The sequence below is a fragment of the Miscanthus floridulus genome, chromosome 8 (assembly GCF_019320115.1).
Source record: "Miscanthus floridulus cultivar M001 chromosome 8, ASM1932011v1, whole genome shotgun sequence".
Classification (NCBI taxonomy): Eukaryota; Viridiplantae; Streptophyta; class Magnoliopsida; order Poales; family Poaceae; genus Miscanthus; species Miscanthus floridulus.
The window spans coordinates 28884234-28956322 of NC_089587.1; the positions used below are offsets into that span (position 1 = coordinate 28884234).

Sequence of the window (72089 nt, forward strand, 5' to 3'; positions counted from 1 at the left end):
ACACTCTGACTAAATGAAACAGGAACTGTATCATAGAAACTCACAAACAAAGGTAGCCTCCTTAGCTCCCAATAGTTCTCAGTAGCATTCATCAAAGTTGAATCAGAGGTTAGACTGGTATAACTTTGCTTGTGCTTGTTAAAAAAACACAAATTGAACCCCTGATTCTTCCCAGGACACACTCTTTTAGATACATCCGCAGTTAAATCCTTGAGATTAAGAGTGTCCCTATCCCGAATTAGCTGAAAATCTGTTGCACTGTGACCAACGTGCCTACCGTCAGCGCAAACCTCATAGTAAGCTGGGACACGCACCGCTATCCGTATTGCAGAACTAATGTCCATCCTTAAAAGAGTGGACAAGAACAAGAATTCGTGAAAACCCTAACTAAATTGTCCTCGATTTCATTGCAAGACAAGAACAACAAACAATTGGTGGAAGAGGGGAAAGTGCATACCCGTCAGGAACCCATGACAGATTCACCCCCTTCGACGGTGAATCGATGCTCGGGCGGAGCCGCTTCTGTTGCACCGGCGAAGCCATCTTCACGCATCCATGTAATGGCACGGCGGCTACGACGGCGAGGGTGGAGTCGGGGGTGGCGGCGAGGGGCGCGGCGAGGGTAGCAGCTACGGGTGGCGACGGAGAGTGGCGGTGAGGCCGTGAGGGAGGTGACGGCGGCGAGGGAGAGTGTCTGCGAGAGAGAGTGGTGACGGCGGAAGGGAGAGTGGAGAAGACGAGCTGCGACGGCGTTGACCTGGTTTGGCTAGGGTTTGGCTCGACCTAGTCGGGTCCGGCTCAAACCTGGTCTGGCTCCACCAAGTCGGGTCTGGTCGACCAATGCCGGTCCACAGGGGCATCTGATGTCATTTTAGAAGGTTTCTCTCTCCCAAACTCTGGAAATCATTAAAATAATGGTCGCGGTGTGCTGTGGCAAACATAATCTAATTCATAATGGTACTCAGCAAACGATGGCGTTGGCGGTGTGTTGCAGCAAAATATGCGTTTTCGTGATGTCCTGTGGCAAAAATTCCCAAAAAAAAATATAGGTAATCGTAGCATGCGCCGATGCGCGACGCTCGCTTGTGGCCTATTGTGGCGTTTTGAATGGTCACGTACGCAGTACGCTTGTGTTCAACCTTGTTCGTGCCAGCTATATTATATCAAATATCATGGTGCATGGGCCTGATCAATCCATGCATATGGAGGCCGGCCCGGCCTGCTACTCGCATGCATGCCGCAGTGGCACATGACGAAGCCACGAAGGTACAGTACGTATATATGAGATGCGTACGCACTACGCAGCAGATGGAGGCTATAGTCTGTAGAGGCCGCCGCTCGTTGGCTCGTTATATATGGTATGGGAGAGAGGTAGACGACGACGAGAGAGCGAGAGGAGCTTGCTAGAGGAGCACATGCACGGCATGTACACTAGGTCACTAGTCGATCTATCGATAGCTAGCTACTGCCCGGCCTGTGCGCATATCATCTTGTACACACGGCTCTCGCTCGATTCCAACTCTTCTCCTGAAGTTTCACTCACTCGATCGACTGTTTACTAATCCGTGATATATGTGAGTATGCTTTTTTTAAAAAAAACTGCTACGAAAGGGGCAGGCACAGAGCCAGCGGTGGGGCTAGGGGGGCTCCAGCCCCCCCTACCGCTCGCGAGCAATCGAAGCCCCATAGAGCCGCCGTCTGAAATTTCAGCTGTAGATGTACAGATTGGAGGGGCTGAGATTTGCTGAACCTCTTTTCTTACTAATTGACGTTATTTAACCCCTCCTAATTTTTTTCCTACCTTCGTCCCTGGAAAGGGGTGTTACCATTACCAGTTTTGTTCGCTGAGCTTTGGGATCAATGGTCGAGGAAGTTTTTTATCTACGTACCCATGAATTGTTTGATGAAAGGACATGTTCGTATGATCAGCTAGGATAGCTTAGCCCACAACTAGCTGTTTGGCTGACAACTCGTTGAAGATTTGGCTAAAAAAGTTAGCCTATATATTAGCACTCTTTTTGGATAGACTAGAACTAATTTTAGCCGGCTAACAGTTAGCCCTCTGTATTCAGGCATACCCCTAACTAGTTATTTTTGTTCGATTGAGGTGACTAGATTTAATCTGTTTTTAAGTTATCAAATGTACGGTAATTAAATTAGCTGTTTGCTGTAAACTGTATTAATTAGGAGAATTTCAAGCTAAGCACTTGGAAAATACTAGTCACAACCACAAAAAGTGAAAAATAGTAATCCAAAATCTTTGAATGTTTTGAACCATGCTTCACTTATTACTACGTACTACTTTATTACTAGTGGTCCACACTGCTACAAAAATGATTTTAGGGGCGGTTTGTAACCCTTTATAGGGTGGTTTGGCCAGCCGCCCCTACTGAACCGTCTCTACAAATCATGTATTTATAGGAACAGTTTCTAGGCCGCTCCTACAAATCGATTTGTAGGGGCGGCTGTAGTACCAGCAGCCTCTATAATACATATTTGTAGGGGCGGTTTAATCTAGAACCGCCCCTACAATACGTTTTCCCGCCAAAAAAATTTAAATTTACAATTCAAATTCGACCAGAACAATGTTTGTTTCCGCGTATTCCATCTAGCGTTCGCGTTGCCGAACGCCCCACGACCAACATTCCAAACCGCGTTCGCGTTGCCGAACGCCCCGCGACCAGCGTTCCGAACCGCGTTAGCGTTGCCGAACGCCCCGCGACCAATATTCCGAACCCCTTAGACTACAAGCACAAGAGTATTATATAAACTACAATTACAAGTCCAATTCACAAGAATATATACAATCCATCATTAAATATACAAATTTCATACACATTGTTATCAACGTCCTAGAGCTAGCCTTTCAGTCTCACGAAGGTGTTGGTACTGAGGATTTCTACCTAAGTTAGACTCTCGGTTATGGTAGGCGCCTTTGACGTGTACAATCTGGTCCAATATGAAGTTGCAAAGGTAGCCGACGAGCTCTAAGAGTTGGCCATCCTTGTATGGGTCTCGTTTCATTCCTTTCTCTTCTTTCCACTACAAGAGAATAAGTTTCGGTTTAGTATTTCATACCATGTACGAAGTTTTTATACTATGGGTGAAGAGGTTCAAACTTACCCTTAAGGAGTGTCTCCTGTAGGCACCGGTGTTACTCATCATAAAACATATATAGTATCCACAATGTACACTCCCAGGCTTCTGCTTGGGGCACTGTATGTTTTGCATATGAAAATGTTAAGTAATGCTTTTAACAGTCATGTAATGGAGTACTGAAGAAGTAAGTTACACTTACCGCATATAGTGTTTTTATAGCCAGCTTTTCCTTCCTTACTGGATCATGCCTTCCGTGATGTGTAGTGACATAGAACCTAAATGCTCTATTTGAATTATTTTAGCAAATACAACTTGTTAGTATCCAAAAGTGAATGTTACAAGTATGTATACAAACATATAAGCTAATGAGGATTGTCGATATGTATACGTCTTAAGAATCGATATGAAGTCTTTGTATGTCACCGGGTCCATATCTATTGAATCAAAGACCCATGCCATGCTCCTCCCGACATCGACGGCTATATAAATCCAGTGGTTGCTGCATGGATTTAATCATAGAACTAGATAAGCTCTTTTGCATTGAATAAAATATATCGAACAAAGCTTTAAGTATAGAGTTGAACTTACTCGAAGTTGTATGGTAGCCATATAGTAGAGTGCTGTTGGAGAATTTTGAAAGCCAGGGCAATGTATGCCGCAACCTTAAGGGACTCTTCCCTTAGTTTCGTCATACGGATGTGCTCTTTCTCCCGAAGAGTCTTTGCAGCAGCTAGCTCTTTGGCATCTAGTTTTCACTGTTTAGGGTAATTAAAATTTGTTTGGGCTATAGCTTAAGGGTCTATATACCCGGCTTTCACACTTGGCATTTGTTTGACAATGTGCACTTGCATTCTACAAATCACGGCATGGGTTAGTTACAACAAAATTCAAAGATTACATTCATATCATATCAAGAGGACAATGACTTACAGGCACCACGTGTGAATTAGATTCATCTCCATTGCTCCCAGGTGAAAGCATGTCTGCATGTCATTGAAGTCAAAGACAATTTTCTGGCTGGGCTTCCAAATGTGCTAGTGAGGAAGCATGCTTGTATGAGGTCTATGCTCGTTGAGAGAACACGCAAGTACCAATCATGGAACCTTCTCATTCCAAGTGGTAGGCGCTGGATGTCCTGGTTTGGTAGGAAGGACTTGCCTCTTTCATATGTTTTTGGGCAATCCTTTGACCATTTGATGGCATCAACATTTGGATACTGCTTTGCAATTTGGTAGAGTTTGCTAGTGACGGCCTCCTCAGAACCCCATGATTGGACTTTTTTAACTTGGTTCTCAGGCTTGAACTGGTCATGGGAATACCACTTGGACACCGACGAGACGTCTTTCATCAGAACATAAACTGGCCTTATGGTGATTGGATGCTTCTTTTAAAGTTCCCATTCAGGCACGTCCTCATCTTCTTGTGCATCACCTTCTTTAGGAGGCACTCGTTGTTCATGTATCGGCTGTGCTTATTGAGAAGACTGTGGCATCTCATCATGCACTTGCTCGGTACGAGCTGGAGAAGATTGTAGCATCTCATCAGGCACATGCTCGCTAGGAGGCGGGGAAGAATGTGGCATCTTAGGAATGTGGTGGTCATGAGACAGTGAAAATATCTCCCTGACCTCAACAACTCGCTCCAAATTTTAGAGAGGGGGATGCGGCGAAGAAGTAGTCAATATAATGTCCCGTTTGTGCTAGAGGATGAACTGCCCAATAACGTCTCTGAGTAACACCAGCCCCTCGAGAGTTGCGTAGTCTATCCTCCACTGTATGAACTCGGGCTTCACGGTATGCACCTCGACCCTAGTGTAGTCCGGTGGTATCTTATTATTATGGTGTAAGCCACTGGGAGGATGTGCCACACCCATTGTCACCTCCATCACAATGTTTTGCCGGCCATTGAGAAACACTAAGGTGCAACTAGTTGGTTCCCGTATGCGATCGACGGGGGTTGTGGCTGCAGTGGAACCTTGGCTGCTAGGAACATTCAGAGGGCTACCAACTAATGTCTGTTCTCCCGATAGTGTCACTAATATCCATGGCTCCGTAGACAGTCCTTGCTCCTCCAGCGCCTTCGCAACTAGAGCCTTCACTTGGACCTCAAGATTAGTCTCCCAGTCTCTACCATGTTTCTTATACATATGCCTATCCTCTTCGAATCCTTGCTTCTAGGTCTTCCTTTTCCCTAGCCCCTTGATACGGCCTGTGTGCTCCTTGTTTTCCAAGCCAAGGCTAAGCTCGTCCCTGTCTCTGAAAGGATTGAATGAGCCCTTCTCCTTGTCTTCAGCATATTTCATTATCATTGATACTGCCTCTTGGGTCTCCGGCTTATCAAACTTAAGATTACCGCCGAATGATTCTGTACTCGTATATATTCAATTCCTTGAGTGTACCTTCAAATTCATCACATTGATATTCCCAGCAGCTGTGGTCTCTTCGTCCATCTTCCTAAACTGCTCTTCCTTGGCATAGTAGCCACCGGGGCCTAGATGATGGTAGTGTTTGTTTCTCTTCGCCAGCTCGGTGTTACGGGCACTGAGCTCCAATGCCTCTAGTGAAGTCTTCTGAGCCACGAGCTCCTCCCATTGACTAGGAGTTATTTTGCCAAACTCCTTGAAGGGAGTTAACCCCTTTTGGATATACTTTGTGTTGAGCTCTGATCTCCAACGTCGGAATGACTCTCCCATCATTCTGAAAGCATTTTTTTACCAGTTCATGCTTACCCTCAGAAAATCTAAAATTGAGCTTCAGCTACCTATCACATAGTTCATTCTTTTGTTTTCTGATACCTATTTCTAGTTAGGGATTGTTGGGTTCAATTTATCTCTTACTAGGGCCCCGATCGCATTACAGAATCGTCCTCTTAATTCCTTCGGCTCAAGGATCTCCCCTGCTAGCCCGACCTCCATTATCACATAGCATGTCTTATCTGGATACATATTTCCTTTTCTATCCCCTCATTTCCTCTTAGGCTTGGTAGTCATGGTTGTCTCTTGAGGTTATGGAGTAGAGGCATCGTGATTCGTCTCTGTTGCTGTTGCCTCTGCTCTCCTTTCCTCTACTCCGTCTTGTCCAGCGAGATGTCACGGACGTCGACGTCGTCTTTTCTGAGTTTTAGGAGGGACCTGTATATACGATAGGTCAAAGTGTTAGCAGAGGTAACATAGCCAAAGCTTTAGCAAAATTTACAAGCTATGCTTTTTCCCTACCTCCTCGTTTGGGTCAAAATCCTTGTCCAAATTTTTCTCCGTTGGCCTCCTTCTGGCTTCACGTGGGAAAGGATCCTCGGGATTTACATATCCCTCTTTTGAGTCATCATCAACATCATCCTCTTCTTCTTCGCCTTCAGCAGCCTCTCCTGCTCTTCCTTCTGCTCCCCCTTCCTCCTCATCACACTGCTCCTGAGTAAGCATCACTTCTAGATCCTTTTCTAACTCATATCGAACTGCTCCTGAGTAAGCTGGTCCTCTAGTGCTTGCTCCTCATAGGTTGGCTACTCATCATGCTTGGGGCATTGGGCTGCACTGTCTGGTGTCCATGATATTATTTCGCGCTTTATTCTAATAGATGCAAGAAAGTGTGCTTTAGGTACGTGAGAAGGTATAAGAAATCAAAAAGGTCTATAAACCAAAGTAGTCCTATAAAATAACAATATATCAAAAAACGAGTAGTAGCAGTAGTAGAGGCCTCAGAAATATGTCAGTCATCAGTTGATCATGAACTTAGAGCATCAAGGCATCATAACAGAGAAGAGAGGAGAAGGTAATGTAGGGGCGGCTGCTAATGATGCCAAGTTCCTCACAAGTTCTTGATCATCAGCACAAATTCCATATAATGTATGGACTTGGACAATTTCATCATCGGCAAAACAAAGGAGATGAGAGGAGATGGGAGATTTGGCAAAAAAAGCAACAGCTGCTTAACAAACATAGAGAGGAAAAGGTGTAAAGAAAAGCAGCTGCTGCTTCCCAAACATAGAGGATAGGAAAGGTGGCAAAAATAGAGGAGAGGGGAAATTTGGCAAAAAAAAACAGGTGCTGCTTCCCAAAAAAAGCAACAGCTGCCATACTGACTTTGCTCGATCACACATGAGCATCATATGCTTAATATCTTTTGCCCCAATCCATCGAGAGCCTCTATTCGAACGTCGTTGTTTTGGTTCACATATTTACTATCCTTTGCCTTGGTATAGTACGTATACCCATTGATGTCATAAGCATTCCAAGATGTCACCTGTCTCGATGGCTCCTCCGCCAACCTACTGATGGTAATAGAGTCTATGGTTTCTCCAGGTGGTATGTTTTGGTCCTTCAACCATGTAGTTACTCGTTGCTTATGTTGTTTCATGACCCAATCATCCAAACAACCATTTCTCTCCGCCATAATGATAGCCAAGTGTTCATCAATGTACGGTTGCATTAGTTGTGTACTCTGTAAGACACTGTAATGCGCCTGACACACATCTTTGTAATCATGGTCGATGAACACTTTTCTACCATCGGTGCCCTTCCCAACCAACCTACCCTTGTGATGAGAATCGGGTTTACCAATCCCTTTTTGTACATTTAGGTACTCTTGACAGCACTCAACGACTTTTTTAGTACTATAACCCTCTATCATGGAGCCCTCTGGGTATGCTCGATTATGCACGTATCGACTTAGAACCGACATGAACCGCTCGTAGGACCACATTTCATGCAAGTAGCAAAGGCCCAGCGCCTGTATCTGATGAACCATGTGAATCATGAGATGTGGCATTATATCAAAAAAGCAGGAGGTAAACACATCTCTAGTTGGTTTTGTGTCTCCACCATAAATTCATGTAGGTCACTCAGCTCTTGCTTGCCAATCGTCTTCTATGAGATCTTCGAAAAGAAGTAGCACATGCGGATGATGGCCATTTTCAAGAACTCTGGCTTTATAGCCCTGATTGCAATAGATAGAAACACTGTCAGCATCACATGACATCATGAGCCTTGCAGTGTGTTATTGACAAGTCCTTCATCAGCACTAGCTTCTTCACATTTGCCGAAAACCCAGTCGGGACTTTGACCCCCCTCAGGAAAGTGCATATAGCTCTCTTCTCGTCTGGTGTTAGGTTGAAGCACGCCGCGGGCAAAGTGTATTTTAGCCTCAGATACTGGGTGAAGCTGTGGCATCACATTTAGCTACACCATGTCTTTTCGTGCTTTCAGACCATCCTTTGACTTGCCTGTGTCCATCAAGGTAGCAATGAGACTCTCAAAGACATTCTTTTGCACATGCATAGCATCAATGGCATGGGGGACCTCTAAGTATGGCCAATAAGGCAGATACTGAAAGAAGATCGATTGTTTCTTGAACGGTATGCCTTCGACAGGAGGTGTGCTTCTATCTCTGTTTGTCCCATCCGGATTCTTCTTTCCATAGACAACACGTATGTTTTTCACCATTCTGTACACGTGTTCTCCATTATGATGTCTCTCCGAAGGGGGTTCAATCTCTGGGGTGTTGTCATAAAATCTAAAGAACAATTTGCTGCGGTACTTGTGACTTGTCTTTAAAAAGCATTGGTTCCTTAGGTAAACTATCTTCTTGGATGCATCCAGGTACACCCATGTAGTACCATCCAAGCAAACCAAGCATCCCGTCTTCCCTTTGATCTGTCCAGACAAAGCAAATAGTATGGGGTAATCATTGGTAGTAACAAATATTATTGCTCTACATATGAAGTCCTCCTTTTGGAACGCATCGTACATCGGCTCCCCATGCCTCCATAGCCTCTCCATTTCTTGCATTAAAGGCTCGAGGAACACGTCTATATCAATGCCTGGTTGTTTAGGGCTAGAAATAAGAATAGTGAGGAGAAGGTACTTTCTCTTCTGACACAACCACGTTGGGATGTTGTACATGGTCAAGATCACTGGCCAAGTGTTGCGATCGCTCATCCTCTCATTGAAGGGATTCATTTCATCGGTGCTCAAGCCAAACCGTACATTCCTTGGGTCATCGCTGAATTCTTTGTGCTTCTCATCGAACCTTTACCACTGACTACAATCAGCCAGGTGTGCAATCTTATCATCATCCACCTTACGCTCATCATCCCACCATGTCATGAGTGCGGCTTTTTTAGGGTTTAGGAAGATACGTCTCAAGCGGTCGGTCACTGGCAGGTACCACATTACCAAGGCAGGAATTCTTCTATGCTTTGCATCGTTGCCTAATGGAGTGTCATCTAGGGGTTGAGATTCTTGTACCACCTTTTTTGTACCCTTCTTATTCCTCTTTTTTCCCATGGGGGTTTCGTCCCCACCGTAAAGGTCATTGTTCTTGTACTGGCTGGCCCCACATCGAGGACATTTATCCAGTGACTTGAATATTTCACCACGAAAAAGTATACAGTGGTTGGGGCATGCATGGATTTTTTTCAACCCCCATTGTCAATGGACTTATGACCTTCTTCACTTGGTATGTGTTGGTGGGAACTGAGTTTGGTTGTGGCAGCACCGATGACAGGAGATGCAATAGATCATTGAAACTACAGTCTGACTAGCCGTACTTAGCCTTCAGGATGAGTAGCTCAAGCACAAAACATAGCAATGTCCAGTGTGTTGGACAGCCCTTTTCAACACCATACATAGTCTCCTTCGATACTTTTGTCACCCTTTCCATATTTTCTAGACCTTTTAGGCTATTTAGTAAAATCTCTTGTCCAATGGCTCGAATCATGTCCTCCAAATCATCTTCATCCTCGACATGTGCTCCACCATCATTATTGGCATCACGTTCGTCGTTACCATCCCAACCACCAGCATCACCACCTTGTTCATTGCCAAACTCGAAATCCATTCGTGTATCAAACTCTGCTGAATATTGGGATAGGGATTCTAGGGTTTCGTCGTCGTATTCATCCTCATCCTCGTCGTTAACAATAACCGTTTCACCATGATGAATCCAAACTGTGTAGTCCTCAACAAATCCTCGCATAATCAAATGTGATCTGATGATAGTCACATCTGTCCATGCCATACGGTTCTTGCAATCTTTACAGAGACAAATAATTGTATCCTTATTCTCTGTCAATGTCGTTGCATGCTTCTTTGCGGTTTTAATAAATTTATCCACCTCTTCACGGAAACCTGCCTTGAACCTTAATGAACCATACATCCAAGAGTTCCCGTACTCCATCTTTTACAACAACAACAAAACAAACATTAAAGGACTACTTATTTAGATATATATAAAAATGAATCAAATTAATAATTACTTGAGAATAATTGTATATACTTCAGATATATATGAATATAAATCAATTATAATTATATGAAGCATACAAACATACCATGGTAGAGGAAAATTAATTAATGGCCTATTTATCCAAAAATAATTAAAATACATATTTGTTGATTATAATAAACAATTTCAAAGATAATAATTAGCAACAATTAATATTTTACCCAATATCTTTCATGCAAACCCTAGTTCAATTTTATCAAACATAAATTTATAAAAACAAAATTAATAACAAAACCAAACCCTAGATCTAGATTTACATGCACATGAAACATCCATAAAACTAACTAATTGTTCACTAAAATCAAGAAACATGGACTAAATAAGGGTATGATCTAGTTCCCCTTCCTAATTTACCTTAGTACATTCAAAACTTGGGTCTAATTTGCTTCATAAGTAGCTTAAGCACCATAGAAGAGAGAGAAAAGCAAAACTCTAATTACTCACTAACCAACCATTAAAACTTCAAAAAAATTGTGGAATAGCATTTTCTTACCGTCTATAACCTTTCCACCAAAGGATTTGAGACTAAAACCCTCCCTCTTAGTAGAGCAATTTTTGGGAGGTGCCCAAGGCCTCCCCACCTTTCTTTCACGGGTTGGAGTGAGTGACCCGAGGAGGAAGAAGGTGCTGCAGTTTATTTTATATGTGGGTCATTTGTAGGGGCGCCTGGTGATTGAGTCGCCCCTACAAATCGAATATATTTATACTCGGGCATTTATAGGGGTGGCCTAATCACCAGCCGCCCCTACAAGTAAGGGTCATTTGTAGGGGTGGCTGGTGATTGAGCCGTCCCTACAAATCATAGGATTTTATACTCGGGCATTTGTAGGGGCGGCTCAATCACCAGCCGCTCCTATAAATATCAATACTAGAGGCGACTGGTGAGTGAGCCGCCCCTACAAATCCGACCCATTTGTAGGGGCGGCTTGTATGACCAGTCGCCCCTGTTGTTCTATTTATAGGGCGGCTGATCTCTGGGCTCCCGAGCACGCCACTGTAGGGGCGGCTCCATCGCCAGCCGCCCCTACAAAAAAAACTGTCCCGTTGCTACAAACTATTTTTTTTATGTAGTGTCAAATTGCGTTTACCATAGGTAAGTCGTTTGAAACCACGAACATATATATAATCCACAGAGTTTATTCCATTTTTAAGATAAAGACGACAGAGTTTATATTCCTGAAGTGATGAAATGGTTCTTCATCAAATTAATAACAACATTCATTGCATAGCTGGTGGCTAGCGATTTGCAACCACGTTGACACTTAGTTTTGCAGCTTTAACCAGAGGCAGCTAGCTGCTTGCTGCCTCCATATGTGCTCCATACCTAGCAGCCGCATCAGCTTGCTTTTGCTGTCCTCAAGCACGTACGTTGAAGGCCCATGCATCATCTCCTCTGCACAGCAATGGTTGCAGTTTGCGTACGATCCGCTCACCCTTTTGGCCTTTTCCCACCGAAGCGGCGCTGCGAGCAAGGCTCACACCACATTTCACACTTAACAGCGCATGCAGTCCTTGCCGTCTTAGGTGCCTTTTCCCCTGCGGATCCAAGCAACCTCCTCTTCCGTTTTGCTGCAACACTGCAGCGTTCACAGTTGCGAAATAATTTTCACGACGGTCAAAAACGGTTTATATGGGTGATTTCCTGCGGACTTACTAGCGCTCGGACGCTCGCAACTGTAGCAATTTTCCGCACCGTTTCACATGTCCACGCGGGGCTCACGCCGCCCGAACGTCACCAACATCGAAAAAGAGGGCGGCGGATGTCCGGCTGGCGCTGGAAGGAGGAGGAAACACCGAGACGAGGCAACAGAAAGCAAGAAGGGAGATGCAACATCCGATCTATTTTTGAAACATCCAGATGCAACACTTACAACATACGTCTGAAGACAGATGAAACACTTCAAATAAACATCTAAAACACTTGTGGAAAACGCCTGAAAACACTTGAAAACCATTGCAAACATATGCGACATTCAGATAAAACACTTGCAAACATGCCATAAAAACACCTGAAACACTTGAAACATATGCTTGCAACATGCATGTACATGCAGCATCTAGATCTACTTTTACAACATCTAGATAAAAACTTATAACTTAGAGCATCTCCAAGAGACTCTCCATTTTCTTTCTAAATGTTAAAAATAGATATTTTGGTGAAAAACTATCCTCCAGCAGCCTCTCTAACACTACACCACAACACTTGAACAGCCTGCTAAAGATAATAATTACCGTTGAACGGTCGGTTGCTAAATGTTTTCCTTGGACCGTCAGTCACTAATATCGAATACTTCGATGAATGATCCGTTGCTATAAGTATTTTGCTTTTGCGTTGGATGATCAGTCACTATTTTCCAATAGCTGAGACGGATCGTCGCTCCCTAAATACAAGTATCCTTTGCGCGATGTTTTCGGGCTGGTCCCGCGAAATTTTTTGGCCCAAAACGCGCCTCCCGGCTCCCGTTGCGCCCCTCCCCACACCGCCTCTCTGCTCCCGCGCTGCGCCCCTCCGCACGCCGCTGCACACGCCGGCCGACCACCCCCGCTGGCTGGCCGGCCGCCCCCGCCCCTGCCGGCCAACAGCCCATGCCCGAACGTCCGCCCGGCTGCTGGGCGAAGGTCCCGCGAGCACCCTCCTCTACATCACCTACTTGCTCCCACTGGGCGCCCCACGCTGGCAAGGTCCCTCCGTAGCTCGTCACCCCAAATCTTCTGAAGGTAAATACTTTATCTGAAACAGATGCAAATATAGGCAACGGGTGGCACCTAGCATTCGGTTTGTAGGATCTATTTTTGGGTTCTTGAGTTCGTCCATTTTTTTGGGGGCGGGGAATTGTTTTCAGCCTCAAACTTGCTCGTTGTATTGGTTGTTTCACCTGAATTTACTTGCCACATTAATTTTGTACAGGCACCGCCGTTTCAATCAGACTCTAGATTAGTTTTTCTCTTGTCAAAATCATATTATAAGGTCAAGAGAGTAGAAAGCTAAGGATCCCTGGTACAACCTGAGAGCTTAATTAATTTTTTATATTATTATTCTTACCATTTGGTTCAAGTTCAAGTTGCTGTACTCCATTATGTTAGTAATTATGAATCAAGGCATGCAGATGTAATTTTGGCAGTGTTCTCAGCCGCCAACAACTCTTTGATGGTTGTTGATTCTGACTGCTTTTATCGGATCAACAAATGCATGAGCTAGGGAATTTCTATTTGTTATATATACATTTGATCTATCGCTCGCAACTCCGCTAGGGGTGTAATAGTCCACTCACGAAGTCAGAGGCATATATATGTGTCGCATGTGATAGGCTAATAATGAAAAAGGATATATCTGCATATGTGAAACACTGAATAATGTTGTATATATGTTCTTGTTTGGTTTGCCTTGTATGTTTGTAACGTGTCAGCTTCCTGTGATGGTTACTCGATCGATATCTTGAATTGAATGTTATTGCTTTATTATTTATATATATTCGTCATCCGATCCGTGGGTCTAATTTGAACAAGGAGATAGTGTATCTTAACAACCTTGTATTCCTACCTTCATAGTTGTTGGGTTCGATGTACGTGTGAGTCATGCTGATGCTAGAAGCCATCCTAATTTCTGGGTTAGGAGCACCTAGCAGGATCTATTTTTGTTTTACATTACAAGTTATTGGTCAATAGGTCTTTGGGGGAAAAAATTTCAGCCTCAATAGATCACGTATGGGTCCAATAGGCAGTGTCTGCTGCTTCAAGTGTGATAGGCTTTAGCTAAGTTAGCTGATAGGTTGTGGAATCTATAGCTAGCAGTGTCACGGGCAAGCAGGGGATTTAAGTTAGCATGGCTTTAAGTTTGGCTTGTCTTGTAATGATTTTTAATGGCATAGGATATATTAGCTCAAGTATTAGCTTCTATTTGACATGGACAACAGGAAAATACATGTGGATCTCATGTAAAAATATATGCCATTGCAGATTACCCACCTGTAGACCTTATTCGAATCATCCCGTACGAGCAAACGTCATTAAGCGAAACATCCAACAGGTAAGCATCAAGCTAATCGTTTATTTCTGCCCTCCACTTTGATTCATGGTGTAAATTGTTTCATTTTCACTAGCCACCTGTTCTTAGGGTAAAGGAGGTGCCTACAAGTATTTGAAGTTTTCTAGACATCTAAAACAATCATAGCAGTTGTCGTTCATAACTAAGAAGTTATTGGTCGAAGGAACTTGTGAAAGGTAAGATTTATTTAACCAGTTCGTATTCATGAATGCTTCATTACCTTGTTCCAAGATTCTGATGTGCCTTGTGGTTATTCCATGGTGTGATGTTGTAGTGTAAAAATATATATAAAGAAAGCCTCTTGATCTGCCCACAAAGGTCTATGGATAAAACATGGATTGAGAATGAGCCTAGGTACACACATCAACTATTTCTTAACTGCTCAGACTTAATGTAGTTAACATGGAATTTAACATAATGAATCCATGTAGGCACACCAAGGCATATATACAAGGTGTGAATGGTTTCATAGTTTATGCATTTAAAATTCAACAATAGGAAACAAGATATTATGCCCTTTGCAGAAAGTGTGCTAACTCATTTTGGAGAGAGGCGTGTGATGTACGTGAACACTTGATATGTGATGGGTTTGTAAGGGGATACACAACATGGAGCTTCCATGGAGAAGCTAGTTCATCCAATATGAATCCTAGGAATAGTGATGGTGTTGTCCTTATTGAAGAGGCTAAAGATGATGAAATGTCTGAATTGCTTAGGGACCTAGCTGGTGGTTTAGATGATGGAGGGAATTTTGAAGATAACAGTTCTGATCTGCAGCCTAGTGATGACCTACGAGCCCTCCAAAAGTAGGTAGAAGCCAATAGCCAAGAGCTGTACCCTACTTGCAAGAAATATAAGAAACTGCGTTTCTTGATTAGATTGCTTCACATCAAGCTTCTTGGAGGATGGACTGATAGAAGTTTTGACCTACTACTAGACCTTCTTAATGATGCATTACCAGAGGGTTCAGCACTACCGAGAAACTTCCATGAATCTAAAAATTGATTAAATTCATAGGTCTTGGGTACATTAGTATCCATGCTTGTGAAAACGGTTGCATTCTCTACTGGAAGGACCATAAGGATTCTAATTCATGTCCAAAGTGTGAGGTTTCATGGTGGAAATCAATTAGGAACAATCTAGATGGGAAGCATGTTTATAGGGTTCCTAAGAAGGTTCTTTGCTACTTTCCAATAAAGAAGAGTCTCCAAAGGTTGTTTCTATCATCGAAAACAGCGGCTCTTACAAGGTGGCATGATGAGGAGCAAACAAGAGATGATTTTCTTAGGCATCCTGCAGATTCTCCTCTTTGGAAAGACTTTGATGATAAACATCTAGAGTTTGCTAAGGATGGCCGCAATATCCGTATGGCATTTGCCACGGATGGATTTAATCCATATAGGAGCCAGAATGTTAGTTATAGCATTTGACCCGATATATATATACCATACAATCTTCCACCTTCAATGTGCATGAAGCAATCAAACTTCATCCTTTCTTTTTTATTCCTGGGAAGCATGCTCCTGGTCATAATATGGATGTTTATTTTCAACCACTTATTGAGGATTTGTTAGATATGTTTGTTAATGGAGTTAGAACTTATGACCCTTCAAAGGGAGAGCATTTCCGGTTGCGTGCTGCAATACTGTGGACTATTACATATTTCCTAGGTCTAGGATATGTGTCTGGTTGTGTTACATCTGGTGAAGCAGTATGTCCTGATTGCCACTCTTATATATGTTCATTTAGACTTGGTAATGGCACCAAGACTTGCTATATGGGTCATCGTAGGTTCTTGCATGAAGAGCACCCATTTAGGTTTGATTATCAGAAATTTGGTTCAACCGAGCTTAGACAGGCACCGACTCCACTTTCTGGAGAGAAAATTTTAGAGTGTACTAAAGATCTTGTTACAATTTTGATTCCTTTTGGACTACAACCTGCTGAGGGTGCTATCTTTTTTATCATTATGTTAGATCATTTTTGGATGATGGCTTTTGGTCAACAGGCAAACAATATTTGTTTGTTGTACAACCTCATGACAATTGCTAGTTTTTGTATTTAGCTACATATACTTGTATGTTGGCTTGATTGATGTTAACAAGCTATCTAGTGACATGATTATATATGTACTCATTTGATATAAATGAATGAGAGTATGATTATTGTGCCCATTTGTGTATGTCATTCAAAATCTATATAGTATAATTTCAATATTGTATTGGTTCGGAATGTTTGGTCCAATTTACACAGTTCCAAATACAGTTGGTTTAATTTTTTTTACCTATTTAATTGAGGTCGATGGACTGTCAGTTGCTAAAAGTTCTTATTGCGATGAACTATCGGTTGCTAAAAGGTCTAACATGTTGTCGGTCGCTAAAAGTTGGACCATCGAACGGTCCATTACTAAAGATGATGTTCGTCGCTGTATACATACAACGACGGCTTCATTAGCAACTGCAGGGGTCCGTCGCTATAACCTTTAGCAACGGACTGTCCATCGTTGTACACCCCTTTCAGCAACTTCAAGTCAGTCGTTGTTTAAAGGTTGTGGTGTAATATAAATGGTTATCCAAATATAGCCATCTTCTATTCTCGATTTTTCGCTAGCCAAAAATAAAAGACGAGAATGACTCTATAGACTGCGCACGAGATATAGAAAAACTATTGAAGAGTGAAATGATATAGAAAGCGATTTTATGCAAATGACTCTTCAAATGATGATTTAGAGAGTGAGATTTAAAAAGTCTCTTGGAGATGCTCTTACATCTAGAACAGATGAAATATTTGGAACATACACTTAAAACATATACGTATAGCCATTACAACATATGCAATATCCTTATCTATTTTTGCAATATCAATATACAACACTGGCTGTGGCAGCGGCAGTGGGTCCTGCACTGGCCGCCGCCCGGCTCACCTCTCCACCGGAGCCCCCGCCAGGCCGCCGCCACACGCTGCCTGCCGCCCCGCCGCCCGCCGCCGCTCTCTTTATGCCGTCTGTGGACAAGCTCCTCCCGTGTACCTGGTTCATTCGTTCAGGTCTATATTATTGTAATTTCTTAGCGTAACATTTCGTGAAACAAAAATTCTCAATGCAACACCTCAATCTCGTGCTTGTGGTAATTTATTTATCCCTGTGATTCGTAATTTATCCCCGTGACACATCATCTCGTGCTTCTTGAGATGCATTACGGAAGTTTGTATATTTTTTCAGGTGCGTCGGCTTGATTTGGGATTTCTAATTATTTGCCATCGATATTGCTGGTCAACTCTCCGATTGCCAGTTTCATCGTGCCAAATATAGAATTGTCCCGAAAAATAGTAACTTAGCTATAATTTTGTTATTTTCGCTGACATGATCAGCGAAACTTGACGCCTCCATCTTACTTTGTCCGTCCAGCCCGAACAACACAGGCAGCTTCCCGTTACCCAGGCGCTGCTAGTGGGGCCAGCTGTCAGTACCTTCTTCCCTCCTCGACTCCACCTTCTATCTATGGAGCGGCACGGGACGGGGCGGAGCCGCGAGCTCAGCACCCACGCTGGAGCGCGCATCGTGCTGGAGGTCTAGAAACGCGCAGAGCAGGGCGGTGATGCCGACGGGAAGGCCTCGAAGATGGCTCTGACCCGGACATTCGCGCGCGGAGTCGCTGACGAGACTGAGGAAGATGGAGGCGTACTCGCCATTGAGCTCGTGTGAGTCGCCACTCAAGTAGCAGACGAGCCTCCACAGGTGACCCCTGGCGGAGACGACCACGGAGCTGATGAACTGCTCGGGTGGCGCTCGTATAGTAGTACTTGTCGTCGTTGCGGCCACTGCTGCCCGCGCGGCTGCCGGTGCGGCGGAGCTCGCCAGGCCACGCTCATGCCGCACCAGGTGCGCACATGCCACCGTCCTGCCCCGCTGCCTGCCTTATGAGGACGCCGAGCTCTCCCTCCCTCGCGCCCTGCTCCACTCGACTCTCTCCTTCGCTTCTCGCTCTCTCTGCCAAAAGCGCTGCCGCCCGCCATTGCCGGTCGACGAGCTCGTCGACGCCACAGCCGTCCCCGCAGCCACGCCCCATCCCGAGCCGAGCCGAGCACTCCACAGCGACCGCCGCGCCTCCCTCCTTCCCTTGCGCACGCTGGCTGAGCCTGCCAAAGCTGAAGCACCAGAATCCGCCGCCATCGTCGCCGAGCTCGCGAACGACGGCCCCGCGAGGTAAAAGCCGGTGAGCTCCCTGCTCCGCATTCCCCTGTCCCAACCCAGCCCTCAGTTACCTCCACCGTGCTCCAACTCCTGCGGCGCTCCTCTCTTCCAGACGCCCCGCCGCCTCGGCCGCCGCTGCTACGTCGTTGCCGCGCGCCTCTACTCGTCTGCTCCAGCGCGTGATAGGCGAGCCTCGAGCCACTTTTCGCCGAGCCACGGCCAGCCCAGGGGCCGAGTAGGCTCATCGAGTCCTCCAGGCCCGCCCTTGCCGCCAGTGTGGTCTTCCCGGCGGGGAATCAAGCCGCGGCCATGCCGATGCGCGCAGAGCTCGCCAGCCACGAGCAGCACCGGTGCCCCTGCTCTGCTCTCGTTGGGAAGGAAGGGAGGAAGAAGGTAGTGACCGCACTGAAGTGTCGCCACGTCAGCGAAAACACAAAAAACGTAGGTCGTTTACTGTTTTCTAGGACAATTTTATATTTGGCAGTGACAATCGGAGTGTTGAAAAAAATGGAAATCCCGATTGATTTGGCGTCCAGCAATCCGTCTCTTTCCACGTCACACGTCAGATTGATGTCGATCGAGGCGGAAAACAAATCCGTCTCTTCCCACCAAGGCACCAAGCCACCAACCGCCGCCATCCAGTGATGGCCGCCGCGCCCGACGAGCGAAATCAGGAGAGGCCGCCGAGGCCGGCGAGCGTAGCGGCGGACTTCGCCATGGGCGGCGCGGCCGCCATGGTGGCCAAGACGGGGGCCGCGCCGGTCGAGCGCGTCAAGCTGCTGCTCCAGAACCAGGCCGAGATGCTGCGCCGGGGCACCCTCACGCGCCCCTACAAGGGCATCGCCGACGCCTTCGCCCGCGTCCTCCGCGAGGAGGGCCCCGCCGCTCTGTGGCGCGGCAACCAGGCCAACGTCATCCGCTACTTCCCCACCCAGGTCCGTCTCCGTTTTTTTTTTCTCCTTTTCCTTAGTATACGATTGCTTGATGCGCCTCCATTGCATATGTGCATTGCCTTCTCTTACTGTCAAGCTGCTTATGAATTTGACACCGACTCTATCGAATGCCCTACTCACAAAATTAATTAGCAATCAATGCTATGCATGGATTATCCGATCCTGAGTGCAGAAATTACAGAGCCAGAAATCCAGAATTCTTTTTTCTTCTTCTTCGGGGACTCACAGTTCCTGAACCCACATGATTGTTACGGCCTCCAGTGTTCACAATTCCTTTCCATCACAGAAAAGAGAAAAACAAACAATTCTAAATGTGTTGTCTCGCCAGTATCCTCCATCCTTTCGTCGAAAAGAAAGCTGTGTGCATTTTGCTAAAACAGTTTTGGAAAGAGAAATGGCTTGGTAATATGACCACTTATGTGAACAAGGAGTGCTTCCTCTATATATACAATTCAGTGATTCACATCTGCACTGCACTTTGAGGTAGTGAATCTTCATAAATGAAAATACACTAGGCCTGTTTAAGGAGAGTGTGGGGTGCGTGTTTGTAAGGGCTCTTTCCCTTTATTTTCTTTCTCAATTCTTAATATAATGATACACAGCTCTTGTGCGTGTTCAGAAAAAAAGTAGGTCAAATTTTAAGTCATACTTAGTTTTAGTGATGACATAAAAAAACAACCAGAGTCAGCATTTGCATCTGTATGTTTTTATGCATTTTACTACAAAGGCTTATAATTTCTGTGAAAAGAGCAATCCTCCAACCTTATGCAGGTCACGCGGTTGAACTATATGGCAGCTATCTTTACAGCCAATTATTCGAGCTATGTTATCGAACAGTTAAATGAGCATGTGCTGCTGTTTCCTGTAGTTTGTCTAACTGTGCTTAATGTTACATTATCTATGTGTGTGGCACCGCACCCTGGAGGCGGTGGTGATAAGGTTCTTTGTGTCCTATGGGTGGCCATTCATATTTATGCTTTGTCAATAATTTTGAACTTGTCACTTATATGTGTTTTGCACGTAGAGTTGAGTGTGAGGTAGCGCAAGCTAAACTCTGTATTGTGTGAACTGAGGCTTCTTCTTTAAAGATGCTGAGGCCGGAAAATGAATCAGTTTTTTCCCTTCATGACGAAAAATCAACCTAAATGAAACTTCCATTGTGCAGGCTTTTAACTTTGCATTTAGGGGCTACTTCAAAAGCTTCTTTGGCTATGACAGGGAGAAAGACGGAAAGTGGAAGTGGTTAGCAGGAAATGTAGCCTCTGGCAGTGCTGCAGGAGCTACAACATCATTGCTGCTATACCATCTAGATTATGCAAGAACAAGGCTAGCTACTGATGCAATTGAATCACGGGGAACCAAACGCCAGTTCAGGGGGTTGCTGGATGTTTACAAGAAGACACTTACAACCGATGGCATGTCTGGACTATATCGAGGTTTCAGTGTGTCTATTATGGGAATCACCTTGTACCGGGGTCTATATTTTGGTATCTATGATAGCATGAAGCCTCTAGTTCTAGTAGGCCCATTGGAGGTACTGACAGTCTCGTGAAGTAGCATGACTATCACAGGAATTTCCTGCTAAGTTCTGTATGGCACCCTTAACTTTTGTTTTTGTTGCTATTCAGGGGAATTTCTTTGCCAGTTTTGCCTTGGGCTGGGCAATTACTACATTCTCTGGGGCCTGTGCCTATCCATTCGACACGGTCCGTCGTAGAATGATGTTGACCTCAGGACAACCATTTAAATACAAGAACGGTTTCCATGCAGTAAAACTGATAGTTTCACCCGAAGGGTTCTTCACATTATTCAGAGGTGTTGGTGCAAATATTCTCTCAGGGATGGCAGGAGCTGGAGTTCTTTCTGGGTACGATCAACTCCAACAGTTGGTGAGCCGGCATGGTCACAATTTTGAGTGCAAAATGAAAGGGGCAGTGAAATGATGTGCATATGGTTATGAATGTATTCAGATCCTTGGTTGAAGTCCAGATCATTCAAATGGGATGCACAAGCAAGAATCCCTGAGCCTGATGAAGTTCACAAAAATTATTGGGGAAAGAAAAAGGAATTTTTTTCCTGGAGATTTTTCTCACAAGGAAGGAGATGGAGTCATTGCAACAAAAGATAACTCTTGTAAACAGAGAGTGCTGAAACTATATTTAATGTGTAGATCTAATCCTTCAAGTATGAATACATGTACATGTTGGTGTTTCTTCGATCATTTGGGGCAATAGTATCCTATCAATGTGAAATGTAAATCCAAATCCTTCAGTAGGTCATGACCAAACTGTTTTTCTAAGGAAAAAGAGATGGATCTCTTGACTCTTGAGGAAGGTTCTTCAGTTCCAGATTTGGATTTCCGCTAACATCATATGAGCATGTCATGTGCAAATGCACATGACATTTTTGCAGGGGCATCCGACCTTTTTCGAAGAGACAGGATTCAAGTGGATTTCGCATCCATTAATCTGTCAGTCACTCAAAAGAGGAGTAAAGGAGCCTTTAATCCCCATCTGTCTCCGATTCTGATCATCGCCGCTCACTGGAGAGCTGAATAATTGCCACCGCGCTGGCAGCACTGAACAACTGAAAGGAGGGGAGGCTGATGAGCCTTGTGAGCTCACTGTCAAATCTGGTGATGGACTTCTCCATGGGAGGTGCGGTGACCATGGTGGCCAAGATGGGGGCCGTGCCAGCAGAATGTGTCAAGCTGCTGCTCCTGAAGACCAGAACTAGGATGAGATATTGTGTCTGGTGGCCCTCACGTACTCATACAATGGCATCACGACACATTCACCCACATCCTCCGCAAGGAGGGTGCACCTTCAACCAGGCCAGCATCATCCGCTACTTCCCACCCAGGTACGGTCTCCTTTTCTTTTCCCTGTGTAGAGTCATTGCTTGGTTTGCCTTGATGCGTTGTCTTCTCTTCCTGCCAACCTCCTTATGAATTTGATGCCAAGTGTTAATCGAATGCTCTGCTCATAAAATTAACTAGCAATCGATAATATGCATAGATATTGCAGCACCAGAGGAGAACTTCTACTTCCTGCACCCACATGCTTGTTATGGCCCGATTTCTCACAATTCCATTATATCACAGAAAAGAAAAACAATGTCACAACTCTTGAAGTATTGTCTGGCTGGTTCCTCCATCCTCTCATTTCCATGAATGTTATGTGCATCCTGAAAGCAAAATTCTTAAAACTAATACTTGGAATTTGGAAATCGCAATAGCTTGGGATGGTACTCGCGCGTTTATGGTGTGGTCCTCTTTATATAGTTATATATATACACTTCACATCTGCATTGCACTACAATATAGTGAATCTTCATAGATCAAACTAAACTATGCCAATTTTTTAAGGCATACTTATTTTTATTGATGACATAAGAAAGACCAGACTTTGGTCCATCTGTTTTTATGCACCTTACTTGAATTGAAAGGCATAAAATTTCTGTGAAAAGAGCAATCCTCCAACTTATGCAGGTTATGCAGTTGAACTATATGGCAGCTATCTTTACAGACAATTGTTCTAGCTGTGTTATCGGACACAATTAAATATGCTGGAGCATGTCGGCGCACTGCCTCTCCAGCTCATCTTTGAGCAGCTGGGGGTAGCGGTAGGGCCGTACCGCAATCGGGGCCGTGCCTGGTAGGAGATGAATCCGATGATCACAGGCACGAACCGGAGGCAGTGACGACGGCGTGTCGAAGATATCGCCGAACTCAGCCAGGAGCAGTTGAAGGAGGTCCAGGCGCTCGGCGGCGTGGAGAGCAGGGGCCCTGGGAGGGGCAAGACGAAGAGGTCGATGTGGAACTCCTCGGTGCCAATGGTGACGGGGACGGCGGCGCAGACCCCGGCGGACCGGACGCGTTCCCCGTTGGCAACGCCCACGGTGAGGCCGGGGCGCGGCGCGGGCTGGAGGCCGAGGCGACGTGCAGTATCCGCGGCGATGAAGGAGTGAGTGGATCCCGAGTCCACCAGAGCCCGGACGGATGCGCCTTCGACAAATGTGGCCAGGTGCATGGTGTCCGCCGTCTTGATGCCGGTGAGGGCGTGGAGGGAGATCTCGACGTCGTCGGTAGTTGAAGACTCCACCGCAGCGTCCTCGACTGGGGTGTCATCATCGAGCTCCATCAGGTACAAGCCCTTCTTCATGCAGTTGTGGTCCGCCATGAAATTTTTGGGGCAGTTGAAGCAGAGGCCCTCCTCTCTGCGTTGGGCCATCTCTTGCTGCGTCAGCCGCTTGAAGCGCGGGCCTGCTGGCGGTGGGCCTTTGGTTGGAGCCGGCGGCGTCAGCGACGCAGTTTTGACCGCAGGAGGAGGCGCGGCCGAATCGGCGGGTTGGTGCGGGTGGGGACGCGGCTCATAGAGGAGTCCTCGTCCTCGTCCAACTCCAGGCGCCGTTCGAAAGCCCGCGCGAGGGACATGGCGTCGTCGAGCGTGGCCGGATGTTGGAGCTCGGCGTCAGTCTGTAGCGGATTGCGGAGCCCGCCGGTGAAGATGTCGATTTGGTCCTGCTCCTGGAGCGGCCTGCAGCGCGCGAGCATGGGCAAGAACTGCGCCTTGTACTCTTCGACCGTCCCGGTGCGGCGTAACTTCATGAGGGCACCGAGCGGATTGCTGCGTGCCGGCGACCCGAACGCCCGCTGCACCTTGTCGACGAAGTCCGCCCACGTCGGAGCGCCGTGGTTCTACTCGAGGCGGTAATACCAGTCCTGGGCAGCACCTTCCATGTAGAAGGAGGCGAGCCACACCCGCTCGTCATCCGCCGTGCGATCGGCACGGAAGAGCTGTTCGGCCTTGTAGAGCAAGAGCACCGGATCGGTGCTGCCGTCGTAGCGCGGGAACCGGAGCTTGTGCTTGGCATGCTCGCGTGGAGGCGGAGGGGGAGGGGCGCCGTGGTCCGTGTCCCTGCCACTGTGGGAGCCGCCGGAGGAGTGGTGGTCCGATTGCAGCCGGTTGATGACCACGTGAGACGGCTCTGGTCGCCCTTGATCGTCGTCACCTCGTTCTTGATGGAGGAGAGATCGGCAAGGATGGCGTCCAGAGTGGTCTTGAGATTGTCACCCATGACAGGCGAGAGGATCGAGAGGTCTCTGATAGCAGATGATAGAGCTAGTAATCTGGCTGATCTTTATTGATGAACTGGGAATGATTACAATGGCTAAACCTAGAGATAGCAGCAGCGATAGAGCAGGTTCGCCCTCCCTGGGAGGCTCTGAACGTGATGACTCTATTTGCCGGCCAATTGTTATATCTCCCAATGGCCGGCTGGGCACTAACAAACTGACTCACCAGATCCTAACTTATAGGAAAAGATAACTATGGCCTAAAATTAGCCACTAGAGGCTGGCGCCTTCTTCTTCCTGCTGTATTGCTTCCCAATGAAAGCGTCTACAACAATGTGCTTCTGTTTCCTGCAGTTCTGTAACTCTACTCAATGTCAGCATTATCAAACATGGACCTAGAAACATGTATACACAGTCAACTCTTTGAGTGATGGATGAATATTTTTTTTGTGACAAAGATTCAAGATCTGAGTCATGAAGCGTGACTACATGTTGATGCTAATGTTGGTGTGATCATTGGGGCAACTGTATCCTATCAATGTGAAATTTAAATTATAGTTAAGAGAAAAAGGTGGGATGTGAATAGTACACTTGGAATTTCTTTGTTGAATCGTATTCTTCCCTCTCTGCAGTGAATTAGATCCAATAAGTACTTGTATATTATCTTGACATTTGGTGGGAAGGCAGTTGGCCACTCATGACATAAGAGGTGTGTGTGCAATTGAAAATTGTTAGCTGATTCCTTCATGAGGCATGGCGATCAGCATAAGAGAGCCTTAAATTCCTCTTTCATAGTCCTCAGTCAGCAGCATTGCTCCTCACCAGCTACCCCTAGGATTTAACTGCTTGACCCGAGTACATGGTTGCCACAACTTCATGCATATGTACAAACAAATTTGTGTTGATTGTTGTCCCACAGCGGTTTTGTTATACGGTCTGAAAAGTCTTCTTTGCAGAACAATCCTTTTCACTCAACACACCTCTTAGTGTTTGTTTCCTATGCATTTTGATAGTAATGGATCTTTTAATAGCATGTATCATATGTTCCTGCTTCATGTCATGTTCTTTGCAGAACAATCCCTGTCACTTTTATACCTCTTAACTGTTTCTTTCCTTATGCTTTTTATCGATAGTGGATATTACAGTAACATTTAAGGTTTCCCCTGCAGTGAGGAGTTAAATACATCTAAGCTTCCTACTTCTGGCCTGGATCACGGCTAATGTACCTGAATTTTGCTTCTAGGTGGTACACAGGCACCGGGTAAATCAAACTTTATATGGTGAATTGGTGATTGTCTTGTTTTGACAATATATTTTCCCTTTAGACAAAAATTATTTACTATAGTGTGCCACCATTGTTTTTTGGCTAGCTCCACCGCCGCTGGTGTCCTTAGTCGTGAGCTTTCATGTAATTTTAGAGATTATACAGATAACCTTGAGTGTTGCTTTTAGGTTGTAATCGTACCAATGGCAAGGAACTCCTGTCATTATTTCATTCTACAATCATTACTTGTATGCCTGTTACTTCATACTCTTGTTACTGTTGCTGTCCTGATGGTTCAGTACCAGTACTGTTAATTGTTTCATGGCAGATGACAGTGAAACAAAATTAAGATGCATTCAAAGAGTTTAGTGCTTGGGCCTTGGGAGGATATTTATTGTGCTCATCAGCCAGTATGCAAGTGAACCATCACATGCGCATGCATATTATTTGTGTATTGGTTCATTGTTAGATCAGGAACAGAAAGGAGGGGATTTTTTTTCTTTTCTTTTTTATTTATGGTGGTGGTGGTGGTGCTGCTGCTGCTGCTTGAAGGTAATTGTGGCTGAGCCTTTTGGAACCTAAAATTGAAAGGTCCTCTTCAAGTTATGGTTTTTCTTGCATAGGAATAATATAGCATGTAGCTAGGCTTTTTAAACCCCTGCCACATTGTCATGCATCAGTATATACCTGTCATTTCAGATGAGAAAATCGGCTTGAAGACTTGACTTAAACCCAGTTTTGTTGTTAGTCTTATCCTTTGCTATTTTGATCTCCTTTTACTATTATTATATTACCATTCTCTTTGTTGGTTGTGGCTCCTGTTGGGTTTGCCCTATTGATCCTTTGTTAAATACTCCCTCCGTTCCTTAATATAAGCCATATAGTTTTTAGCACCAATATTAACGCACGGCTTGGGAAAGGATGTGAGACCGAGAAAAAAAAGGAAAATCATGTCATCTTCTCTCTCCCAATCAGATTGCTTCCTAAATCTAAAGGATTGGTTGGGGCATGTGCTATGTACGGTGGGAAGATTTTCAAACTAATCGGCGTGGGAGCTGATACGTACCTATATTTTGGATTTTTTTAAAAATTTTATATGGCTTATATTAAGGAACGGAGGAAGTATATATACTTGCAGCTTAATTTACTAAAAGTCTTAAACCTATGTTCCAGTGCTTTTAATATTTAAATCAAACTATAATTGATTACAGTGCATGTTCATTAGTGCGAAATGCTGGACAATTTACTATTGGATACTCCCACTTGCCATGTTCGTTTGGCTAATAAGCCATGGCTGAAAGTATTGTTAGCTGATTTGTTATGAGAGAAAACTATTGTTCGTTGGCTAAAAAAGTATGGCTTATAAGCCAAGCGAACAAGGCAACTGTTATGCAGGAGCGTTAATCAATATCGGAAAGGAGAAAGGAAATCTAAAGCATTGTGGAAACCATTAGTACTTGATAGCTAATGTAGTAGAAACCTCCATCCTATAAGTCGTTCCCCTGCAGATGTGCATAGAACTAGCATTAAGAAGATCCAGGTGCTGATGCCTAATCTGCTGTGTGTGAGTTCCGTGGGGTGACAGATTGCAAACATAATAAGATTTCTGGTGGATAGATACAACAAGCCAGTCCCTGCTATTCTGGAGATCCCATCCATATGATCCAGAGCGCGAATCGGTGCTCTCTCAGCGTCTGATAGGCGCATTTGTGCAATCTGCTACTCTGATATACCAATTTTTGTTTTCTCAGATTTTTCATTTTTGCATTTGTGCTAATCTGAACTTGGCATGTTACGGGTGTAGGTGTGGCTCGCCTTCACTTCTCAGCTTCACAATAGATACATACAATAGTCACTTATTTAAGCCGAGCTAATCTACAATTAATTTCTCTTCAATTGATCTTTTATTATTACACTTAACATTTAGTATAAGCCTTATGATTTATTTGAAATAAGGGCTCAAGGCCAATAAATAAATTCAACAAAGATATGAGCTCGAAATGACTGTACAACAAACTAAATGCAACACAAAGAAATATTTGTTATTGTTAGTAATACTTAATGCATCTTTTAGAATATATGTTTCCCTTTAAACTATTAGGTGTGTAATTGATGGGCTAGTATTTTTAGTTCTCGCATTTGTGCGTATTTCCCGTCTATAGATATAGAAATTAGAAAACATTACAATTTTGTGTCTACTTTCTCCATCCTACAATACAGTGCATTATGACTTCTAAAATTTGTACTGAAATAAATGGTATTCCATGTGGTACATATGTTTAGATTTAATGTTCTAAATTTTGGGTGTGTTTTCTTGTTTTTTGGACTGATGCTTCTTTTTCAAAGTATGCTGAAGTCAGAGCTTTTTCCCATTATCTAAAAAAATTTCGGATTAGCAAAATCTGTTAAAAAAAGCCACAATTTAAGAAGAAAACTCTTTAACTGGTTTTAATCCATGACACACACAATTTAAATATTTACTTAAGTTGCTTAATTTTTTTTAAATGTATTGTATTGCAAGACGAAGTAAGTACGAGCGTATGATTTTGGGCGTGGCTAGCGCCTGCACATTCGGGGCGGATGTGCGTCCAGATACCCACGCAGCCCATCCCCGTCCGCCTAGCAACGTCCCGAATGCGCACCTTGCCCTTATCGTAGTGCTGAAAGCTATAATTTGGTTTTGGTGAATTGATGAAACCCTAAGTGCTAACTAAGGATGGCAGCGGTTCGGTTTCGGGTCGGATATCCGCGGGTTTCGGGTCCACGGGTTTCGGTTTCGGTTCGTGGTTTTCGCCCACGGTTTTTCGGGTTCGGATACCCGAAATACCGCGGGTTTGAAAAATAACCCGCAGAGCTCCATCGGGTACCCGAAATAATTCGGCCTACTAAAGGCCCATTAGGAACCCTAGGTATATAACTTGGTGTTTAAGACTCGTATTGTTGACTTGTATTGTTACTGTACTGCGTCTGGTATTGTTGCTGAAATTGTTAGTGAAATTGTTGATGTATTGTACTGTAACTGTATTGTTTAAGACTGTTGTACTGTGTACTGTACTGTTCATGTTCGGGTTTCGGTTAATCCGTCGGGTTTCGGGTACCCGCGGGTTTCGGTTTCAGGGATGGATTTTCACCCGAATCGGTTTTCGGGTCGGATTCGGATTTTTGGTTCGGGTTTCGGTTTCGGGTGCCCAGGCACTCCACCCGATCCGAACCCGCCCCGTTGCCATCTTTAGTGCTAACCAAGTTTATCAAGTGATCATGAGATAGGTAGCACATTCCAAGTGGTGAAGCAAATAAAGATCATGACATGATGATGGTGATGCCATAGTGATGATCAAGTGCTTGGACTTGAAAAGAAGAAAGAGAAAAACAAAAAGCTCAAGGCAAAGGTATAAATGGTAGGAGCTATTTTGTTTTGGTGATCAGGACACTTAGAGAGTGTGATCACATTTAGGTTCGATAGTCGTACTATTAAGAGGGGTGAAACTCGTATCGAAATATGGTTATCAAAGTGCCACTAGATGCTCTAACTCATTGCATATGCATTTAGAATCTAGTGGAGTGCTAACACCCTTGAAAATGTTTGTGAAAATACGCAAACACATATGCACAAGATGATACACTTGATGGTTGGTATATTTGAGCAAGGGTTAGGAACTTCACCGGTGGAGTGTCTGCCCGTAGAGTGCGGACAGTCCGACGGTGCCACCGGCGCCCTATACAGAAAATACGGAGGTCACTGTAAGTGACTGGACGCTGGTCTCGGAAGGACCGGCGTGTCCGGTCAATAGAAGCAGCGAAGACACTAGCATCGGTCTCTAACCGGACGCTGGGTCACTTAGTGACTGGACGCTGGAGGGCTGCGTCCGGTCCCGCTGATGTGGCAGTGCACAGAGGAGATGCCGAGTGATCGAACGCTAGGTGAGTCCGGTCGAGCATGACCGGACGCGTCTAGTCGTGATTTCTCATTTCTGGATGCTTACTGGAAACGACCGGACGCTGAGGTCCAGTGTCCGGTCACTTCGCAGCAGCGCGTCCGGTCATCACTTGACCATTGAGATCGGGCGAACAACATTTGAAGCCGATGACATGTGGCATGCATCACACGACCGGACGCTAGGGTCCTACGTCCGGTCGATATGACCGGAGTGTCCGGTCACCCCGTGTTGTGCCCAGTGAAGGGGTACAACGGCTCTATTTCGTGGGGGCTTCTATTTAAGCCCCATGGCCGACTCAAGCTTATTCTCTTAGCCATTTGCATTGACATAGCAACCTTGTGAGCTTAGCCAAAGCCCTCCCACTCATCTTCATCATAGATTAAACATCTTTGTGAGATTGGGAGAGAATCCGAGTGCATTGCTTGAGTGTTTGCATCTAGAGGCACTTGGTGTTCGTGTTTCGCTACGGGATTCGCTTATTACTCTTGGTGGTTGCCGTCACCTAGACGGCTTGGAGCAGCGAGGATCGTCGAGCGGAGGTTGGTGATTGTCTCTGGCTCTGATCATGGTGATTGTGAGGGGTTCTTGACCTTTCCCCCGGCGGAGAGCCAAAAGGTACTCTAGTGAATTGCTCGTGGCTTGTGTGATCCTCATCTTGTGTTGGTTGTGCGACATACTATTGAGGGTTTGGCGTGTGATGCCAATTAGCGCGTGAACCTCCAAGTGAGTGAATCGCTACAACGAGGAACAGCTTGCCGGAAAGCAAGTGAACCTCGATAAAAAATTATTGTGTCATCATTTGATTCCGAGGTGATTGGTCTTCATTGGTATTCATTCTTGTGATTGATTGGTTCACTCCTCAACTCGGCGGTATAACCATCTTACCCACTCTCTTTATATTACCGCAAACTAGTTATCAAGCTCTTTAGTGTAGCTAGTTGTGAGAGCTTGTTAGTTTGATTAGTGTGACTCTTTAGTTAGTCTTTGAGAGCATACTAACTTAGTGCAGTGACATAGCCATTGCATGGAAAGTAACTATAGAAACTAGAATTGTGGTAGATGACTTGCTTTTTAGTAGGCTAGCGCAACACTTGCTTTGCCTCATAATTGTCTAACCGGTTTGTTAAGTGTTATTGTAGAAATTTTTATAGGCTATTCACCCCCCTCTAGCCATTAGGACCTTTCAAGTGCTCGCGACTCCTTCCTAGCAACACCGCTCCCCTCTCTACGCGTGGGTGGGACCTAGGAGCTAGGATGAGGACGAGCACGTCCCCATCCGTAGGACCCTAGGTGCCCCATGACTCACTGAACATTTCTCTGAAACATAAAACACTTGAATGCAAAAATATGTCTGAAGCAGATGAAATATTTGCAACATACACTTGAAACATGTGCAATATTCAGATAAAACACTTGCAACGTGCAACATGAAAACACTTACTGCAACATAAGACTGAAACAACTAAAATCATTGGAACATAGTCTTTGCAACATGTGTAAAACATATGCAGCATCTAAATCAAAAACCGCTTGCAAACATACGTCTAAAAATATTTTGAACAAACGCTTGTAACGTGCCTCTGAAACACTTGCAACATATGCAACATCTGGATCTACTTTTGCAATATGCACATGAAACACTTGAAACATACCTATGAAACATCTAAAATACTTGAAATATAAGCTTGCAACATGCGGCCTGGCAGCGGCCAGCTCCGCAAGTGCTTGGCCTGGGCCTGACCTACGATGACCCCTCTCCTGGCCACATGGCCTAGGCATGGCGGAGGACGGAGCACAGCATGGCGCTACAGGGATGGCAGTGGCGCACCGGAGTGGGCCGCTACGCGGGATGGAGGTGTCGCGGGGGATGGCGGCGGTGGCGGGCGAATTGGGGCGAACGACCACACCATGCAGCACGGAGCAGCGCGGGATGGGGGCGGATGCGGCGCCACCACGTTGGAGACGGCCATGGTGAGCGGCGACGCGCTGCTTGCGGCTGGAGAAGGGAGCGGCGTTGTCTTTTTTTTTTAAGTTGACTGACGAGCGGCGCTGGATAAGACGGAGTGCGGACGCGCGGCGTCCGAACGGACGACGCGCGTCATATCATTATCGTATGATTTTTAAAAAAAAGTGTTTTGCACCTTTTTTTTAGGGGAAGTGCTTTGCACCTATGTCACTCGCTCCTCCTGCCCCAATGGCCCAACCCTTTTAGCTGTTCAGAAAAGTTAGGCTCTGTGGACCTTTTTTTGGCCCATTGGATTCCTCTGGATGCCTAAAACCATGTTCACCTAATCCATAGATAGACACAAATAATGTCCAATAGAAATTACTATTTTGTCTTATACTCCCTTCATCTAGGAAGCAATTCTAGCACAGTGCCACATTTTAATATCTTAAGTTTGACTAATTATATATAAAAAAGTATCAATATTTATGATATCAAATAAATATTATTAGATTAATTATGAAATGTGTTTTCATAATAAATTGATTTGAAGTCATAAATATGAATACTATTCAGTAGAAACTTGATCAAACGTGAACTACTTTTTGTGGCACGCAATCCATAGTTGCATGTTTTCCTGGACAGAGAGAGTACTATGTGCCACCAGATTCTTTTTATCCTTTTTTATATTTATCGTAGAGAATTAAGAAAACATGATTTCTAGTTTTAGAGCATCTGCAAGAGTCTTCTTTAAACTCACTTTTTAAATTATTATTATTATTTGAAGAACTATTTGTATAAAAATTGTTCTTTATATCTTTATATCCTTCAACAGATTTTCTATATATAATCCTGATTATAATAAATCCAGCTGGCCTTAACAAACACTAGTGCCAAGTATGGCCGCCGGGGTTCCACATGCCAGAGGGAACATGGGGTATTGGGGTTAATGCAGTCGCAGAGAAGTCGGCAGCGGAATCGGCGCTGCGGGTCTGCGGCGTACGAGTACACGACACAAGACAAGTCGCACTCGCTGCACGCGCCCGCGGAGCACAAGAGAACCGAGAACGTCACCGGGGCCGCCGTCTGAAAGCGAAAAGCCCCTTTGCCTCTCGCTTTCTCCCCAACCACAGTCCACAGCAGTCACCGCTCTCAGCAGCAGACCCTCGCCATGGGACTGAGATCCCCGCTCCCGCTCGTGCTCCTGCTCCTCCTCGCCGCCGCCTTCCAACCCGGCGCGGCCGCCTTCGCCCCTCCCACAGGTTCGCTCGCCCGTCGCCGCCGCTATCGTTCCCTGTTAAAATGCGGCCCGATAGGGGCGATTCGATCCCGAGTTTCTACTAATACGTACTCCTGCCTTTTGTGCGGCGCGCAGGCAGCATCGTGAAGCAGCTGTCGTCGGTCGTCAGGTGGCCGCGGGCTGCCCCCTCGTCGCACGGGCCCAAGCTGCCCGGCCACCCCCAGTACGCCGGTGAGTCGCCGTCTCTCCCTAGTTCACCTGCGGAATCCCTCGCGCAGCAAAAGGGGCGGCCTGCGGTTTCGATTTTCGTTGTTCGCAGCGATTGCTGCTGTGGGACGCGGTCGGCTTCCGCTTCTATTATAGTACAGATGATTGATGAACACGGTTCCACTCCACTAGCGACTAGTGTTTCCCGAGAAGAAAAGGATGAGTGGGGAATAATAGAGAGCACAACAAAAGGGGAGATAATGGATAATGGGAGGGAGGAAAGGAGGGAGAGGGAGGGTTGGGGTAAACCATCTTCTCAATGGGGACGAGCTCCGACATTTTTCGAATTTTTCATAATTATTTCAGTATTATTCGCCTTCTGTTCAGCTGGCCCTGTATTGGTGAGGTAACTTGCTAAGCCACCAAAATAAACCCCAACAGGGCCAACCTAATGATTCGGAAGTTTACACATCCTGCTCTTAGAATGTCTTAGGTCTTAGCCGAGTCCAGATCCAGCAGAGGCTCAACTGGTTTGGATTTTTTTTTCTCATTGTGACCTAAGCCGTTGATCATACGTTACCGCAGCTGCTGATATTTGTGCTTTTGTTCTGTCTCTTGCTCACGGTGTTCGACTATTTTGGCAGATGGCCACGTGGGGGTAGCGCTGCAGTTTGAGAGCGGCTACTTTGTAGAGACACTTGTTGAGGGTGACAAGCTTGGTGTCACGCCGCACACCATAAGAGTGTCTCCTGTTGAGGGCGGGGAGCTCCTTGCAGTCGACTCGGCACATAGCAACATTGTGCGGATAACCCCACCACTTTCTGAGTGTATGTTCTCTTCCTCCCATCTGCTTGGTCCTTTTTTGGCATAATTCACAGCTAACATGATTATGGGATAGGAAGGCTTAAAGAACAAACTATAGCATTTTGAGCCAGCTTTCTTTGGCATGCTAGTGTTAATATCCATGCATACTAAGGCTACACTGTTACTAGCAATGATTGAATAACTGGTCTTTCCAAATGTAATATCACTCTGCTCCTAAGACTCCCTGCGCCTTCCTTGTATGACTTGGTCATGGCCTCATGGGTACAACAATGGGTTATGATCAAATCATATAGTAATAGGTAAAGTTCTGGTCTCCAGTTAATTAATAGTATGCATATTTAGGGAAGTGCCATGGACAGGTAAAATGAAAACAAACAGAACTGAAACACGCATCAATGCTTAAAGAAGTATGATATAAATGCTGTAAACATAAGTCCAGCAGTGTAGATTGATAATAGGTCCTCTGCAGATAGCAGGGGAAGACTGGTCGCTGGTTCTTTCCAGGGTCATTCTGGTCATATAGATGGTAAACCAAGTGATGCCCGATTCAAGCGCCCCACAGGCGTTGCCGTGGATGATATGGGCAATGTTTATGTTGCTGATACAGCAAACTTGGCGATTCGAAAGATCGGAGAATCAGGTGATCGGTAGTTAAATAGATATACACTTCATGCAATAGTTGTGTTAAGTGTTAACAGTTGGTGAATGAAAATTCTGTTCAGGAGTGACCACCATTGCGGGTGGGAAATCAAATATCCCAGGCTACAGGGATGGCCCCAGTGAAGATGCAAAGTTCTCTACAGATTTTGACGTGGTGTATGTGAAGAAAATGTGTTCTCTTCTGGTTATTGACCGTGGAAATGCAGCCCTTAGGAAGATTTCTCTTCCACAAGAAGACTGTACTTACCAGGATTCTGCACTCCTATCTTCAGGTCCATTCTCTTAAATTTGTTTCTATTTCCTGTACAGTACATATAGACGTTTCTGATAAGGAAAGGTAACAATCCAACTCATCAATTGTCACGTTCTTGAGGTGATGAGGTCCTAGAGGAAAGGCTCATGCCGATATGGTTAGTTGTAGAACAGAAGTAAAAATCTGTCAAGTGTTGTGCTTAAACCTTTTCATGGTCCTGTACTGGATTATTATCCATGATACTAAACATAGGGGTTGAACAGGCAGAATAGTAAAATCCTTCGGTACTTTGTATTTAGAATTACGTCTTTCTCTTTTGGGATCAATTTTTTTTTCAAGTCCACTGGATTATACTTTCTCGGTTTTAGTAGGCTGGCCACAGTGTCACACACTAAGACCTCCCATACGGAAGTATCAGACATTCAGACTATGAATGTCTTTTAAAACTGAGGTGGCATGATTGGAGTTAAATTAGAAGGTTGAACAAATCAAGAAATGCAAAAGTCAGATGCTGACTTATAAACCATGTCTATACATAGTACTACTATATGATCCATGTTAGAAATGATACACTTTATTCCTTATATGCCAGAAGTATAACTCTCCATGCTATATGCTTTGCCATAAAGCTAACTATCACTTGTATGCTGTCACCATAATTTTGCTGCGAGTCTAGGGTTCAAGTAGATGTGAGAAGAACATTTTGCACCGTGTAATATTCTTGAAAGACAAAGTAAAAGGAGAATTCTGGTATTGTTTATGTGTCGTTTAGTATATGAGGTACAAGAATTGGTAGTACTGCCGTGTTGGTCCCCTTCTCCTTTTCCTTTTGTTTCTGATGCTGTAAAGCTATCTTTCCATGCCCTACTTGATGGCTAAACTAATGGTCCTGATAGATCAGTTTAGGAAAACTGGGATAACATCTGTGCTAATGTGTCTCTTGGTTGTGAAATGTCTTATTTGAAGTTCTTTTATACATATAGATATTCACCTTTTAAAATTCTTCTGACCCTCTTTAATTAGTCATGATGTAGATGCAATATCCCTTTCACACCCTTTTAGAAGAACATACTCCCTCCGTCCATTTATCGGCGTCGTTTGAGCAAAATAGCGTTTTCCAGGAGTCGTCGTCGTCTAAGCTCGCCCCTCCTGGTTTTTCTCGGGTTGTTGCGCGCGAGACGCCTCGTATGCCATGCGGAGTTACTAGGATGTGGCACTCCCGTTATCCTCGTATACGACTCCGTCTGCTCCGTTTTCTCGCCCTCACGGCTCACGTACTGCAAGTCTCGCAGTGTTACGTACCACGCCGCTGCTTAGCTCTGTTGCCTTCTTTTATTTTTATCTCTGGTGCATGCAGAAATTAGTTTCCATCACGGCCGCTGTTGCCTAATTTCTGCAAGTTGATCTGTTGCCTATTTTTTCTCTCTGGTGGCGAAATTTTTGGCATGGAAGGCATCTGATGGAACATCCATCACAGCGCGGGAACACAGGATGCATGAGCGCGCAGTCCCTGTATGCAGAAATTAGCTTCCGCGGCCGTGCGTGCCTTCCTACTTGAGCGCGCGATTACGGCCACGATTGATATGCTGCTGCTCTCTGCCCCTCACCGATCGGAGGTTGTACGTGTGGACGATCGGTGGGCGTGGTTTGAAAGCTGATCGGCGGCGAGGAGCCAGCGATCGTGAGAGGAGGAAGAACGAGGTGGCGGCTAGGGTTGGACTCCCGGCTCCCTTCAGGAAGCCGGAAACAATATGTTTCTGCTTAAACCGATCCAATTGTCTTTACAACCATATATCGCTTCTCCTTTCTAAAAATAGAAATACGTTTCTAATAATAATAATAGTTCTCTAATAATAGGAAACGTCCTGCGCCGTGAGGCCTTCTCCTGCATGCGCCTGCTAGCCACGAGCAGCCCTCCTCTGATATTGAACTCCCGTCATGACGTGAGCGCGGGATTAATCGGGAAGTGGACCAGACGCCGGAGAGTAAACAACGGCGCAGCGATTAATTGCAAATCGGCGTGGCTTTGGTGCTCCTTGGTCATCGCGTCGGAGGCTAAAATGATGCCGATAAATGGACGGAGGGAGTAGATGAGAAGACCACTCTCTCCCTTTTAGAATAGCATTGATGGCATCAATGACATGATTACTTTCTCATCCTTTTAGAGGAACATGTTAAACCATTCTTTCCATTCACGTCTGTTTTGAATAGTATCAAAGAGGTCATAGGTGCACAAGCTATATTTTGATTTTAACACTGAAAGTATTAGTGGTGTGGAGATGCCTCGGGGACATAGCTGTAGTATGGTTAACCAAGCTGTTCAACCATATTTTTCGATCGAACAAGATGCCTGATGAGTGGAGGAGAAGTATATTGGTACCGATCTACAAGAATAAAGGGGATATTCAAAGTTGTACAAATTACCGGGGAATTAAGTTGATGAGCCATACTATGAAGCTATGGGAGAGAGTTATCGAGCATCGCTTGAGAGCAATAACGCGGGTCTCTATGAACCAATTTGGTTTCATGCCCGGAAGGTCAACCATGGAAGCCATTTTCTTAATAAGACAAGTTATGGAGCGGTATAGGGAGAAGAAGAAGGACCTACACATGGTTTTTATTGACTTGGAGAAGGCTTATGATAAAATACCAAGGAATGTTATGTGGTGGGCTTTGGACAAACATAAAGTCCCAACGAAGTACGTTGGGCTCATTAAGGACATGTACAACAATGTTGTGACTACAGTTCGAACAAGTGATGGAGACACGGATGACTTCCCGATTAGGATAGGACTACATCAAGGGTCAGCTTTGAGCCCTTATTTGTTTGCTTTAGTGATGGATGAGGTCACAAGGGACATACAAGGGGACATCCCTTGGTGTATGCTTTTCGCGGACGATGTAGTGCTAGTTGATGAAAGCCGGACATGAGTGAATCAGAAACTGGAGTTATGGCGGGAGACTTTGGAGTCCAAAGGTTTTAGACTTAGTAGAACTAAAACTGAGTATATGAGATGTGACTTCGGCACTACTACTCGGGAGGAGGAAGATGTTAGTTTGGAAGGTCAAGTAGTGCCTAGGAAGGATACCTTTCGATATTTAGGATCAATGCTACAGAGGGACGGGGATATTGATGAAGATGTTAGCCATAGAATCAAAGCAGGGTGGATGAAGTGGCGGCAAGCGTCTGGTGTCCTATGTGACAAAAGGGTACCACAGAAGCTAAAAGGCAAGTTTTATAGGACGGCGATTAGACCTGCTATGTTGTATGGTGCAGAATGTTGGCCTACGAAAAGACGACATATTCAACAGCTAAGTGTCGCGGAAATGCGTATGTTGCGTTGGATTTGCGGTCATACAAGAAGAGATCGAGTTCGGAACGATGATATACGTGAGAGATTAGGGGTAGCGCCAATTGAAGAAAAGCTTGTCCAACACCGGTTGAGATGGTTTGGACATGTGCAACGGAGACCTCCAGATGCACCGGTGCGTAGTGGAATCCTAAGTCAGGATAGTAACGTGAAGAGAGGCAGAGGAAGACCGAAGTTGACTTGGGTAGATGCAATAAAAGGAGACTTGAAAGGATGGAATATACCCAAAGACTTAGCCTTAGATAGGAGTGCTTGGAAGACAGCTATTCACGTGCCTGAACCTTGATTACTTCTGTTGGGTTTCAACTCTAGCCTACCCCAACTTGTTTGGGATTTAAAGGCTTTGTTGTTGTTGTTGTTGACTGAAAGTATTAGTGGACTGTAACTTGGGATGATTGGATCTACCATCTCCCTGTATCTTACATGTTGAGATTTATCTGCAAAAATCCTGGCTTCTTTGTCTGAGTTCTTAGTTCTGTTTGTCTACCATAAATTTTGTTATCGCTGGATACCATACATGTAATTATCTGAATATCGACCTTTTTCATTACTCCTTCAAATTGTCCATGTACTTGATTCGTGATTAATTTCATGCTGATTATGTCTGGCAAATGTATCAGTATTGATGGGTAGTAATTCACTTGTCCATGTACTTGGGGCCTGTTTGGTTTGCTCTCCACCGGAGTTGCCTGGCCCAGGCAGGGCTCGCTCCCAGGCGTCTGATTTCGGTTGCCTGACAGGCATCTGCCTGGCAGGACGCAATCCAAACACGCTCTTGATCTACTATTTGTGAAATTCAGTTCCATACTTTATCATCAGTGTTGTTTTAATCATTACACAGATCTCATATTGGTCATTGGTGCTGTTGTGGCTGGATATATCTTTTCTGGTTTCCAACATGGGTTTGGATTCTCAGGCTCCGAGAAGGTAGTTATTTGTGTATGCTGGCCCTGTATTGTCCATTTTTACATAGATTTTTCCACTTGATATGCATATTTGTAATCTCATTGAAGCTTGGCATCACAGTATTCCTAATCATGCTTAAATAGCACCTTGTTCTTTCTCAATTTTATAATTCGCTGAAAATGGAAGAAAAAAAATCTGCTAATGTAGTAGTTTGTTTCTGTTGATGCCATTGCAGGTAGATGCACCTGAAAACGAGCAGCATGAGAGCAGCACAATTGGGAAGCCACCTCTGGTTGTGGAGAGCCTGAAAGAGGAACCAGGAGCTGGATGGCCATCCCTGGGGACGCTTATTGCTGATCTCCTGAAACTTGCTATTGAGGGAGTGGGGAAACTGCTTCTCAGTGTCATCCCTCAACGCATGCAACAAGGGAAGAGGAAAACAGATCTCACTCCGCTCAGGGACAGGCTGGTGATGCCCGAGGACAGAGAGGAGACTCCAGCAGCACAGAAGCTCAGCAGCACGCCAATGAGGCCCGAGACGGTTCACGCTCCTAATGCTGTAACTGAGACAGCAGCAAAGGCCCAGAAGAGCATCAAGTCATCCAAGTTCAGGGATTCGACCCTGTCAAGCAAGCACAGGTCCTCTAAGAGGCAGGAATACGAAGACTTCTATGGCACCTCTGAGCCCGCTCCCGTAGGTGCCAAGGTCCCAAAGGACAGGCTCCGCCACCGTCTTCACCACCGTGAGAAGAGCGGGGAGGTCGCCTACGGGGCCGCCGCCCATCCTGAGCTGAAGCCCGCGGAAGCGAAGCCTGCTGATTACAGTGATCCGAAGTACGATCCCTACATGAGGAGCAAATATGCTGCCGAGAGTGGCTACAGGTATTGACGCTAGCTGTCCTCTCCCTGCCGGCGGAACAGCGAAAGGAAATCTTTCGCCCGGCATCTATCTACCTGGCAATGTTGTTGTGTGAGCCAGCCCCCACAAGTGCAAAGCGAGGCGCAACAAAGCTGCTGCCGGCGCTGCTCATGGTATGGTAGGTGCCCATGAGATGTGGCAAGTAGTCGTCCTAGTTAGGTGGACAGGAACCTGGTGTGGATTGGCACCTGGCCGGTTTCAGGATGCTAAGTGTAATTTTCGCAGAGCGGCAGTTTTGATTTCGATCTGCAGTTAGATGTATCCATCCATGCCTGCCTGTGGGTTGCTTGAGCAACTTCTAGTCTAGTTGCTGCGTTGTACCCTTGCTGTCCCTGAAAGCGAGGCCTCGTTTCCGTTTCGGTCTGGTCCAGTTCTGTCAAAGCTGTAACCATCCAAGGTCGACCTGGCGCCGAAAGAAGCGAGGCTCAGGCCTTGCTTGACCGTGTGTAGTCTCCGCTGTAGCACGTTCCATGGCGTGCCTGCCCGTGCTCAGCTTTGGTGGCATCGATCGGCATGGCAAGTGGACGGGAGAAGAACACCGGTAGGCTCCATTTTAGAGAATTCCGAGGTCGCGAGTGGTGGGCAGTCAAAGGGGGGGTCTCTTTGGGACGGGGGCTCCAGGTCCAAAGGTAGGCCGGACTGGTGAGCTGGACCTGGACGCGATGTGTAGGCCGTTACGTAGACCCGTCTGTCTATCGCGACTTTTGTTTGGCATCAATCATGTAGTTGGACGCCCACTCTCTTGGTTGGGAGTCGTGTGATTGGAACCTTCCCACCCAAAACCCAAATCGGCGGTGGTGGTCCTCTCCAGCTCCTCGGATCCTCTCTTCTCTTCGGACAGCCATGCATGAACACAAGATGAATAGATAGATAGGTCTCATCCAAATGTTGGTATGCACGACGTCTAGCCCTGTTTTTTAGAAGAGCCGAAGGAGCTGTCGCTAGCGAGCTGGAAAGGTGTAGCGGGCATTCAAAAAAACAGTTTCCCCTTCGTTGTTGTGGTGAAAAAAATTGGTCGGCCACCACTGCGCGGCAAGTATAGGAGGAAAACCTGGGTTCCAAAGTGCGCTGGCTGCTGTAAGCCGGGCATGAAACCTGCAACGCAGGAGTAGGTTGATGGATGCATTGTCGCTTGGGCTAAGCTCCAGTGCTCAAGTTAAGTCAAGCGGGTTGGTGGCATGGCAGGGCGGCGCGACGCGAATTGGCTGCACCTCGGCATTTGCCTCTGCAATGCTCGGATGAAGGCCTGGTTTAGATTGGGGTTAGGAATCAGTACTTGGCACTGTAGCACTTTCGTTTGTATTTGAGAATTATTATCTAATCATGGCTTAACTAGGCTTAAAAGATTCGTCTCGTAATTTACAATCAAACTATATAATTAGTTATTTTTTTATCTACATTTAATACTCCATGCATGTATCCAAAGATTTGATGTGACAGAAAGAGAGTTAAAAAACTTGCAATTTAAACAAGGCCTAAGCAATGATAGATGGTGCATGCATCCAACCTAGGGGATGTGGAAATTTGCTGCCGTGACGCGTGACGGCGGCGCATTTCACACCGCACATGGCTGCTGCGCGCGCTGTCCGTCAGTCAGAACACCGCACATGGTGTAAGCCCAGGTTTAGTTCGCAAAAAGTTTTTCTAAAAAATACTATAGTATTTATTACATTAAATTTTGCGATATGTGTATGGAGTATTAAATGTAGACGAAAAAAACTAATTACACAGTTTGGTTGAAAATTGCGAGGCGAACGTTTTGAGCCTAATTATTCCATGATTGAACACTAATTACTAAATAAAAACGAATATGCTACAGTAGCCAAATTTCCAACTTTCCACCAACTAAACACGGGCTAAATTAGGCCATGGCCTTGTTTAGATTGCAAGTTTTTTCACTCTCTCTCCATCACATCAAATCTTTGGACACATGCATGGAGTATTAAATGTAGATAAAAAAAACTAATTATACAGTTTGATTGTAAATTATGTGACGAATCTTTTGAGCCTAGTTAGGTCATGATTGGACAATAATTGTCAAATACAAACGAAAGTGCTACAGTGCCGAATACTGATTCCTAACCTCAATTTAAACAAGGCCCATGTTTAGTTTTTTTTTTGCCTCCTACAGTAAAAGAGCATGTTTGGACACATGCATAGAGTACTAAATATAGATGAAAAAAAACTAATTGCACGGTTCTCGGCAAAATCACGAGACGAATCTTTTAAGCCTAATTAGTCCATGAAAAGCCGTAAGTGCTACAGTAACCCACATGTGCTAATGATCAATTAATTAGTATCATTAGATTCGTCTCACAGTTTCTTGATGGGTTCTGTAATTTATTTTTTTATTAGTATCAAAAACCCCTCCCGACATCCTTTCGACATATCCAATGTGACACCCAAAAAATTTCGACTCCCCGTACACACCCTTAGCTAGCCATTGTGACACAGGACTGCGTGCTACTTTGGCTTCATCCTTGTTCACAGCTGATCTCATGGCTTCGTACGTCCTCTAGACGAATTTTTGTCGGTTGGTCCTAGGTTCTGCTCGCTCCGGTAATCTGCCCCTGGCAATGACGACCGGTTGTTGCGGTTCGTCCATCCTGGAGAAACCGTGTTCACATCATCGTACTAATCGAGCCGTCCCTGATTCGCTAATGAATGGTCATTCAAACGTAAGCCATCAGTCATCATCATCGTGTAATTTTTAGCCAATCTACAATTCTAATACGTGTGTTTTATTCTCCCGCCTCTTGTTTCGCGCAGTATGTGTCGTTGGTGAGTGTTAACCGCACCCCGAAACCTTTGGCGTGAATACTGAATAGAGCGTAGAATGACAACTACTACTCAGTGGGCGATAATCAAACTCACCGTCCATCAACTATTATTACAGGGTACAGTATTTGTAGTACATACGGACAGTCGTCATTCACAAATTACACAATTCGAGTCACGTTATGGACGACTAACAAACCCATACACGAGGGAAGCAAAGTGTATAACGCAGCGGATAACCCATACTCTAGCTCGTCACTGCTCGCGAAGTCAAGTCAGAATTCATGTTATGCCGGGGAATAGGTACAAGACATATTTAATTTCTTGGTGGATTTGAAGAAGCTAAATTTATGTAGATACTGGTGCATTTTGCAGGTCAAACTTTGAGAGGCTTCCAACTAAGGGTCTGTTTGTCATGGTTCCGGCTTTCCTGCAGCAACTTTTGCGGATGAGCTTGGCCAAACTTTTTTTTTTTTGAGGAGGATCTGTTTTTTTATAAACAATAGAGGAGTCAGAGCCATTTTAAGGCAAAAAGCTGGAGCCACAAAAGGTGACTCCTCCTCAAGTGCTCCGACTTCTCCAGAGAAGCACTTGAAAAGGAGCCATGCCAAATGGGCCATAAAACAAATCGTACTTTGGAACAGACGGAGTAGCTATGAGGATTTGAAACAACTATACTATCCTTAACAGTTTGATGCCCACGAAGACTGGTAGGCAGAGCTGAGGAATTGCGAAGACTAGACAAGCAGAGTACTCGTACACCATTGCATAGTTTTTACGGCGTTGCCTAGTCGTCCGAGCGGGATTCCAAACGGGGAGTTGCGGTCGCCGCGCCCTCATCGTGTATGGCGTCGCCTGGCAGCTGAAGGCGTCGCCTAGGCGTCGATTTCGCTGAGGCGGACGCTGCGGGACGGAAAAGTGCGCGGGAAAAGTGGCGCCGCGAGCTCGCGCGGGAAGAGAAGTAGCTGCGCGCCTACACCTCCCGCCAACCCAATCCCCATCGCGTCAGTTGAGAGAGGGAGAGGGAAAGGAAGGAGAGAGGAAGAGAGAGGAGGGCGGCAGTGCAGGCGACAGCCCCGCACGATTCCGGCCCGTCCGCGACCCGCCTGTGCGAGCGCGACTCCGTCCCGTCCGCGACTCCAGCCCTGTCCGTGACCGACTCCCACTCCGTCCGCCGCAACCGACTCTGGCCCCGTCCCCAACCATGACTCTGCTCTGCGACCGCGCGATTGGCAGGTACGTTCTCCCCTCCTCTTTCTTCTGCTGCTCTGCGGCTCTCCTATTCCTCCCCCTTCTTCGTTTGCTTTCTCTGCTCTGCTCTACTTTGTTTTCTCTGCTCTGCTCGTTTCTCCTATGTATAAGTGTATGTTTGTGCTGTCCTATGAAAGGTTAGTGTATGTGTATGGCGTCGCCTCGCTGCGCGCCTAATTTGCCTAGGCGTCTGGAAGGGGGTGGAGCGCCGCACCTCGCCTTACCGCCTTAAAAACTATGCACCATTGGCACAACAAAACAAACACTAACAGCAGGTAGATGCTCGCCAGATGATTTGAAACCCAAATGGACGACAGGACGGGAGGCGTGGCCATGCAAGATCCATATCAACAGGCAATGCATGCTAAGTAAGGTGGCATGTGGTAGTATCTAGGCTGTTAGTCCCTGAAGACTCTTTGATTAGAATAAAAAATAACTCGGCCTGCGGGGGTCATGACCGCCCCCACGGTATTGTGATTAAGAAGAAGGTCTTCTCACATAAATCAAGAAAATCCTTGAACTCCCGCCCCATCCATACACAGGGAGCCGCCACCCGTGAGAAGGGTCATCTCTTAACCTGTGCTTTGGCCTCGGGCGAGCGAGTTTTTAACCCTCAGCATGAAATTTGCTCCCATAAGATTTCGAACTCAGGACCTGAAGAGTGCCTCCGGAACTGCTAATCAACTGGACTAGCATCCTTTGGCTCTTTTGATTAGAATGATACTGCATCACCCTTCGTCTCGTATGATTGACACCACATTGAGCAAAATCCGGTGGCTCCATCGGCAAGGCAACGGACCACGGCTGCCAAGCAAGCACCTGATGACACTAGCAGCCTGAGCAGCACAGAACCCGTGTCGTCAAGCCACCATGTCTCGCTTGATATCATTCATCGCCTCTGCTTATGTGCACACGGCGTTTTCTCCTGCACTCTACGTATGTATCCAGTGTCCACAGGAAACAAAAAGCATGCATAGTTTGTTAGCGTTTCTTGTTTCGGCTGAGGATCATCGGCGCAGCGGCCGAGCGAAGGAAACAAGCTTTTGAGCTGACAGAAAAGCTTGCTGGTATGTTCCGTCTTACTCTCTTAGAACATCTGATCTCTTATATTACATCTCCCATAAGTTGTTTTAAGAGAGTACCCTTTAATAAATTTAGGATACAGGAGAGTGCCGCTGCAGCAGATCGACTAAAACTTGGGTTAGGGGAGAGAGTGTTGTCTCCTTTGTTTAGAAAGATGATGCTTCTTTTAGGAGATTAATTAAAAAAAATATAGGTATAGAAGATGAGATAGGAGATTTGCTGCAACATATCATCTTCTATACTACTACTTTTTAAGTATAGGATATTGAATATGATATCCGGTGGAGATGCTCCTAGTCCCTGTTTGGACTTCTCAGTGACAAAAAAAAAAGATCCTCGCTTTTTGGATAGTCAATTAATTTTAAATTTGATAAATCTATAAGAACTATTGATATTTAATAAGTATCATTAGATTAATTATAGAATATATATTTTCATAGTAAACATGTTTAGAGACATAAATGTTGATATTATTTTCTATAAGCTTAGTCAAACTTGAGAAAATTTAACTTGGTTCATATATAGGATTGCATTATTTTTGGAATGGAGGAGTAATAGTAAGCTAAAAGGTCACAACTGATATTAGCCAGTTATCTATTAGCCAGATGTTAAATGCACCTAACTATTAGAGCATCTACAAAAGTCTTTGTTAAACGCACTTTCTAAATCATCGTTTTGAGAGTCATTTGGAATATTTTTTTTCACCTTCCAATAGCTTCTCGGTATCTTGTGCACATTTTGGAGGATATACCTGCTCTTCGCCTTTGACTAGCGAGAAACCAGAAATATAAGATGGTAATTAATATTTGGAGATCAAATTGAACAAGTTGTTGGTGGGCTTTTTTAACCAAAATATATATATTCATATCAATACAAAAGAATATAGAGAAACTCTTGGAGTTGCTCTTAGTTGGATGGATCCTAACATACTCCATATCATAGAAAGACCATTTTTGCTCTCCTCGCTAGCCAAGTCCCATGGGGGAAACCAAAATGGTCTTCTGCCCGTCCCATATAGAGTTGAGGGTACAATAAGTTCAAATTATTTCAATGGAATGGAAAAGAGATTTCGAAATAAGACGGAAACTGGTCAAAGTCCAAGTCATTTTGGTGGTCTCGTAAATTCTGGCTCCCAATTGTCTGCACCGTAGAAGCATTTACAAAGAGTATTAGGTTCTAGAGTACCCGCTAATAATTTTCGCCGCCATCGTCATGCACCTGCAGTCTAATAAGAGACGAGGGGCCTGTTTGGTATAATTTATAAGCTGTTTATAGCCAAAATAAGCTGAAATCAACAACTAAATGTTACGTTTTTCAGCAGCTTATTCTGATCACGTTTATTCCTATAATTCTCATTTGTACTAAAAAGCAGAAGCTAAATTAGATCAACTTATTTTGACTGTCGCTTTTACTCTATTTATATCCGAGAAGCGCTCGCCAGACAACCAAACAGGGCCGAGATTTTGTCGTGCGCCGCCTGCATAATTGACCACGGAACGGAAGTTATGGAACTGTTCAACATATATCACGTCACCCCATCGATCAACTCTCAACATCGATCCTTGCATTTAATTTGTGTGTGTCGTACTGGGCCCTTGTTGAGTTCCTTTCCTAAAGTTTAGTTCTATCATATTAAATATTTGGATACATATATAGAATATTAAATATAGACTAAAAAATAACTAATTACACATATTGCGACTAATTTACAAAGTCTAATTAGTTCATGATTTGACAATGTGGCGCTACAGTAAAAAATAGTAACATGTACTAATGACGGATTACTTAGATTTAATAAATTCATCTCGCGGAGTACTGAGGACTTCTGTAATTTATTTTATTATTACTATCCGAACACTCCGACGTGACATCTGATGTGACGCCCCTAAACTTTAGTCTCTAGATTTAAACACCACCTTATTAGCAAAATACGTTGAACAATTAAACACACACGCCAGCACGTACATACGGCACATGCTTTAATTTATCTCCCGGTCCCAGACCCAGAGTAGGAGCATCATATATCATATAAGTATATCGCAGCACGCTTCCTTGCTGATGATCGATCGGTGGTTGCTTTGTCCAATCCAAGAAATCAAACGTTAGACGGCATCAACCGCCCCGTAAAGATCAATTCGTTGAAGCAATTGCTGCTTGACGTTTGAAATTTCAAATTTGACGACTCTCCATATCTCCATGTACTACATATACGATCGGTTTGACATGGAACAAACAACAATAGTCCCTGCACTAGCCGCAGCTTATAAGGAAAGTGAGTTTTTAAAAAAAAAAAAAGCTTATTGGAAAAGGTCAAGGAATCGGCAATTGATTAAGCCACGTAACTGACCAGTGCACCTGAATATAACGTATGGTACTACCCGCTCGACGAAAAGGATGCAACGAAAGCGACGGAGATGGAGATATAAAAAACCCTTCCAACCAACAACGCTGGTTGATTAAGAAAAAAACACGTGAATTGAATAGAAGATATTAATTCCCTGCAAAATTTGGAAGAAGGGAGTCAAATCGTGTAGTAGTACCACATAAGCTATAAACAAGTGTATATATATATATATATATATATATATATATATATATATATATATATATATATATATATATATATATATATATATATATATATATATATCCGGTCACAAATAGTAAATGACGTTCTGCAGTTATGTCTAATATAAAGTGCAAACTTTGATTAAATTACTCTTCTTGTATTTTTAGTCTGAACATTTCAAAGTAATATAGTACGAGTACGTTTGCATCGAGAACTCTGGTTACAAATACATTACACAAAAGTAGTAGTTTAGATCATATATATTTGTTTGGTAAAAAATGTGGAAAAAGTCGCTTATTTGTGGACAGATGAATGCTTATAGACACGACGAGATGAATCAATCAACTACACTAACAACCGTTACCTACTTCTCTGCTCGACAGTGACGTAGCTAGTAGATGGATCCCAAATAACAAAAATATGGGGTGTGTGTGTTCAAACATAGCAACCCCGTCTCTTACCACTTCCAAAAAAAAGAAGCCATCGTTGCTCATCAATCAATTTAGAAAAAGAAAAATCAACCTCAAAGTTTTTTTGAGGAAACAAATTAGCCTGCTTATGCAAATGCACATGGGTTGCATTAGGTACTCGCGTTCCGTCCCATAAAAAGAATCACTACGTGACTTATACTGGTGATTTTTTTTTAAGTTTGACTAAATTTATAGGAAATATTAGCATTATTTGTATCTCCAAATAAATTTATATTATGAAAATATATTCAAATATCTATTCAATAATATTAATATTTTGTTATACATATAATAGATCAAAGTTAAAGGTAGTTCTCATTTCTTGGGAAGCCAGAACGACTCTTTTTATCCGAGAGGAGGAAGAATATATTTTTGCGAAGTGATTGCACAGAGCACTCAACGATAACAAAACACCTCATGTTTGGAAAAGAAAGGGAAAAGAAAAAGAAATAGCACGGTCATGGCATGTGAAGCGTGGAGGGTGGGTGATGTGGCCGACCGAGAGAGAGCGTGATGAGGGACAAGACAAAGGGTTCTGCTTGTGCAACAGCTCGATTGATAAAGATAACGCACAGGCAGCAGACAAATCACAGATCCCAGCAGCGCAACATGCAAGGCCTGGAATGCCAATGGGAAACCAAGCCCTACCACCCTCTTCATTTTGTTGAGTTGAGTGCTTCGGACCCTTTATTACCTTTTGCAATGCCGGGCGGGCCACCCTTGGCCATGGCTGTGGGAGAGGCATCGGCTGGAACTGCACAGTGCGATTTGGATGGAACGAATCCGGTGCGTTCTGCCGTGCCGCGTGTTATCTGCTTTGGTCTGCTCCATTCAAAATCATTTCCTCAGATTGCACCAACCGGATCCGGATGTAGTACCAGTAGCTCTCCCCGTCCTTGAAAAAGGGGTCGCTTGCAACAATGTTTTCCTCCAGAAACAAATCAGCATAAATATCCGCATAACTCAAATTTTAGCGAAGCGAGCTGAGTACAATACGTTGTTATATAAATAACATTGAAAATTATGGTGTAATTATTTCTTTGTTTGAAAATAAAAAGGAGTCAAAACACAGTCCCTAGCAGGAGTAGTACTGCAGTGCATTTCGACGTGTCCAGAAAAGCAGTGCGCTCGCCGACAAATCCTTTTGGACCGTTTGTTCTTGGTGGCCGCTGCACCGAAGAATTGCAGATTGGCAGAGCGGCTGAAGGTGACGACACGGACGGAGGGAGGTGACGGATGATGCAGAGCCAGCCGGCCCCCCGGGATTGCCTCAAAGTTCTAACGCCGTGTTTAGTTCCGAAAATTTTTGGCTTTTGGTTACTGCAGCATTTTCGTTTGTATTTAATAAAAATTATTCAATTATGAACTATTTAGACTTAAAAGATTCGTCTCGCCAATTACAGGTAAACTGTGCAATTAGTTATTCTTTTTACCTACATTTAATGCTCCATGCATGTGCCGCAAGATTTAATGTGACGGGGAATCTTGAAAATTTTTGGTTTTTGGCTTGCATCTAAACGGGGCCTAAGTTTTTTCACTCTTTCTCCGTCACATCAATTTTTGACCGTATGTATGAAGCATTAAATGTAGGTAAAAAAAGTAACTAATTGCACAGTTTGATTATAAATCACGAGACGAATCTTTTAAGCCTAGTTAATCCATGATCGAACAAAATTTGTTAAATACAAACGAAACATACTTGTTTAGATGGTAAAAATTTGCCATCTAAACAAGGCCCCGGTACAGCCGGTCAGCAGCACAGACCACATGCGGTGGTGAGGTGGGCGACGCGGGGAGTGGAGACGTGCCTGGCTGGTGGGCTATGGGATAGCCCCACTTCTTTCTCTCTGCGTGCCAGGCAGACTGCACCCGTTGACTTTCTTCGTACCTGCCTGCCCCTCTGCCTTGCGTTCGCGAGTCCCGAACCAACGCACGCATCCCTAAGCCTTCTGAATGCCTATGCGTACGCCGACCGGACCCTAGGCTCGTACGCCTGGTTTTCGAAAGGAACACGCGTTTTTTTTACCGCTTTGCCCCTGTTCAAGTGCCTCCCCTAGGGTATATGATCTCTTGTCGAATGCTCCGTTCGGCTGCTCGTAAAGCCGTTTGAGTTGATTTGTATGACTGATTTGTTGGGGAGAAAAATATTGTACCATAACACTGTTATTATTATGACATATGGAGTAGCGGACTAGATTTATGTGTTGAAATTTAGCGGCCGCTATCACGACCACAATTCGTCATAGTGCAATAGCATGGTAGCGATGAGGTTACTGCTTCGGACAATATTAACCAATTATGGTCTTATGAATATTTTATAGCTCTCCTAATCTATTTCTTTCTAAACCCTATATATGATGATCTATATCTAATATGTGGAATACCATATTTCAATTTTTCATTTCAAGTATATGAGACATCAGTTCTCTAATAAGTATATAAATGTCTATTTATATTTTATTATTTATGATATATATAGGTAAATTTATATGTGGTTATTGGATATCACTATTGAAACTTCGTGTCAGTGTTTCGAACCACCGACGAGTAAATTTGTATCTGCACGTCTGGCTCGGATGGTGTACTCGAAGGACACAAGGATTTATACTGGTTCGGGTGGAATGTCCCTACGTCCAGTGTGCTGCTGCTCGTGTTACCAGCACTAGTTTGTAGTAGGGGTTACAAACGGGCGAGAGAGGGGGAAGTTCCTAAGTCTCTAGTGAAAAGATCGAATGGAGTTGGGTCTTGTTGAGTTCGTTCAGCTGTGTGTTCGTTCGTCGTTCGTTCCTCTCCCCCCGTGGGGCGTCCTGCTTCCCTTTTTATAGGTGAAGGGGAAGGCGCCGGTTATAGAGAGAAAGAAGGAGAAAAGTGAGGGAGAAGAAGGCCTCCATGGCCGCCGGGTCCTTCTTCTCCTTCATGCGGGTCCCGCCGACGCTGTAGATGGTGATGGAGACGGCTCCATGCGGGGCTCCTGTTCACCACTGGTGCCATGCCTTGGCATCATCAGCTGGTCGTGGCGTCCCATCCTCGGGCGGGATGCCAGCGGCGCTCGTGCGATGTGAACCCCCAGGCGTGGCCTGACGTGGCCATGGGTCATGTCGAGACGTGCCTGCTTCTTGCCCGTTGTCAGAAGTTTGACCTCGGGGTCGTACCTTCTGACCCGTAGTGGTTGGAGGCGGTATGGGTCCTTGTCGGGCGAGACGGGGCCTGCGCCCCAGGGGTCAGACGAGACGGAGCCCGTGCTTTCAGGGTCGGGCGAGACGGCTTCCGACCCCTTAGGGTCGGGCGACACAGGGCCCGTGCCCAAGGGGTCGGACGAGACGGAGACCGTACCCTTGGGGTCGGGCGACACGGGGCCCGTGACCAAGGGGTCGGGCGAGACGGAGACCGTCCCTTTCGGGTCGGTCGAGACCGAAACACGTCCATGATTATCTAGACGAGTCGTTGTCCGCGGTCCTCAGATCTCCTCTTCGGATATCCCTAATACTGATACCCGACACTTAGTGTCCGCGATAGCATGCGCGATCCGCTACCTTAACGTATTCCGCTATGAATACGCTATATGCCATTTAATATCTTGATTGTGATCTCGGTAAAGCACAAACCGCATCATCAACATATATTGTTGCGCGGAGAAACGAAGCTCAGCTGTCTCTTTCGATTTCACTTGTCAGTTGTCACATTTTCTTTTCTAATACTAGAAAAAACAGGTGCAGGGAAAAAAATTGTCATCTCAAAGAAAGAGCGTAGCAAAGAAAATGCCATCCTCACAAATCCCGTGTGATGGCAAACAATCTCTCTGAGTTCTATACAAACAATTCCCATCCACAAATAAAAAGACACAATACACTTGTCCGGATTCTAGATAATTTTTCATCTTGATATTTTAATGTACTCCGTATGCCATAGTAGTAGACGGGGCAAAGATAGCATGAGACTGTACTATACTTTGCTCTTTAATATTAAATATAAATATATCTATGTGTTGCACACAGAACCAAGGTGTATTGCAATCAGACTCCCTATCATTGTTGCTACGAGTATAGTAAGTTATAAATCCGGATCATATACAATATACATAGGGTGTGAGAGCAGTTTGAAAATTAAAAAACAGAATGAATAAAAGGTAATTTATATACAGAAGAAAGTAAAAAGCAGGTCAGAAAAAAATCATGATATAAATAAATAGAAAATATTGGTAAAAATAGCAATAATAAAGAAGGGAAGGAGGGGAACCGAAGGAAAATTAAAAAACACAAAAAAACCGTGGATCCCAATGAAACACATCCTTGATTATCTAGGCGAGTCGTCGTCCGCGGTCCTCAGATCCCCTCTTTGGGTATCCCTAATACTGATACCTGACAGCAGCCCCCGAGCCTGCGGAGGAGTAGGGTACTCCTTCGTAGGCTTTTTCGGATGGAGGGACTTGGATCTTCTGCTGCCCGCGAGATGCCTTGGTGGGTTGCGATTCCCTTCTGTCGCGACCGGACTTCTTGGGAACACGTAGCTGCGGGATTCGGTGGGTCAGAAAAGATTTCTTTTGATTCCGATCCCTCCCTAGGATTCGATCGATCCGCCATCGTCCTCCGACCGCGTATTCGGTCTCCTTGCGAGTCCAACTTCCCTCAAGCCTCCGCGCGTTGCAGGGGTCCGATCGAAGGGCCAGCTCATCTTTGTGATTATCATCCCTCAAACATTTTTTCGATAAAACGGAGGGGCTGAGCCGTGCCATGTTTTTCCTCCATATTCTTAGCGGCCAATCCATATAGTTCTTGGGTCTGTTCGACCGGTCCCAAGGGCTCATTGCTTTTCTTCGAGGAAAAACCATAGACTGGGAACCGACCAAGACTCGAACATGGGGCGGGATGCCAGCGGCGCTCGTACGCCCGGGTACTGGCCACTAGTGGGCCCATCCCTTTGCACCCCTCACTCTAAGGGCGCCTCAGAGCGCTTGTGAACCTGTTGGTGGGCCAACCTTCGAACTCCTAGGCCTGAATGGGCTGTGGGAGCGTTTTCAACTCCGTATCCCTCCTTATCTATGGTGGTTCTCAGCCCACTGATTGGGGCAAACCGTCATCCAGCGCGTCCTTCGAGGGAGCGGCCAGAGGCGGTATGCGCACGTTTCTCGGAGAGGCGATGTGACGCGATGCGGTGGGCGAGTAAATCTAGGCGGACGGTTCGCCTCTCGCCGCACCCCACCTTATAAATAGTGGCCTCCCCTTCACGTTTCAGCACACCAAACCGCAATCTTGCCTTCTCCGCCTTTCCGCCACCGTTATTCGGATCTACTACACTTGCTAATTCGCCGCCAGTGCCCTAGATCCGTAGCCTTCGTTTCTCCGCCATCACTTTCGCCTTCCTTGGAGTCGTGGTACCACTCTGATGTCATCCATTTACGCATGGAGGGCCTCATCAAGCGAGGTCTTCTCCGTGGGGAGGACCGACGTGACGGAATGGCTTGTGCCCGGTCATGAGGATGCGCTGGCACCGCCCGATGGCTACATCATGTCCTTTGCGCCCTTCCACAAGCGCGGACTCATGATTCCTCTCCATCCGTTCTTCCGGGGACTACTGCACCACTACCAGATCGAGCTGTAGCATCTGAACCCCAATGGGATCCAGCACATCGCGGCCTTCACCGCGCTGTGTAATGGATACCTAGGGATTGAACCCCACTTCAAACTATGGAGGTACTTTATCTTCATCTCCCTGCTTAAGAAGAAGGAGAGAGGCAGGGAGATCCCGGTGTCGATGGGATGCGCGGGCATCCACCTTCGGGGGCAGCGGGGTGGTCGAGTACATGCTCTGCCAGTTGTTCAAATCCAACAAGGGATAGCACGCACAGTGGTTCTATTTGAAGAACGACCCCGCCGCCCCCTTGCTGGTCTTCACTGGGTGCCTGATAGAAGTGGCATCGCCAACGTGGCCGTGGGGGCCACCCGTCAAGGAAAAAAAGAGGATGCGCAACCTCCTCGAGGCTGTCGTGTTCCTGAAGAACCACGGCCTCCACGGGGCCGGTGTCATCGGGGCATATCATGTGAGGAGGGTGGCGCCGCTGATGGCGTGCGCCCTCCCGTTGTATAGGATGACACCCGACGTGTAGCTCGACAAGATGATGCTCACTCAAGGGCCGCTCCATGATAGCGAGGTCATGCAGCGCATCAAGAAGGCGGTTGGGGAGTCCGACGTCGTGTTCCCGATCCTAGGACATCCCGCAATATGGCTAGACACGGGCTTCATCGAGCTATCAGTGGGGTTGGGCTTTCGGGACTCCATTGCACCGCTGCTGTAATAGAACCGACCAATTATACGAAATTAAGTAAGAAAATCATCCGTTAGAGCAGACGATTTAGCAAACTTAAGCCCCTATAACCCGGTAGTCCATGAAATCACGAAGGATTTCAAACCAACTCATATACCAGCCAAGATCGTAATAAGTTTAGCGGTCACCATCACATATTACAGAAAAGTTCGCATCACAGATACATCAGAGTTTAAACATAGTTATTATAAAACGAGCTCAAATAGAAGTAGCGGAAGCCATTTGTTCAAAACCACACACACTCACACGTAGTTCAAATACAGTGCCAGCTAATGATCATTTCCAACAAAAGCATCAGACGAGACGTAAGGAATGACCATGCCCATGGTCCTAAGCGTCACCCATCGTAGGATAAAGGCAGTTGATACAGTAGCCGTAAAACATCTGCCCATCTGCAACAAGTGGGAATAAAACCCTGAGTACAAGAAGGTACTCAGCAAGACTTACCCGACATAACCGAAAATAAGTGACACCAAGGATTATGAAGGCTTTATAGTAGGGTAGCTGACTCATTTGCAAAAAGAGGCATTTTAGCATTTCAAGAACGTTTATAAAAGCAATATTGTCAAGTTAATTATTATTAACATGTCGACTACATTTGCACCTATACTAGAGCAAGCATGTGATTAAGCAAATAATGGTAACCAATGATCATTAACAACTTCCATAATGTCATATTCATTATAACTGTCCAAGGGTTCCATCAACATTACTACGATGAAGTCACTCAAGTCAAGTGCTCATTATCCAGGAGCGATGGCGATTCGAATCAATTCCTAACCAGCTGGTGATTTATTCCTTACACAAACCTCACTCACCCGCTAAAGTGAGGTATTGGTCACCGAGTCAACTATCCAGGAATCTTGAGTTTGCCAGGAACCACATGTACCCGGGGGCCGACCGACTGCACTTTGGTCTTATCATCTCGCCCCCGTGTCCTACCACACCTGCTCCGGCACAGTACGCTGCGGGCAATCTACTCGGCCCGAATAATCTCCTAGCTTCGTGGTCGAAAGGTACTTTATTCGGCCAGCTAAATGTAAGGCATGCGTTCAATATGACCTAAGGCCCAACAACGGTCGGTCCTTAATCGACACAGACGGAAAGCACTACGGTCCAAAACTCTGTAAGTCTCCATCCGGTCTCAACTTTATTTAACACTTAGTTATACCATGACTACATAGTTATCCAAGCAGATCCAGGTAACCACCTATAGCTCGAAGGTGACAGGAAATCACCCGACTTCTACCGGTCTAAGCCAGCTAAGCATTGACTCGACTGCGGATACCAGGGTAACAAGGATATAGTATAACAAAGGTAGACAAGGTATAATGCAGCAACGGTTGCAAACAACTCCTGAACGTAATGCATCAATTAAAGTAAAGCATTTAATTAATAATTGCAAACCGGGGAGAAAAATGCTCCGGGGCTTGCCTCTCTCGAAGGAGCTCAGGCGGTGATCTAGGCACTCTGGAAGTTCCTCAACGTCCTCCTCATTGGCTTCGGTCACTTCCTGCGGCAGCACCTCGAGCTGTTCCTCGAGCTCCTCAGGTATGATGTCGGGGCTCTCGGTTTGCAATCCTGTATGATGCATGTGCGTAAGTGCTTATGCAAAAGTGCATCGGATGAAATGAACATAAGGGATATGCTTGAATGCAAGGTAGTCAATATCATCCAAGAACATATACTACAAGCACATGTCATCTACTGCATTCTCTTCTACTACTAATATGCTAAGTTAACACATCTCATTAAATGCTTCAAAGATACACCAAAGCTTCACTAATTCCTTAAGCATACACAAAGTAACATTTGATTAACCCTAGTTAATAATAGGTTTGAATAACAACATCTATTTTTATAGCTCAGAAAAATTTTAGAAAATTACCATAGCTCAGTACTACCCTAAGTAGTCTATCATCAGATTTTTATGGCATTTGGATGAGTGGATTAGCCTACACAAAAATAACAAGCTATGGCATGATTATGAACATGAAAATACTTTGTACTGTGAAAAGTGTCAAACAACAGATGAAATATTTTTCCTATGTTCTTCATAGCATATAATCACTGTACAAAAATTATCACATGCAGGTTTTATACAAATTTTGCTGTCTAGCAAAAATAACAAAAATTAGCCATTAAAGGCACTTGAACTACACCTCATACTTTTTCTACAGAACATGCATCGCATATATTTTTCCTAGGAAGTACATTACACAAGAAGAATAACACACTTGGAAGCATATTTTTCTGAAGCATATAGGTTTTACTACACATTTTTTAAGATATCAGCAATATCAAGGATTAAATAAAGCTCTATAGAAAAGTATCTAAAAAATGACATGCAATATTTTTTATCATGTAGATCTGGTGACAAGGAACCTAGCAAAATTTGTTTCAACAAATTTGGAGCCAAAATGAGTATACAAACATTTTCCAAAGCATTTAACAGAATTCTGAAAAGCATTTTCTTAAATCCATTTTAAAACCAGCCGACAAAATTGTTGGGTGCACCCGGTGCTGTGCACCCGGAACTTCCACCGATCACTGCGGCTGGGCCCTACGGCCCCACGGTCAGCGACCCGAGAACAGGGGAGGAGCCCCGCCGACCGGTGCTCACCGGCAGCGAGATCCCCCGGTGGCGCAGGCGGTGCCAGCATGCACACCACACCGAGCCGCACTGACTGGGAGGGTGGCGTTGGCCCAGCGGCGTGACGGACCACATGGCCACGGTAGCGCACTCGCCGGAGAGGAAGGAGGCGGCCAAGCTCGGCCCTTACCTCGATGACGACGGCCGCGAGCGAGCGCAAACGAGGCAGGGACCCTAGGCGGAGCTGCTGGCGGCGGGAATCGAAGGAAGAAGGCGTGGGAGGAGGGTATGTCGCCGGTGGGGCAGCGGCGGCGTTCGGTGGCGAGAGCGGGCGCACGCTGCTGCTGTCGCTGCGTCTGAGAGAGCGGGAGGGCGAAGTGGGGAGCGCAGCGGGGGCAGCAGATGAAGGCGAGCGCGTGGAGGGCGAGGCAGGCTAGGGCTGCCGCGCGGCGTGCGTCGCCGGCGCATGGCGGCCACGCGGCGAGCGCGTCCTAACGCGGTTGGGCGCGGCGCGTGGGAATGGCGCGGCGCAGCGCAGAGGCAGGCCAGCGCGGAGGCAGGCTAGGCGCGCGAGGTGGGCTGGGCCGCGGCAAAGACGTTGCTGGGCCAGACGCGGGGCGAGCGAGCGAGCGGCGGGCGCGGTGGCAGGCTGAGCCGGCTTCGACCGTGGGCCAAGAAGCGGGGGCGACGGCCCGCTAAGGAAATGAAACGATTTTCTTTTTAAAATCTAAATTCAAATAGCCCCAAATTCATTATTTTGAGCAACAAAAAATCATTTTCAAGATTTGGTGCAAAAATGAAAGTTGCTCCATTTTTCGAGATCTACAACTTTGCTTCTATGACCAAAATCAAATTCCAAGTAGATTTTGAATTACAATTAAAAATCAATAATAATTTAAAACCCAATTTTTGCAGAATTATTTTTAAAAGCATAATTTGGCAAAATTTTGAATATAAACTTTGCTCCAAAAACTGTGCTAAATAATTCTAGATGATTTACAATTATAGCCAAACATGTTTTATTAACCTAGCAAGCATAATTAGGGCAAAAACAACTCTAAACAAGTGTATGCAACATTCATGTTTCACGAGCATGTTTCATACGTTTCGAAGCATGGTTTCAGTTATTATTTACATGATTAGGCCTGGATACTTAGGATGCTTGAGGATGCACAATATGCATGATTTGCAGTGCCTAAATGCTGGCATAACATTGGGGTGTTACAGCCCTCCCCTTATAAAAATCTCGTCCCGAGATTTGGGTGACGAACCATTTGTTATAAAAATCTTCATAAGCTTTTTGTAGATATTCTCCCGTTTCCCAAGTTGCATCTCCCTCATCATGATGATCCCACTGTATCTTGTATGTTTTCACCACACTATTCTAAGTAGCACGTTCTTTAGTGTCTAACACACGAACTGGTTGCTCACGATACACCAAATCTGATTTGAGTTGGATGCCTCGAGGTTCTATTCTTTCCTCCGGAACACGCAAACACTTCTTGAGATGTGATACATGGAAAACTGGGAAGACGGTACTCATTGTCTCAGGTAACTCTAACTTATAAGCTACTAGACCTCTTCTTTCCAAGATCTTGTATGGTCCTACGAATCTAGCGGCAAGCTTTCTTCGGACTCCAAACATTTTCTTCTTCATTGGCATGACCTTCAGATAAACATAGTCACCAACTTCAAACACAAGGGGTCTCCTTCTTCTGTCTGTATAACTTTTCTGACGCGATTGGGCCGCCTTCATATTTTGTTGAATAATATGAGCTTTCTTCTCGGCCTCTTCTACAAAGTTAGTGCCATAATACCTTCTATCTCCTGGCTCGATCTAATTTAGTGGTGTTCTACATTTTCTGCCATACAAAGCTTCGAATGGAGCCATCTTGATGCTTTCTTGATAACTATTGTTGTAAGCAAACTCAACTAATGGTAACCATGACTCCCATGATCCCCTAGAAGCCAACACACAGGCTCTTAACATATCCTCCAAAACAGCATTCACTCATTCAGTCTGACCATCTGTCTGAGGATGATAAGCGGTACTACGAATCAAACTAGTTCCTATGCCTTTGTGCAAATGTTCCCAAAAGTGAGCCGTGAACTGGGGCCCTCTATCAGACACTATAGTCTTTGGTATACCATGCAACCTCACAATTTCTGCAATATACTTCTCGGCATATTGAGGTGGTCGATAAGTTGTCTTGACAGGTAAGAAATGAGCGGTCTTGGTAAGACGATCCACAATCACCCAAATCGAATCATGTCCCTTTTGAGTCGTGGGCAAACCCGAGATAAAATCCATACTTATATCATCCCACTTCCAACTAGGTACGGACAAAGGTTGCAACAAACCGGCAGGTTTCATATGAATAGCTTTTACTCTACAACACGTGTCACATCTGGCAACATATGCTGTAACTTCTTTTTTCATTTTGGTCCACCAATAACGAGGTCTTAGTTCTTGATATATCTTACTACTTCCCGGATGGATAGATAGCTTAGAAAGGTGGGCTTCATCCATGAGTTTATTCCTAAGCTCTCGATCCTTGGGAACCACAAGACGGTCGTCAAACCACAACACGCCCTGTTCATCCACTCTAAAGTGCTTAGACGACTTTTCTTTTATTTTCTCTTTGATGTGGAATATTCCCTTGTCTGTTTTCTGGCCTTCTATTATCTTACTCTCCAAAGAGCAACTAATCTGAATACGATGTAACACAGCAGGATGCATCAGATCGAACCCATCTTCAAGTAATGGCTGCACATTCAAGCAATGCGACTTTCTACTCAAAGCATCTGCCACTACATTGGCCTTTCCAGGATGATATTGCACATTCAAGTTGTAATCTTTGATTAATTCCAACCATCTGCGCTATCTCATGTTCAGCTCGGGTTGGGTAAAGATGTACTTGAGACTCTTGTGATCTGTGAAAATATTGCACACATTACCAAGTAGATAATGTCTCCAAATTTTTAGGGCATACACGACTGCAGCAAGTTCAAGATCATGTGTCGGATAGTTGACCTCATGCTTTCTCAATTGACGTGAGGCATAAGCAATGACTCTTCCTTCTTGCATAAGAACACAGCCCAATCCAGTTTTTGATGCGTCGCAAAATACATCAAATGGTTTCTCAATGTCCGGTTGTGCGAGAACAGGAGCAGTGGTCAACAGCTTCCGCAAGGTGTGGAAAGCTGCTTTGCACTCCTCTGTCCATACGAACTTGTGATCTTTCTGTAGCAGACTTGTCATTGGCTTAGCAATCTTCGAGAAGTCTGGTATGAAACGACGATAGTAACTGGCTAGTCCTAAGAAACTTCTAATCTCAGGAACTGTGGTCGGTGCCTTCCAATCCATAACCTCTTGCACCTTACTTGGATCGACTGAAACTCCATTTTCTGACAAAATGTGACCAAGGAAAGGAACTTTCTTCAACCAAAATTCGCATTTGCTAAACTTAGCATATAGCTTATGATCTCTAAGTCTGGTCAAGACAATTCTTAGATGCTCTTCATGATCCTTCTCGTTCTCGGAGTACACTAGAATGTCATCGATGAACACAACCACGAACTTATCCAATTCTGGCATGAAAACTGTATTCATTAAAAACATAAAGTATGCAGGAGCATTTTTCAAGCCAAAGGACATGACAAGATACTCATACAACCCATATATGGTGGAAAATGCAGTTTTTGGTATATCTTGTGGCCTAATCTTGATCTGATGATAACCAGATCTCAAATCTATCTTTGAGAACACCTTAGCCTTGGCTAATTGGTCAAACAGAACATCAATATGAGGCAAGGGATACTTATTCTTGATGGTTACAGCGTTAAGTGGCCTATAATCTACGCACATTCTCAACGCGCCCTCTTTTTTCTTCTTCACAAACAAAGTGGAACATCCCCATTCAGACTTGCTTTGCCGGATAAACCCCTTTTTTGATAACTCTTCTAGTTGCTTCTTCAGCTCAACTAATTCATTGGGAGGCATCCTATAGGGTCTCCTTGAAATCGGAGCTGTTCTGGGGAGTAACTCAATTCCAAACTCAATATCCCTATCTGGCGGAAGACCAGGTAGCTCATCCGGGAATATATCCGGAAACTCACACACTACTGGAATCTGATGAATAGGAATGATTTCAGTAGCACATGTAACACTTATAAGGTCTGTTCTCTGAGGCAATGGTACTTGGAAAGTACCCTCACCCAGGGGATCCTTAAGGGTAAGTACCCGACTTCCGATATCTATGACTGCTCCCCAATCCTTCATCCAATTCATCCCTATAATGACATCCAGTACTAGTCTAAGCATAACTATCAAGTTTACTCGAAATTTTCTGCTACCTAATTCAAGGGTTGCCCCTTGAACCATCCGATTGGTCAAAACATCAGCCCTGCTGAACTTATACGGTAACCATAACCCAATTCTGTGCATAGTTGTTCATGTTTCTGTGCAAATGCTTGACTCAAAAGAATGCGATGATCCAGAATCAAATAGAACAACTGCAGGGTTTTCGTTGATAGGAAACTTGCCAGCGATTACGGGCTCTCCCTCAGGAATTTCATCCACAGTCATACTATGCACCCTAGCATTATAAGTCTGCTGCTTCTTCTTAGGCGGATAAGGATAAAACCTCGAGAAGTGGCCGGGTTGGTCACAATTGTAGTAGGGTCCCCTTACTGTACCAGCAGATCCCATAGCTCCCTTGGAGCTGCCCTGTACCGCAGTTGCGGCTGCCTTGTTAGACTGTACTGCCATCTTGTAAGGCTTCTGTGGTCCCCTAAAATTTTGACCTCTCTGCTGAGGTGGCCTGAACCTAGCGCCAGGTGCTGATGGACGATAGGGAGGACGACCTCCCATAGGTGCTCGTGCTTGGGAAGGACCACCTTCTAGGGCTCTCTTGCGAGTCTTAGCTGCGGTGCTGGTGTTGTTGTTCTTTTCCTGCTTTAGACAATCACTGATGAAGTCATTGAATCTGGCGCGGGTGTTGGTACCCACATGCTTCATCATCTTTGGATTGAGTCCTCTCTTGAAACTGGCAATTCTCTTAGCATCAGTGTCAACCATGTCGGGAGCATAACGACACAAGTTATTGAAAGCATGCAAATATTGCGTCACGGTCTTGGTGCCCTGATTCAACGCCGAGAACTCTCCCAACTTCATCTCGGTCAGCCCGGGTGGAATATAAACTCCACGGAAGGCCTCAGCAAACTCTCTCCACGTAATCTGAGCATTTGGAGGGAAGGTTGTGCGATGGTGCTTCCACCACATTCCCGCTGGTCCTTGCAACTGATGTGCAGCATACTCAGTTTTCAATATCTCAGTCATCCTCAACACACAGAATTTATCTTCCATAGTGTTGATCCATTCCTCAGCATCGAGTGGTTCAGTTGCTTCCTTGAATATTGGTGGCCTGGTGTCCATAAAATCTTTGAAGCTATTGTATTGATTCACCCCAATGCCACCACCCTGATTATTACCGCGCTGAACGTTGTTGGCGATGGTACGCAGAAAATCCTCCATGTTCTTCTGGGACTGTTCCGTGTTGTGCTGACTCCTGAGCAACTGTGCGAGGAACACCTCTGGGGTAAACGGGGGAGGAGGTGGCAAATGCGGTTCATGGGGAGGCTCATTGTTGTTGCCGTGGTTTTCACCACCACCACCGGTCCCCGCACCGTTAGCACCGATCTCAGCAGCCTCATACGTGGTACGGCGAGTATTTGTCATCTGCATATTTCAGCAATAAGTAATGATTGAGTGAAGCTGTAATAATTATGAGTGAATGAAAAATTATGCCAAACTGAATTTACTGGAGAGAATAAATTCATACAATAAAACAAAGGCACAATAATCGCATCCCAATTAAAACAACATCACTAATTAAATTACTTCAAAAGCAAACATCGCGTCCATACAACCAAATTGCTAGCATACATATACTGGACTTTTATGCGTTCAGATATCGCATTACTAGCCAAGTTCCAATCGCATGCCAAGTCTCATAAGTTCGAAGCGAGATACATTAGGTTACATGCCAACAAAAGAAAGGTTATCGCGACAGGACCTAAACACTAGCACAAGGCAACTAGCCTACTCCTCGGGGCCGTTGTCGGGGTCGGAGACATCACTATCGCCCTTAGGTGAAACTACAGGCTCGTCCTCGTTGTCGTCGTCGATGTCCATGCCAGCGGCGTCTGGAGGAGCATATGGGCCAACCCCATTGTAGAGCGCGTGAAACTCCTTGTGCAGGTTGACGTTGTACTCCTCTAGCTCATCAACCCTCTACAGCAGAAGGTCCCTCTCGTCCCAGGCTTCATTCCTCTCCTGAACCAACTGTCCAATCATGCGATCTGCATTGTTGTTGGCTTGAGTCAACGTATGCACCCGCTGCATAGCTCTATTACCTCTCTCAATCGCCTGGTTTCGCTGTAAGTTCATATCAGCCAACTGCTCCTACAAACTAGCTATAGCACGTGCCTGCTTCTTCTTCTGCTTTCTTCCCTTGAGCTTATCATGACTACGCAAGCCAGTCAAAGTCCAGTAGATACTCTCAAGACCCTCATACGCTCAGATGGCGGTGAACATAGCACTCATAGCATGGTTATCGCTAGCCTGTCCCTCAGCTGGACCTCTGACCAAGGCACTTTCCTAAGGCTGAACCCAAATAGCATCACAAGGATCATCCCTAGGAAAGGTGCCAGCTAGAGCTGCTGCAAGCTCATTGGGAAATCTGCTCATGATATCCCTGATGACACGGAAAGCTGCTCCCTCTGCACCCTCAACAAGAGTGTGACCTTCAAACTCCAAGTGCCAACCATCCCAATCTGGAGCACCACCAAGGGCAGAAACCATGATCTCTACCACTACAAGTCCATCCTCTGCTAACTAGCTCTCATTCCAAGAGTACACCGGCTCTTGACCCTCTGGGTACCCCACATCATGGAGCACTCTCCAAAGCAAGGTCGGCATGCCAAACTCGCCCAAGAAGGTGTCCGTGATGCGGTGCTCCCTCAGGGCCAACGGACATTGAGGTGCTCTTCCTCCGGTGGACTTATGGGCGGTCTACTTCGTGCGGGCCATCTGTAGCAAAAGTTCTTTTATTACCCTGTGAAAACATATTTTAGGTGATACAACTTTTATCAAAATGAGATAATCAATTTATAAGGGGAGGAATGCATGACATGAATGAAATGCACAAGTAATATGATGTATGTACGTGCCGTACGTTCTCACAAACTTATGAAATAAATAATTTCTAGCGACGAATTCGGTGGCATACAAACGATCTCTCAATTACGTAGCTAATACGTTCTACACGATAGCGTTGTTATGTACCTGCAGAAGATTCATTTCAGCCCAATTCCCGATGAATGCATAAAAGCAGTAAATGTTAGCTACACGCTCTACACGAATCCCCAGATACGTGTACAACGGTAGTAACTACCCGAACCATCGTCCTATTGACGGCATCGCCTCAACAGACGGAATACCCACACATGAGATACCTTTGTAAAACATGCATAGAACATGTAATTACTCCAGCATCATATAAGCATTCACCCTAGATCGGCGATGTATCCGATCATGCTCTCACAACTCACACTTACCGAGGGATAGAGGCAAATGATCCATACATTACCACTCAAACAAGTGGCACTCATACAATAGCACGTTATATGAGCGACGAAAGAGAAATATGATGCAATAACCCCAAGTCAGTACTTAATTAAGCCACCTAGAGTCCTTAACTGGGCATAAAGGATATGACCACTGGCACACTTTTTAGTTTGACAATCACGTTTTTCAAATGCCTTTTTGTTTTAAATACACTTGTGAACAGTAACATACTAAACCATGCTCTGATGCCAGCTGTAACAGAACCGACCAATTATACGAAATTAAGTAAGAAAATCATCCGCTAGAGCAGACGATTTAGCAAACTTAAGCCCGTATAACCCGGTAGTCCGTGAAATCACGAAGGATTTCAAACCAACTCACATACCAGCCAAGATCGTAATAAGTTTAGCGGTCACCATCACATATTACAGAAAAGTTCGCATCACAGATACATCAGAGTTTAAACATAGTTATTACAAAATGAGTTCAAATAGAAGTAGCGGAAGCCATTTGTTCAAAACCACACACACTCACATGGAGTTCAAATACAGTGCCAGTTAATGATCATTTCCAACAAAAGCATTAGACGAGACGTAAGGAATGACCATGCCCATGGTCCTAAGCGTCACCCATCGCAGGATAAAGGCAGTTGACACAGTAGCCATAATACATCTGCCCATCTGCAACAAGTAGGAATAAAACCCTGAGTACGAGAAGGTACTCAGCAAGACTTACCCGACATAACCGAAAATAAGTGACACCAAGGATTATGAAGGCTTTATAGTAGGGTAGCTGACTCATTTGCAAAAAGAGGCATTTTAGCATTTCAAGAACCTTTACAAAAGCATTATTGTTAAGTTAATTATTATTAACCTGTCGACTACATTTGCACCTATACTAGAGCAAGCATGTGATTAAGCAAATAATGGTAACCAATGATCATTAACAACTTCCATAATGTCATATTCATTATAATTGTCTAAGGGTTCCATCAACATTACTACGATGAAGTCACTCAAGTCAAGTGCTCACTATCTAGGAGCGATGGCGATTCGAATCGATTCCTAACCAGCTGGTGATTTATTCCTTACATAAACCTCACTCACCCGCTAAAGTGAGGTATTGGTCACCGAGTCAACTATCCAGGAATCTCGAGTTTGCCAGGAACCACATGTACCCGGGGGCCGACCGACTGCACTTTGGTTTTATCATCTCGCCCCCATGTCCTACCACACCTGCTCCGGCAAAGTGCGCTGCGGGCAATCTACTCGGCCCGAATAATCTCCCAGCTTCACGGTCGAAAGGTACTTTATTCGGCCAGCTAAATGTAAGGCGTGCATTCAACATGACCTGAGGCCCAATAACGGTCGGTCCTTAATCAACACAGACGGAAAAGCACTACAGTCCAAAACTCTGTAAGTCTCCGTCCGGTCTCAACTTCATTTAACACTTAGTTATACCATGACTACATAGTTATCCAAGTAGATCCAGGTAACCACCTATAGCTCGCAGGTGATAGGAAATCACCTGACTTCTACCGGTCTAAACCAGCTAAGCATTGACTCGACTGCGGATACCAGGGTAACAAGGATATAGTATAACAAAGGTAGACAAGGTATAATGCAGCAACGGTTGCAAACAACTCCTGAACATAATGCATCAATTAAAGTAAAGCATTTAATTAATAATTGCAAACCAGGGAGAAAAATACTCTGGGGCTTGCCTCTCTCGAAGGAGCTCGGGCGGTGATCTGGGCACTCCGGAAGTTCCTCAACGTCCTCCTCGTCGGCTTTGATCACTTCCTATGGCTGTACCTCGAGCTGTTCCTCGGGCTCCTCGGGTATGACGACTGGGCTCTCGGTTTGTAATCCTGTATGATGCATGTGCGTAAGTGCTTATGCAAAAGTGCATCGGATGAAATGAACACAAGGGATATGCTTGAATGCAAGGTAGTCAATATCATCCAAGAACATATACTATAAGCACATGTCATCTACTGCATTCTCTTCTACTACTAATATGCTAAGTTAACACATCTCATTAAATGCTTCAAAGATACACCAAAGCTTCACTAATTCCTTAAGCATACACAAAGTAACATTTGATTAACCCTAGTTAATAATAGGTTTGAATAACAACATCTATTTTTATAGCTCAGAAAAATCTTAGAAAATTACCATAGCTCAGTACTACCCTAAGTAGTCTATCATCAGATTTTTATGGCATTTGGATGAGTGGATTAGCCTACACAAAAATAACAAGCTATGACATGATTATGAACATGAAAATACTTTGTACTGTGAAAAGTGTCAAACAACAGATGAAATATTTTTCCTATGTTCTTCATAGCATATAATCACTGTACCAAAATTATCACATGCAGGTTTTATACAAATTTTGCTCTCTAGCAAAAATAACAAAAATCAGCCATTAAAGGCACTTGAACTACACCTCATACTTTTTCTACAGAACATGCATGGCATATATTTTTCCTAGGAATTACATTACACAAGAAGAATAACACACTTGGAAGCATATTTTTCTGAAGCATATAGGTTTTACTACACATTTTTCAAGATATCAGCAATATTAAGGATTAAATAAAGCTCTATAGAAAAGTATCTCAAAAATGACATGCAATATTTTTATCATGTAGATCTGGTGACAAGGAACCTAGCAAAATTTGTTTCAACAAATTTGGAGCCAAAATGAGTATACAAACATTTTCCAAAGCATTTAACAGAATTCTGAAAAGCATTTTCTTAAATCCATTTTAAAACCAGCCGACAAAATTGCTGGGTGCACCCGGTGCTGTGCACCCGGAACTTCCATCGGTCACTGCGGCTGGGCCCTGCGGCCCCACGGTCAGCGACCCGAGAACAGGGGAGGAGCCCCGCCGACCGGTGCTCACCGGCGGTGAGCTCCCCCGGTGGCGCAGGCGGTGCCAGCATGCACACCACGCCGAGCCACACCGACTGGGAGGGTGGCGTTGGCCCGACGGTGTGATATACCACACGACCGCGGCAGCGCACTCACCGAAGAGGAAGGAGGCGGCCAAGCTCGGCCCTTACCTCAACGACGGCGGCCGCGAGCAAGCGCAAACGAGGCAGGGACCCTAGGCGGAGCTGCTGGCGGCGGGAATCAAAGGAAGAAGGCGTGGGAGGAGGGTATGTCGCCGGTGGGGCAGTGGTGGCGTTCAGTGGTGAGAGTGGGCGCGCGCTGCTGCTGTCGCTGCGTCTGAGAGAGCGGGAGGGCAAAGTGGGGAGCGCGGCGGGGGCAGCAGATGAAGGCGAGCACGTGGAGGGCGAGGCAGGCCAGGGCTGCCACGCGGCGTGCGTCGCCGGCGCATGGCGGCCACACGGCGAGCGCGTCCTGACGTGGTCAGGCGCGGCGCGCGGGAATAGCGCGGCGCAGCGTGGAGGTAGGCCAGGCGAGCGGGCCAGCGCGGAGGCAGGCCAGGCGTGCGAGGTGGGCTAGGCCACGGCGAAGGCGTTGCTGGGCCAGACACGGGGCGGGCGAGTGAGCGGCGGGCGCGGTGGCAGGCCGAGCCGGCTTCGGCCGTGGGCCGAGAAGCGGGGGCGGCGGCCCGCTAAGGAAATGAAACGATTTTCTTTTTAAAATCTAAATTCAAATAGCCCCAAATTCATTATTTTGAGCAACAAAAAATCATTTTCAAGATTTGGTGCAAAAATGAAAGTTGCTCCATTTTTCGAGATCTACAACTTTGCTTCTATGACCAAAATCAAATTCCAAGTAGATTTTGAATTACAATTAAAAATCAATAATAATTTAAAACCCAATTTTTGTAGAATTATTTTTAAAAGCATAATTTGGCAAAATTTTGAATATAAACTTTGCTCCAAAAATTGTGCTAAATAATTCTAGATGATTTACAATTATAGCCAAACATGTTTTATTAACCTAGCAAGGATAATTAGGGCAAAAACAACTCTAAACAAGTGTATGCAACATTCATGTTTCACGAGCATGTTTCATACGTTTCGAAGCATGGTTTCAATTATTATTTACATGATTAGGCTTAGATACTTAGGATGCTTGAGGATGCACAATATGCATGATTTGCAGTGCCTAAATGCTAGCATAACACCGGGGTGTTACAGCTGCCAGAGCATGCAGCCGTGAGGGCGATGAACCGCGTCGTGGATGAGCGGTGGAAAAAGGATAAGGATGACAAGGAGGCGAGGCGGCGGGCGAAGCAGCGGGCGAGGCTAAACCGAGGAAAGCGGCGACAGGGCTTAGAGGACGAAGAGGAGGAGGTGATGGTTCTGGGTCACCCATCCAATGGGATGAGTTGGCCGATGGGGACGGTTTTGGGTCACCCATCCAATGGGACGAGCTGGGCGACAGGGATGAGGATCCATCTCTGCCGTAGGCGGGGCCTTTTTCCCGTGGCATGCCATAGGGCATGAGAGGGTGGACGCACCCTAGAGTCGGTGGAATCAAGCCGCCACGGTCCATCCAGACCTCCCATGGTGCCCTAGGAATCGGTAGGAACCGGTCGCTCCGTTCCATCCGGACCCTCCGAGCAGAGGGATGGCTCGAAGCGGCAACGTGCCGATGAGGAGCAGCCGGGGTCGGGCGGGCCAGCCCCAAAATGTCCTCGCTTGATGGCATTAGGGTGAGTCAAGAGTTTTTTTCATCCTTTTGTTCTAACAAATTTTTGCCATAAACTGACCGCCATATCCTTTGCAGCATCGGAGGACATGGGACTCTACTGAGGCTTGCGCCGAAGAAGAACCTCCTCCGGCAGATGCGCCAAGAGATGGCTGGCGCCACATCGAAGTTGAGCGAGAGTGGCGCTGGGGCGGCCACGGCATCCATGGGAGAGCAGACGGAGGAGGGCATGTTTGGGGCGCCCATGGCGGGCGTGGCGCGGCCGAGTGTGGCCACGATGTCGTAGGCAGAGGCGGCACAGCTGGAGCCATCATCCGCGTAGGTGGCTATGCCTGCGGTGGGAAAGATAGAAGAGGGCACACCTGAGGCATCCTTAGTGGATGTGGCGATGGGGCGGGCCTCCACATCCATGTCACAAGCCCCCACTACCACCGGAGGGTCCGCTCTATAGGAGTTCCTATCACAAGAGAGGTCGGCGCCGCTTAGGATCGGTGTGGAGCCATCCTAGTCTCTAGTCCGGGTGGTTGCCCCCGATGACGCAGCAGAGGAGAGAATGGGGCGCGTCCACATGGAGGTTGGGACCGTGGTTCACGCCTTGACCGTTGTGCTGAGCTCGATGCACGACATTATCACCCTGGTTGGCCAGGTATGATATGACTGTGCTTCTGACCCTCATTTTCCCTTTCTGTGCCTCTAAGTCTTGTCCTCTCCATAGTCCCTTATGGTCCACAGCCAGGAGAAGTCCCAATTCCTTACCGAGGAGACACGATAGAGTGAGGGGCTGGCCGCACAGCTCGCTGTCGTCCGTCAGGAGGTGGCTGAGCTAGCCCTCGCCACCCGGGAGCTGGCCGACCTCCGAGTTAAGGAGAAGGATGCTCACGATGACGCCCGTGAGGCCAAGGAGAAGCTTATGGCCCTGATTGAGAGGGCATGCACGGACGTCGTGGAGGCCGAGCGACTATGGAAGGAGCGGGATGATTTGCTTTGGGCCATAGAGGAGCTCCACACGGAGCATGACTTGGCTCACCAAGAGCGTGCCGACGCCCAGCAATGGATTGATCACCTCGAGGGTGAGCTTGAGGGGGAGAGGGACCTGAAGGTTGTGGTCGAGGGTGCGTCCGCTAGGCTCACCACAGAGGTTGGTCAGCGCCAGGAGGAGGTCTGACACCTAGAGGCCGAGGTGACCCAGTAGCGCGATGAGATGCGTAGGCTTCGGGTGGACGTGGACGGTAAGCCTTCGGTTTCCCTTGTTGTCTTTCTCCCTAGAATCTATGGTAGGCCTTTTGACATGGTCTGTATGTGACTTGGACAGGCCTCAACGACATGTTTGGGGATGAGGTGATGAAGAGCCGTGGCCTAGAGAAGGAGCTCGACGAGGTGAAGGCCTCCCACCTAAAGGAGAGCGACAGGCATGATGCCCAACACGTCACCGTCCAGCTAGTCTTTGATGACCTCGAACTGACCCTAGAGGCAAAGATGAGCTCATACACGGTTCGTGCCATCCGAATTACGGATCGAGCGCGTGAGATCATGAGGGACACACTTCGCTTCGGCATTCACTGATCATTTGCAATCGCCTGTTCTCATTACGAGAACATCGATCTAGCGACGATGAGCGAAGGCTTCACGCCCGTCTACACCGACGCCGAGCTAGAGGACATCGAGAAGGAGGTGGCCCCTCTAGCACATGACTTATTTGCCAAGATAGAGGATAAGATCATCCCCCAAGTAATTAGTTAGTCAGATAGGCTAGGCGGTGAACTTGTAATAAGCGGACAAGTTCTTAACTTTTGTTATGGCCAAATAGACATTTAGCTCTTCTCCTCTTTTTGTATAAAAAGGTTAATGTGTTCTAACCCTTTTCGTTGTTAAGGCTATAAAGCTTAGGGCACGGGCGAAAAAACCCGGATCACGCTGGTGAGCAAAAATGTCGTAGCCGCTGGGGCGTAGATTTCTTGCAGTCCGACCAGTTTTACTTAGTATTTGTTTCTGTAACCCTTGCTTCTAGATCTTAACGTGAGAAAGGGTTGGGCACAGAGAATGTCTATCAAGTAGATATACTCTTATTAGCCCTCAAGTGAGGCCTGACTCCTTGCTGTCGCTGGGGTCAGGTGTCACTAAAGATCGAGGAGACGATAGCGAAACCGATAAGAGAAAGCGTTTTTTGTTTCAGAAACATCATTCTTAATTTTCATAAGTATGTGCATAGATTAGGGGTAAAAGCGACATAGCTGCTCGATGTTCCAGGCATTGACAAAGACCTCACCGTCGATGGTATTGAGCTTGTAGGTGCCCGGTCAGAGCACCTCTACGAAGACATATAGTTTCTCCCACGATGGAGAGAGCTTGTGGCGGTTCTTATTGCTCTAGACAAGGTGGAGCACCTGGTCCCCGACGTTGAAGGCCCAACCCCGCACTCGATGGCTGTGGTACCGACACAACACTTGCTGGTACTTGGCCAAGGGAAGGAGGGCAATGTCGCGCACTTCATAGAGCTGGTCCATCCTCGAGGGACGCCTTGGTACCCAACTCATCGTACGCCCTGACCTTTGGCGCTCCATAATCGAGGTCGGTCGAGAGGATA

The 72089-nt window shown here is 45.6% G+C and overlaps 2 protein-coding genes across 2 annotated transcripts; both read left to right on the forward strand.

Moving 5' to 3' along the window:
• Window positions 1–19135: 19135 nt before the first annotated feature.
• On the forward strand, window positions 19136–21895 carry LOC136476063 (ADP,ATP carrier protein ER-ANT1-like). The gene is made up of 3 exons (XM_066473743.1): window positions 19136–19551; window positions 20735–21103; window positions 21198–21895. Exons 1-3 carry the CDS (start codon window positions 19261–19263, stop codon window positions 21510–21512), a joined length of 975 nt encoding a protein of 324 aa, XP_066329840.1. The 5' UTR covers window positions 19136–19260; the 3' UTR covers window positions 21513–21895.
• Window positions 21896–32861: 10966 nt separating this feature from the next.
• Window positions 32862–40523, forward strand: LOC136476064 (uncharacterized). Its single transcript, XM_066473744.1, has 7 exons — window positions 32862–33055; window positions 33169–33264; window positions 33885–34067; window positions 34535–34705; window positions 34788–34997; window positions 39191–39276; window positions 39491–40523. Exons 1-7 carry the CDS (start codon window positions 32965–32967, stop codon window positions 40142–40144), a joined length of 1491 nt encoding a protein of 496 aa, XP_066329841.1. The 5' UTR covers window positions 32862–32964; the 3' UTR covers window positions 40145–40523.
• Window positions 40524–72089: the final 31566 nt, after the last annotated feature.

Coding starts and splice junctions, on each gene's coding strand:
- LOC136476063 (XM_066473743.1), top strand. CDS start 19,261: ATGGCCGCCGCGCCCGACGAGCGAAATCAGGAGAGGCCGCCGAGGCCG. Junction 19,552..20,734: donor TCCGCTACTTCCCCACCCAG/GTCCGTCTCCGT, acceptor TCCATTGTGCAG/GCTTTTAACTTTGCATTTAG. Junction 21,104..21,197: donor TTCTAGTAGGCCCATTGGAG/GTACTGACAGTC, acceptor GTTGCTATTCAG/GGGAATTTCTTTGCCAGTTT.
- LOC136476064 (XM_066473744.1), top strand. CDS start 32,965: ATGGGACTGAGATCCCCGCTCCCGCTCGTGCTCCTGCTCCTCCTCGCC. Junction 33,056..33,168: donor CGCCTTCGCCCCTCCCACAG/GTTCGCTCGCCC, acceptor TGCGGCGCGCAG/GCAGCATCGTGAAGCAGCTG. Junction 34,706..34,787: donor TCGAAAGATCGGAGAATCAG/GTGATCGGTAGT, acceptor AATTCTGTTCAG/GAGTGACCACCATTGCGGGT.